This window comes from Canis lupus, chromosome 1, assembly GCF_011100685.1.
Source record: "Canis lupus familiaris isolate Mischka breed German Shepherd chromosome 1, alternate assembly UU_Cfam_GSD_1.0, whole genome shotgun sequence".
Taxonomy (NCBI): domain Eukaryota; kingdom Metazoa; phylum Chordata; class Mammalia; order Carnivora; family Canidae; genus Canis; species Canis lupus.
Window position 1 is genome coordinate 24,321,737 of NC_049222.1, and position 72,089 is coordinate 24,393,825.

Genomic DNA, 72,089 nt, shown 5'->3' on the forward strand with positions numbered 1-72,089 from the left:
TCATGAAATGGGCAAAAGACATGAATGGAAATTTCACAGGGAGGCAGCCTGGGTGGCTCAGCAGTTTAGCGCCGCCTTTAGCCCAGGGCATTATCCTGGAGACCCAGGATCGAGTCCCACCTCGGGCTCCCTGCATGGAGCCTGCTTCTCCCTCTGCCCGTGTGTCTGCCTCTCTCTCTCTCTCTCTCTCTCTCTCTCTCTCTGTGTCTCTCTCATAAATAAATAAATAAATAAATAAATAAATAAATAAATAAATAAATAAAATCTTTATAAAAAAAGAAATCTCACAGAGGAAGACATAGACATGGCCAACAAGCACATGAGAAAATGCTCCGCATCACTGGCCATCAGGGAAACACACATCAAAACCACCATGAGATCCCACCTCACACCAGTGAGAATGGAGAAAATTAACAAGACAGGAAACCACAAATGTTGGAGAGGATGTGGAGCAAGGGGAACCCTCTTGCCCTGTTGGTGGGAATGTGACCTGGTGCAGCCACTCTGGAAAACTGTGTGGAGGTTCCTCAAAAAGTTAAAAATAGAGCTGCCCTATGACCCAGCAATTGCCCTGCTGGGGATTTACCCCAAAGGTACAGATGTAGTGAAACGCGGGGACACCTGCACCCCGAGGTTAATGTCCACAATAGCCACACTGTGGAAGGAGCCTCGGTGTCCATCGACAGAAGATGGATAAAGAAGCTGTGGTCTATGTGAACAGTGGGATAGTCCTCAGCCATCAGAAAGGACGGATACCCACCATTTGCTTCGACATGGATGGACCTGGAGGGTATTATGCTGAGTGAAGTAAGTCAATCGGTGTAGGACAGTTATTATAGGGCACTTGATGGTATGAGCACTAGGTGTTATACGGTATGTTGGCAAATCGAACCTCAGTAAAAACAAATGAATAAAAAAGGACAGTCATCATATAGTTTCACTCATACAGGGAATATAAGAAAATGTGAAACGGATTATAAGGGAAAGGAGGGAAACTGAGTGGGGAAAATTAGAGAGGGAGACAAACTGAGAGACTCCAAACTCTGGGAAACAAAGTGTAGTGGAAGGGGATGTGCGCGGGGGGACGGGGTGACTAGGTGACAGGTACTGAGGGGGGCACTTGATGGGATGAACACTGGGTATTATACTATATGTTGTGGCAAATTGAATTTAAATAAAATATTTTTAATTAAAATGAAAGAGCTGTAGGAACTATTCAAAAAGATTGTAATCCCATTAAGAATCTGATAAATTACAAAGTAGTGTTGCAGACCATAATGTGTGTGTGTGTATGTGTGACTGTCAACCTCAGGCACATCATAACCTTGGAGTAAATTAAATTAACCTGATGCATTTCAGAGCACATTGTACGCTTCCCCCCCGGGTTCCCAGGACAAGGAGTATTGGTAGTGGGGGGAAGCCTCCAAAAGTGCGGCAGGGCTGATCTGTGGTCTATAGATGTCTTTCCGGGGCTTAAACACAGACTAGATGGTTAAGAGAACTAAGTGCTGAGGATTATTTAATTTTTGAGCAGCGTGCATGAGAATAAAAGTTCTAAAATTACAGAGAGCAGCGCGGGGCTTATTAAAACTCAGGTGGCTTGGCCTTTCCCCAAACTCTCTGCCTCAGTAGGTCTGTGAGGGACCCCGGATTTTGAATTTGTTGCAAGTTCTGTTGAGGAGTGGATGCTGTGATGCTGTGGGTCTGGAAACCATATTCTGTAAAGTCTCTGCACTTGAGAAACCCTCCTAATTAACTCTCTCATGTCTCTCAGTTCTCCTCGGGGACAAGAGTCATTTCCCAGAGGGAAGAAACTTGACAAACTCGGATCAGCCCCCAGAAGTCACCCCCAGGCTCCTGTGGGCCACAGTGCAGTTTAAAGTTTAGGGTCAATTTAAGGAAGTAAAGAAATTTGGTTGCATAGCTAAGTACAGATACTCTGCTCTTGGCTTCCTTGGTCAGCCCTCCACCGGTTGTCAACTAAGTAGGAAACAAAGCACTCCCCATTCCTACATGATTTACCAAAGAAAATTCTGAATTGAGTTGGGGAGAAAGCATGATATTCTACTAAAGGTCTTCCAATTTTATGTACATAGTCTCTTGTCTTACATATCAGGCTGCAAGCTGATAAAGATAAGGAATAATACTTACATTTTCTGAATTACTTTAAGTAGGTTCATTAAATTCCAGAAAACCAATTTTTGAAACACAAAGTAATTAAACATTTCTGCAATTACTAACAATATATATTTTTTTTAAAGAAAACTTCAGAACGTTTAGGAGATTATTATTCAGTTTATAGCTATTCATCTTACATAGACTTTTTGAAAATATTGTATAGTCTATTAGAGGCCGTAGAAGTGCCCCTGTTGTGTGAAATACATAATTACCTAATAATTTGGGCTTTTTTTCTTGATGTTTCAACCCCAATGTTGGGCATTTAAAGTGTATAATTTATGGGAAAACAGACCCTTTTCACTGCTCCTCAGTCACGTAAAAGAAATGAAATTATCGTGGATCCATAAACAGTCCCCAGCAGGTTCCCCACCTCTCTCTGGCTCGCATGTTCCGTCCCAGCCTCGCTAACCTTGCCACTCCCGGTGGCAAGAACACTTCTGTGTTCTATAGTTTTTAGGGTATAGATCCTTTACCCCTTTGGTGAGGTTTATTCCTAGGTATCTTATGCTTCTGAGTGCAATTGTAAGTGGGATTGACTCCTTAATTCCTCTTTCTTCAGTCTCACTGTTCGTGTATAGAAATGCCCCTGACTTCTGGGCATTGATTTTGTCTCCTGCCACACTGCCAAATTGCTGTATGAGTTCTAGGAATCTTGGGGTGGAGGCTTTTCGGTTTTCTATGTAGAGTATCATGTCATCAGCGAAGAGGGAGAGTTTGACTTCTTCTTTGCCAATTTGAATGCCTTTTGTTGCCATTGAGTGTGTGCACATGTGTTTGACTCCAGATCCACTGATTTAAATGAATTCTACTTCTTGGTTGACTATACCTTCTTATACTTTGTCCATGAATGTCCTACTTTTAAAAAAATATTTATTTATTTATTTATTTATTTATTTATTTATTTATTTGAGAGACAGAGAGAGCATGAGTGGGGGAGGGGCAAGTAAAAGGAAGGGAGAAGCAAACTCCCTGCTGAGCAGGGAACCTACCATGGGGCTTGATCCCAGGACCCTGAGATCATGACCTAAGCCAAAGGCAGGTGCTTAACCAGCTGAGCCACTCAGATGCCCCTTAGGGTTTTTTTTAGGTGGAGAGTTTTTTAAAAATTTAAAAATAAACTGTACTGTATTAATGATGAGTTCTTCAGTTGTTGCCAACAATTTGCTGTTATAAACAACAATTAAGCTTGAACAGATAACATTTTGTGCATATAGGAAAATATCTGCCTGGAAATAAGCCCAGAAAGGGAATTGCTGGTTCGCAGGGCAGATGCATGCATCTACTAATTTTTGTAGATTTTGTCAAATTACTTTCCATTAACGTTCTATCATTCTGCATTCTTGTTGGCTATATATCTGAGTGCCTCTTTGTCAAATGAGTCAATATCATGGATGAGAAATGACACTTCCATATAGTTTTAATTTTCAGTTCCTAATCATGTACTCATGATACGATATGAGTTTAACATCTTTTCAAAAGCTTTAAGGAGCATTTGCATTTCTTTTCTGTGAAATCTCTGTTTAAGTTCTGTATTCATTGTTCTATTGAGTTGATGGTCTCCTCCCATCCTAGATTTCTAGACACTTTTTTTCATATTTGGAAATTAGTCCTTGATCTGTAATTTCATCTGTAGGTAATTTTCCTAGTTTGCCATGTTTTTCTTCTTAAAGCAACTCTATTCAGATACAATTTACACACAATAAACTGCACTAGTACAATTGTTTCATATATTTTATTCAGTGTCCTAGCTTATAACAGAAGTCCAAGTCTAGAATAATTACTCTGATATGTAATCAAGTCTTTATTTCTGAAAAATATTTTAGAATTGTAATGGGATCTCTTTTCTATACTTTTCCTTCTAATCTTATTACTCTTTTCTTTATTCTTTTTTTTTTTGCTGTTTTCACTTTTCTTTCTGTTTAACTAGATTCTTTATTGCCCTTTCTATCGTGTCTTTCTTCCTTGTGTTCCCATTTAGTCTTTATTTTTCCTTTATTTCTGTGTTCTACTTCTTTCCATTTCTTATCTCATCTCCTCCTGTCTGACTCTCAACTCTCCTTGTCTGATTATATCTTCCTAGACTTCTATTTCTATATGGTGGTGTTGCTTTATGACTGCAATTGCTTCATCTATCTATATCTATATCTATCTATATCTATCTCTATCTCTATCTCTATATCTATATCTATATCATCTATATCTATATCTATATCATCTATCTATATATCTATATCTATTTAATCTATCTATCTGTCTATCTCTCTATCTATCATTGTAATGTTGTCTTATAATTTTGCTTTACTCTTTGGCAACGTTTTCCTGGAAAATGTTCTTAATCTGCAGGGAAGTTTTGATGTTTTTTTCTTATAGTGTCTCTTTATGGATCCTGAAATTATATTTAATATTTGAAAACTCTTGAGCAGTTTTTGTGACCAACACCGTGCAGCCAGCCCCTCTTCAAGGCCTTTCTAGACTGTCCTTGGTCTATTTTTTATTTGTACATTCTTAGATTAGGCTTATAAATTGATAAATTTATATCTGTGCTTAACTCTCAGAAACAAGCATTCCTTAGAATTTGTTTTGTTAGAGATGAAAGCCAATTACTGCTATTTCCCACTAGTACTGATAGTGGAGAGCTGAGATGGAGGTTTGGAGATGACTGGGGTTGGAAGGGATTCTCCAGTCTGCCCATCTCTCTCACAAATGGTGCTCCTTGGTAATCTGTACATGGGAAGTGAAGAGGTGTTTCTGAGTCTTACTTTCTCAGATTCATTCACAAGCTGCTGGCAATTAAGAACCAATTTCATTTATTTTTTTAAAGGTGTTATTTATTTATTCATGAGAGAGAGGGGGGGGGGGCAGAGAGACAGGCAGAGGGAGAAGCAGGCTCCGTGCAGGGAGCCTGATGTGGGACTTGATCCCTGGACCCCAGGGTCATGCCCTGGGCTGAAGGTAGGCACTAAACCGCTGAGCCCCCCAGGGATGCCCCAAACCAATTTCATTTCTTGAGGAATAAATAGGGACTGGAAACAATGGAGTATTTCATAATTGAATATGCTAAGGGAACTACAAAGAGATGCTAGTTAATTATTAGCTGAAGCCTAGATCGGTTTCATTTGCAGTGTATTTATAAATGTCGTGAGACTCTGTTTTTTGGGGTCCTTACTTTTGCTTTGCTTTTGTTCATTCACCTTTATAAACTATTCTTATGAATCAGAAAATTTCTATTATTTTATGGTTAGTTTGTCATCTGGATTTGCATTGTAAGCCACAACAGAGTGATAGTGTTATAAGCAAAATGTTTGTGTCCCCTCCCAAATTCATATGTGGAAGAGCTAATCTCCAACGTGACAGTATTTGGAAGTGACTGTGGAGGCAATGAAGTTTAGATAAGGTCACAGGAACTCCCATAAGGGGACTGGTGCCTTTATCAGAGGATGAAGAGAATAGAGTGCTTTCTCTCCACTATTGAGTATATGTCAAGAAAGTGACCATTTGTAAACCAGAAAGATGGTCTTCACCAAGAATCTGAACATGCTGGCACCCTACCACAGACTTCGAGCCTCCAGCACTGTGAGAAATAAATGGTGTTTAAGCCACTGGAACCTGAGGCTCATTAATGTGGGCAGCTTACAGTGTAGCTCTATGGACTGCTAGCTACTTAGATCAGAAATTCTAAGTTTTCAAGGGAAAACAGAATCAGTTTTGTTCTTTGAGGTCTCAACCAGAAATGCTCCTGAGCAAACAACCCTTCCAAACAATGATGACATCTTGTAATATGGCATTGCATTTGGGACACTTATCAGCAATCAGATCTATATGTGACCTATACTTAACACTGCTAGCTAGGTCTATGGATCATGGTTTGATTAGATTTGCATTTGTTTTGCAGGTTCTTTCTTTTACTTTGAGGTATCTTTCTTGTTTTCATCTCTATACTCCATTTGAATGTAGAAAACCTGAGTAAGTTTTATCCAGTGAAAAAATAAGAACATTTTTAAGAGAAAAAAGATAAGAAATATACGATTATGATAAAATCATATTATATAGTCTTTTTCTAAAAAAGATTTTTATTTATTCATGAGAGACACACAGAGAGGCAGAGACATAGGTAGAGGGAGAGGCTCCTCATTGAGCAGGAAGCCTGAGGCAGGACTCAATCCCGGGACCCCAGGATCATGACCTGAGCCAAAGGTAGATGCTCAACCACTGAGCCACCCAGGCATCCCTAAGACATAGTCTTTTATAGGAAAGAAGAAAATCAAGAACTGAAAAGTTTCATAATATAAGTAACTTTTTTTGAAATTTGGATTATCAGGAAACAATGGATATATGCTAAATATGGATATATGAAATTTGTGATTTTAGAGTCATGATCTGGATTCCACAAGCCTTTTATCAAAACAGTGTAAATATTCCTGTGGTTCTTTGGCATCTTTTATATATTTTTCTGGAAAACTTGCTAAAGACCTTAAGAGAAGAAGACCTTTAACAGATTGATTATTGATATAATTGGCTTGGTATACAATGATTAAAAAACAACAAAACCTTTCTAAAATAACTGAAAAGTAAATCTATCAAAACAATGTTGCAATGAAGTAGATGTCTGTAAGCCACACCTATAGCAGGTTAGGTGTAGAAGGTCTTGCACTGCTTTCTGTCACATTGAATTTCACTAGAGCTGGCTTGGGGACTAGGAGATATTGGGGAATTTAGGACCGAGGAATCCAAATAGCTAGACCACCATGCCACCTTCACAGAAATAGCAAAAGTATAATGTTGATGTCCCTTAGTCTTCAGGTTGTGAAACTCTTTCACTTGCTGTCTCAGGAATTGCAGGGTTTTGTTGAGGAAATTGTGCTATTAACCACTGTGAGAATTCCTGAAGGGTTTGTAATTCAAAACTGGGCAATATTATTTTAGTCCCGAAAATACTTTTTTAATTAACAGAGAGTATCAGCAGGGGATTTGAAAACAGTGTTCAATATAAAGATTAGTGATTAATTTTTGCTTTCTCTAACTCACCTGGGGTTCAAATCGATATGTAACCAAGCCAGAGGGTGTGAAGAAGGGAGCTGGAGAATCAAACATTGTGAAGTCTTATGAGAAAAGTGAGCAGCGGGATGCCTGGGTGGCTCCCTGGTTGAGTGTCTGCCTTTGGCTCAGGGTGTGACCCTGGGGTCCCGGGATCGAGTCCCCTGTCGGGCTCCCTGCATGGAGCCTGCTTCTCCCTCTGCCTGGGTCTCTGCCTCTCTCTCTCTCTGTCTCTCATGAATAAATAAATAAAATCTTTTTTAAAAAAAGAAAAGCGAGGGATCCCTGGGTGGCGCAGCGGTTTGGCGCCTGCCTTTGGCCCGGGGCGCGATCCTGGAGACCCGGGATCGAATCCCACATCGGGCTCCCGGTGCATGGAGCCTGCTTCTCCCTCTGCCTGTGTCTCTGCCTCTCTGTCTCTCTCTGTGTGACTATCATGAATAAATAAATAAAATCTTTAAAAAAAAAAAAAAAGAAAGAAAAGCGAGCAGCACAGTGATGCTGCTAAATAATAGAAAAGACAGAATTTCAAACAATTATAGAGCTCGGAGGGTGAATAGTAGTTAACACCCTAGAGAAATATTCAAAATTCCCTTGGTATTCTTTCCTGTTCTCAAGTTTCCTCATGTTAGGAAATTTTTTCTTAAAATTTATCTGAAGATTTTCATGCTGCACATTCAAATCCTATTTTTCCTATTTTTTCTTCTGAGGATTGTGTCTACTAAAAAATATTTTAACGAAAAGGAATAAACATAGGAAGAATAAAACTGAATTAAGTATTTTTTATCCACAAAATGCAAATTGAGTTCGTCTTGTTAGGTTAGTTATCTTTTGCTGCATAACAAATTACTCTGAAATCTGGCAGTTTGAAACAACAGTTTCTGAGGGTCAGTGATGCAAGAGTGCCAGCTGGGTGGTTCTGGCTGGAGTCTCTCATGACGTCACAGTCCAGTTCTCACCTGGGAAGGGACTGCAGTCATCCCAAGGCTCAGCTGGGGCTAACGCGTCTGTTCCCAAGCTCACTAACATGGTTTCTGGCAGGCTTCACAGTTCCTCATCACATGAACCTCTCCATGCGGTGTTCATAGCACGGCAGCTTGCTTCATCCCTAGCAAGAGATCCAAGAGACAGAAGCCATAGTATTTTATAGCATAATCTCCAAAGTGACGGTCTCAAATTTTCCTTGTGCTATCGGTCACTCAGACCAATGCTGACACGGTGTGGGAGGATAGAGGATATGCAAGGATATGGGTCCCAGAATGTGGGGACGATAGAGGATATTTGGGAGGCTACCTACCACAATTGGTAAATATTTTGAAATTTAAAATCATCTCAGTCCAATGTTTATAGCATTATCTACAATAGCCAAATTGTGGAAACAGCCCAAGGGTCCGTTGACTTATAAATGGAAAATAAAGATATGGTACACACACACACACACACACACACACACACACACACATAGGAATATTACTAAGTCATAAAAAAGAATGAAATCTTGCCATTTGCAACAGACATGGATGAAGCTAGAGGGTGTTATGCTTAGCTGAATAAGTCAGACAGAGAAAGACAAATACCATATGATTTCATTCATATGTAGAATTTAAAAAACAAAAAAATGAGTGAAGAGGAAAAAAAAGAGAGGGAGGCAAACCAATATACAGACTCTTATCTATAGAGAACAAACTGATGGGGAGGAGGGGGACATGGGTTAAATAGGCGATGGGGATTAAGAGTGCACTTATTGTGATGAGCACCAGGTGTGATACAGAAGTGTTGTACACTAAATTGTACACTAGAAACTAATACTACACTGCATGTTGACTAACTGGAATTTAAATACTTTTAAAAAATAAAATAATAAAATAATCTCTTCCACTTTTAGATGATACACCAGCTCTGAATAAACAAGTCTGAATAAACATTTTGTCTAATTTGAGATATCCATATTTATTCTGTACATTGAAAAAATCCCCAGATTATTATTTTCTTGCTATCATATCTGGTCTTTATATTTTACCCCTTCTATATCTTCCCTTCTCCTTCATTACCATTATTTCTTATAACATTCAAAACATGGTGGAGGAAACATGTTATGGGTTAAATTGCATACCAAAGTGACTATATTTGATGATAGCGTCTTTTAAAAGGTAATTAAAGAAAAAATGATTCATATGGGTGATCCTAATTCAATATGACTAAGTATTCTTTATTTTGGATTTGGCCTAAAAAATAATAATTAAATAATTATCAGTAATAATAATTAACAATAATAAATAAAATTTGCTTTTATTTTATTTTATAAATTTATTTTTTATTGGTGTTCAACTTGCCAACATATAGAACAACACCCCGTCAAGTGCCCACCTCAGTGCCCGTCACCCAGTCACCCCCACCTCCCGCCCACCTCCTCTTCCACCACCCCTAGTTCGTTTCCCAGAGTTAGGAGTCTTTCATGTTCTGTCTCCCTTTCTGATATTTCCCACTTATTTTTTCTCCTTTCCCCTTTATTCCCTTTCACTATAAGCAGATAGGATTAGGACACAACACAGACTGAAAATGATCATGTGAGGACACAGCAAGAAGATAGTCATCTGCAGGCCAAGAAGAGAGGCCTCAGGAAGAACCAAGGCTGCCAACACCCTGATCCTGGACCTTCAGCCTCCAGAACTGGGAGACAATAGAATTCTATTGTTTAAGCCACCCAGGCTGTGGGACTCTGTTATGACAGCCCTAGCAAATGAAAACAAAGCCTTACCATAGTTTATATTAGTGAGTATAATTAACATAAAGCAATAATGATTCAGTGATTGCTGGTCAAATTGGCTAGTCCTGCACTCATTTTCCCATGTTACAAAATGCGTGACCCTTTGTAAAATATCAGACAGTTCAGGTGAAGGCAGTCATAAGCATCCTCTTATTTGAGATCACTTTTCTCTGCAACACTTCCTGATTCTTTCTCTGAAATTCTGTAACTATCCCATTGCTTCTTTGATAGTTTCTTGCATTTATAGCCTTTGAATACATTTTCCAAAATCAGAAGTGGCTTTATTGGACAAGAACTAGCATTTTGAAAGTAAGCAATGGGATTGAGGTTTCAGAACAACAAAACATTCAGCGACCAGCCAATGCATTGTTTTATGCCCCCTCTCTATATCCCAAACAAAAAGTAACATCATTCACATATAATTGCAATTGTCATAACTCTCTGTCTGTTGACATTTCTTCTCCTTCTAGGAGGATCCTTCTAATTATCTAATCTTGGATAAGAAATAAATATCCTCTTTCCTTTTGGAGGAGTAGATATAGAAATTTTACCTGAAACAGACATCTGTAAAAAAAGTTGTTTTGACCATTTTTATAATCTCCTTTGGGGGGGAAATTTTGGCTGTAATGAGATCTAATTGCACACAATCTTACATCATTATGTTTCTTAATAGCATCATCAAATAGCAAACAAGCACAGTTCTAGAACATAGCCAGGTGTCTTATGGGAATTTGGTAAGAATTACATGTTCATTGGATACAACAAATTGGAACTTATTCTTTGAGAAAGGCTCATTCAGATCTTGGTGACACTTTCTTTTTTAACAGCTATCAGACATGATTTTCTAATTCCATTTTTTTTCTCTAAAGGAGAAAAATATCACTTGTGGTAAATAACAGAGTACTTTAAGCTTACAAAGGGAAATTTGGCCAATAGATTCCTAGGAAACCTATTTTTAAGAGCAGCATGCATATTATCCTTAGAGGTCTTCTCCTTCCATTTGCACTGCACATGAAGTCCAGCAGGATTTATTTTGACTGTTTACTATAATGCTAGGATGGGCTTTATGGACTTTCTGCCTTGAATATTTGTTAGTTGTTACCAGACAAAATACTTTTGTTGCTATTTCAAATGTTCTACCGAAAGCTGGCAACTGCAAGAAATCAAGTCATAATACAGTACATAAACTTAGGATATAGTCTTCAATTTCACGTATCCCTGGGAAATAGGAAGTGAAGCTCCTGGCAATGAAGAGACTGTTTGCCACACTATGTGGTGTGCCTTGCAGAGAACTTAGGCATATCAGGTTGCATTCTGATTTTGTTGTCCTGTTGAAGGCAAAGGGCTGGTCTCTGGCTTTCTGGATAGAGAGGCTATGGGGTACTTTTCTAACATGCCCAGAAGAACACCTCAGGCAGATCCTTAGGTTTAAATATGAAGAACTCTCTTGTCTCATCTGTTCATTCTGAATTTGCCAGAGGCTAGAAATCCTTGAAGACCATCTGGTGGTAGAGATTACTAGCAACTTTGGCCAAAGTGAAGCAGATCTGGAGAAAGCATCACTGTAAGAACCTCCAGGATGAAGACAAGTGAATAGAACCTGAGTATTTAATGCTAATAACTTCAGGTGTTTAATTTCCTTTTTTTTTCCCTGGGCCTTAATAATCTTTTTCAAAGTCTTAAGTTGGTCTCAGCTGTATTATGAAATTCAAGCAAAGAATTGTGTGTGCACTGTTGGGCTGAAGTGTTAAAGGGGGGGGAGTAACTCCTCCCCTTTTAATCATGAGATCTCCAAGTGGCTGATGTGTAACAGAGATCTCCAAGTGGCTGGTGTGTACCTTGGAGTAGTTGTTAGGACCTCCTTAAAGACTTTTTCTCTGTTGCTGAATGGTGTGCGGCTGGCAGATGTCCTCATGCTTCATGAGTAATAATCATCTTATCAATCAGTTGGTTTATTTATAAATATTTGTGAGTACCTACTACTTTTTAGCCATTTGAGGGAAAGTAAAGAAGCAAAAAAAGTTAGTTGGTGCTCATTTAAAACAAAATCTAATTGGAGAAATAAAATCTAATTGTATTGACTAATATTGTAGCCATGCTAATACAGAAGAAAAATCAAACAGATGTCACTGCTCCAGACAGGTCTTTTGGTGACTAGCTGTAAATATCACTGAAATGGTACACATTTCACTTTATAGCTCCAATGAGACTTTAAATAGAAATTTTGGATTCTTTTCTGATCTGATTCATCAAGAATATCAACATCCTTGGCACTCAGAGCTGAGCAACACCTTCTCTAGGTCAGATGTCACCATTGTCCCCTTGTGGCCACACTGTTTCATGTATGAGACCCAGTATACATTGAACTCCACAGGAACTGCTTCCTTATCACTTAACACAAAGTGAGAGTAAGAGCAGAGATTTCGGTGGTGATGAGAACAGTGTTATCCTGAAATTGCATTTTGTTTCATTGAGGGAATAAATTTATAATTTCATGGCATTTTTAAAATAAATTTATTTTTTATTGGTGTTCAATTTGACAACATACAGAATAACACCCAGTGCTCATCCCGTCAAGTGCCCCCCTCAGTGCCCGTCACCCAGTCACCCCCACCCCCCGCCCACCTCCTCTTCCACCACCCCTAGTTCATTTCCCAGAGTTAGGAGTCTCTCATGTTCTGTCTCTCTTTCTGATATTTCCCACTTATTTTTTCTCCTTTCCCCTTTATTCCCTTTCACTATTTTTATATTCCCCAAATGAATGAGACCATATAATGTTTGTCCTTCTCCGATTGACTTATTTCACTCAGCATAATACCCTCCAGTTCCATCCACGTCGAAGCAAATGGGGGGTATTTGTCGTTTCTAATGGCTGAGGAATATTCCATTGTATACATAAATTCATGGCATTTTTTTCTGAAAGTTTGTTTCCCATTGTAAATAATGTTTTCATGAAAGCAGTTTCATGTCAATCCATTGATGATTTGTTTTGACATTGTACACAATCTTGTATTTTAAAAAATTGATTCCAATGACACTACCAAGATGGCAAGAGAAGGGCAGGCAGGGCCAATAATTTGCAGATCAAAGCCAGTGGATCTATTTGATCAGGGACCTTGAGGTGTGGATTGGCTTGAGTTAAGACAACAAACGGCAAAATGGGTGGCCTCACTTGACTAGGGAATTTAGTGCACACTGTTCCCTGATTCAGATTCCCAGAGTCATACAGTCTCTGGGTCCCATCCTGCTGCCCTACTAGGGCAGAGAAGATGACTCATAGCTCCATATACTACTGAATATAGTATCCAGTCTTTTTTATTTATTTATTTATTTATTTATTATTTATTTATTTATTTATTTATTTATTTATTTATTTATTTATTTTAGTACCCAGTTTTTTTTATTTATTTATTTATTTATTTATTTATTTTAGTACCCAGTCTTGATCACAAGATAATTCAGAGGCAACTGTGGAGCCCATCATGCAGTCTCACGTGAGTAGAGAACAAAGGCAGCAGTCTTATCCACAGTCCTTAGCCAGTGGCATACCTCCCCTATCCCAGATGTCAGAGCTTGTACAGATGCCTTGCTCCAAAATAGACCATAACAGTAGATCCCACCTGCCCAAAGACATTATCAGCAGAAATGCCCAAACACCCAAAATGAGCTGACTGGTGAAGATCTGTCTCTTCAAAGCAAATCTTGTAAAGTCTGAAAGAGAAACCTGACACTTGAATGCACAGATACCCACTTAAGTAATCAGGGATCATGAAAAACCAGATAAATATGATACCACCAAATATGAGAAAAAGCTCTATTAACTGATCTCAAATAAATGGAGATCTATGAACTCTTAGACAAATAATTAAAAATAAGCTTCTTAAGGTAGTTTAGTGAACTATGAGAACCACAGATGCATACCTGGCACAGCTCTCCCTTCAGAAATGAAGGAGACATAAAGACTTTCTCAAACCAACCAACCAAACAAAAGCATTCATTATCACTAGACCTTCTTGACAAGAAATGCTAAAGGAAGCTTTTTGAATAAAAGTAATGGGGCACTAACATCATAAAAAATAACATGAAAAGGTAGCATAAATCTCACTGGTAATGGCAAATATTGTAGTCAAAGTTAGATTCTGTAACTTGGTAATTGTGGTGCATAATTCATTTACAACTTGATTTACAAGTTGAAAATTAAAAAATAAACATAGTAGAAATAACTGTATCTGCAAAATCTTATTACACAATATAAAAGTGAATTGCAATAGCAAAAACCTAAAATATAAGGGAGAGAAGTTAAAGTGTAATTCTAGGAATTTTATTGAAGTTAACTTGTTATCAACTTAGAGTGTTATGATTTTAAGATATTTTATGTAAGCCTCATGAAAATGAGGGGGAAAAGTATAACAATCACAAAAAAAGAGCATGATAAAGAAGTTAAAGCATAGTGGTATAAAAAGATGTCAAAACACACACACACAAAAACAGCAGAATAAGAAACAAAAAACAATGTTTATAAAACAACCAGAAAACAATTAATAAAATGGAAATTGTAAGTTCTTATATATCAATAATTACTTTAAAAAGATTAAATTCACCAATCAAAAGACACAAAAAAGCTGAATGGAAAAAAAATCCAATGATAAGCTGCCTCCAAGAGACTCACTTTAACATAAAGATATATATAGATTGAGAATGAAGAATAGAAAAAGTAATTTTGAGCAAATGGTGGCTAAAAATAGCAGAGGTAGCTATACCTATATCCAACAAAATAGACTTTAAACTGAAAATGGTAAAAAAACCAAATGTATTACATAATAATAAAGGAGTCACCCATCAAGAAGATATAACAACTGTAATTATGATTTATGTGTCCAACACCAGAGCACCTAAATACCTAAAGCAAAAACAAACAGAGCTAAAAGTAGAAATAAACAGTAAGACAATAAAGTTGGAAACTCTAAAGCCCCACTCTCAACAATGAATTGATCAGTCAGAGAGTCAATTAGAAAACACCAGATTTGAACAACACTATAGACCAGATGGACCTAATAGATGTATATAGAACATTCTATTAAACAAAAGAAGAATATACATTCCTCTCAAATGCACATGGAATATTTTCTAAGATAGGCCACATGTTAGGCCACAAAACCAGTCTTAGAAATTAAAAGAGATCAAAGTCTTTCTAAGTATTTTCTTTGGCTACAAGAGCATAAAGTTAGAAATCAATAACAAGAGGAAAACTGGAAAATCCATGATCACATGGAAACTAAAGAACACTCTCCTTAACAACCAATGGATCAAAATGAAATTACAAAGGAAAAGATCCTTGAGGAAAATTAAAGGGAAACACAGCATACTAGAGCTTAGGGGATGTAGCAAATGCAGTTCTAAAAGGGAAGATCGGAGCAATAAATGCCTACATTAAGAAGAAAGAAAGATCCCAAATAATAACCTAACTACATTTTATGGAACTAAAAGGAAGAACAAACGGAGTCCAAAGTTAGCAGAAGAAAGGAGATAATAAAGATTAGAGAATAAATGAAATAGAGAACAGAAAAAAAGTAGAAAAGATTAAGCTAAAATTTGGTTTCTTTGAAAAGATAAACAAAATTGACAAAGTCTTAGCTAGACTAATGAGGAAAAAAAAGAAAGTATTCATCAAGGAAATTATAAATTAAAAAGAAGACATTACGCCAGATACTACAGAAATATAAAAGATAATAGAGGCTACTATAAACAACTATATGCCAATAAACTGAGCAAGAGCAACCTAGAAGAAATGGAAAATTTCTTAGTAACATACAGCTTACCAAGACTGAATTGTGAAGAAAATAAAAAATCAGAGTAGAACAGTTTCTGGTAACCATATTGAATGGGTAATGAAAAATCTCCTAATGAAGAACAGCTGGCTTCACTGGTGAATTATAACCAAATATTTCTTTCTTTATTTTTATTATTTCTTAATTTAAATTCAATTAACCAACATATGATGAATAGCTAGTTTCAGATATAGTCTTCAATAATTTATCAGTTGTATATCATGCCCAGTGCACATCACATCACATGCCCTCCCTAATGCCCATCACCCAATACCCCTTCCTCACCCCCCCACCTCCCCTCCAGCAACCTGCAGTTGGTCTCCCATAGTTAAGAGTCTCTCGTGGTTTGTCTCCCTCTCTGATGACTTCCCACTCAGTTTTCCCTCCCTTCCCCTATAATGCTGTGCTGTCCCATTCAACTGATGTAAGGGGTACGTATTCATCCTTTCTGATGGCTGAGTAATATTCCATTGTGTGTATGTATGTACCACTTCTTTATCCATTCTTCTGTTGAAGGACATCTCGACTCTACCCATAGTTTGACTACTGTGGACATTGCTGCCATGAATATTGGGGTGCAGATGACCCTTCAAATCACTACCATTTGTATCTTTGGGGTAAATACCTAGTAATAAAGTTGCTGTGTCATAGAATAGCCCTACTGTAACTTCTTGAGGAACCTCCATATTATTTTCCAGAGTGGCTGCACCAGTTTGCAGTCCCACCCATGATATAAGAGGGTTCCCCTTTCTCCACATTCTCGCCAATATTTTATGCTTCTTAACTTGTAATTTAACCATTCTGACTGGTATGAGGTGGTATCTCATTGGAATTCTGATTTGTATTTCCCTGGTGCTGAGTGATGTGGAGCATTTTTTCATGTGCCTGTTGGCCATGTGCAAGTCGTCTTTGGAGAAATGTCAGTTCATGTCTTCTGCCCATTTCTTGACTGGATTATTTGGGTTTTTTGGATGTAGAGTTTGATAAGTTCTTTATAGATCTTGGATATAGCCTGTTCTCTGGTATGTCATCTGCAAATATCTTCTCCCATTCTGTAGACTGATGTTTAGTATTGTTGACTCTTTCCTGTCCTGTGCAGAAACTTTTGATCTAAATGAAGTTCAAATAGTTCATTTTTGCTTTTGTTTCCCTTGACATTGGAGACATGTCTAGCAAGAAGTTGTTGTGGCTGAGGACAAAGATGTTGCTTTCTGTGTTTTCCTCTAGGATTTTGATACACTCTGGTCTCGCATTTAGAACTTTCATCCATTTTGAGTTTATCTGTGTATGTGGTGTAAGAAAATGGACCAGTTTCATTCTTCTTCAGGTGGCAGTCCAATATTCCCAATACCATTTGTTGAAGAGACTATCATTTTTCAAGTGGATATTCTTTCCTGCTTTGTCAAAGACTAGTCAGCCATAAAACTGAGGGTTCCTAAAACTGTGTTTCATTGATCTATATTGTCTCTTTTTGTGCCAGTACCATATTGTCTTTTTTTGTTGTATTTTACTGTTTTTGGCTTTTATTCAAGTTTGATTTACCAACATATACTATAACACCCAGTGCTCATCCCATCGAGGGCCCCCCTAGTGCCTGTCACCCAGTCACCCCAACTCCCTGCCCACCTCCCCTTCTGCAACCCTTTCTCCATTTCCCAGAGTTAGGAGTCTGTCACGGTTGGTCTCCCTCTCTAATTTTTCCGGCTCAGTTTCCTTCCTTTCACTTATAATCGCTTTCACTATTGCTTATATTCCCTGTATGAGTGAAACCATATGATGTTTGTCCTGCTCCAATTGACTTACTTCACTCAGCATAATACCCTCCAGTTCCATCCATGTCGAAGCAAATGGTGGGTATTCATTGTTTCTAATGACTGAGAAATATCCCATTGTGTACATAGACCACATCTTCTTTATCCATTCATTTTTCGATGGACACCGAGGCTCCTTCCACAGTTTGGCTATTGTGGACATTGCTGCTATAGACACCGGGGTGCAGGTGTCCCGGTGTTTCACTGCATCTGTATCTTTGGGGTAAATCCCCAGCAGTACAATTACTGGGTTGTAGGGTAGCTCTATTTCTATCTCTTTGAAGAACCTCCACACAGTTTTCCAGAGTGGCTGCACCAGTTCACATTCCCACCAACACTGCAAGAGGGCTCCCCTTTCTTCACATCCTCCAACATTTGTTGTTTCCTGTCTTGTTAATTTTCCCCATTCTCTCATGGTGGTTTTGATTTGTGTTTCCCTGATGGCAAGTGATGCAGAGCATTTTATCATGTGGTTGTTGGCCATGTCTGTGTCTTCCTTGGTGAAATTTCTGTTCATGCCTTTTGCCCATTTCATGATTAGATTGTTTATTTCTTTGCTGTTGATTTTGATAAGTTCTTTATAGATCTTGGACACTAGCCCTTTATCTGGTATGTCATTTGCCAATATCTTCTCCCATTCTGTAGGTTGTCTTGTAGTTTTGTGGACTGGTTCTTTTGCTGGGCAGAAGCTTTTTATCCTGATTAAGTCTCAATAGTTCATTTTTGCTTTTGTTTCCCTTGCCTTCATGGGTGTATCTTGCAAGAACTTGCCGTGGCCAAGTTCAAAAAGGGTGTTGCCTGTGTTCTCCTCTAGGATTTTGATGGATTCTTGTCTCACATTTATATCTTTCATCCATTTTGAGTTTTTCTTTGTGTCTGATGTAGAGAATGGTCTAGTTTCATTCTTCTGCACGTGGCTGTCCAATTTTCCCAGCACCATTTATTGAAGAGACTTTCCTTTTTCCAGTGCATAGTCTTTCTTTCTTTTTCGAATATTAGTTGACCATAGAGTTGAGGGCCCATTTCTGGGTTCTCTATTCTGTTCCATTGATCTATGTGTCTGTTTTTACACCAGTACCACACCGTCTTGATGACCACAGCTTTGTAGTACAATCTGAAATCTGGCATTGTGATGCCCTTGGCTCTGGTTTTCTTTTTTAATATTCCCCTGGCTATTCAGGGTCTTTTCTGATTGCACACAAATCTTAAGATGATTTGTTCCAACTCTCTGAAGAAAGTCTGTGGTATTTTGATAAGGATTGCATTAAATGTGTAGATTGCCCTTGGTAACATTGACATTTTCACAATATTAATTCTTCCAAACCATGAGTATGGAATAGTTTTCCATCTCTCTGTGCCTTCCTCTATTTCTTCCAGAAGTGTTCTGTGGTTTTTAGGGTATAGATCCTTTACCTCCTTGGTTAGGTTTATCCCTAGGTATCTTATGCTTTTGGGTGCAATTGTAAATGGGATTGACTCCTTAATTTCTCTTTCTTCAGTCTCATTGCTAGTGTATAGAAACACCACTGACTTCTGGGCATTGATTTTGTATCCTGCCACACTGCCTAATTGCTGTGTGAGTTCTAGCAATCTTGGGGTGGAGGCTTTGGGGTTTTCTATGTAGAGTATCATGTCATCTTCAGAGAGGGAGAGTTTGATTTCTTCTTTGCCAATTTGAATGCCTTTTATTTCTTTTTGTTGCCTGATTGCTGAGGTTGGTACTTCTAGTACTATGTTGAATAGCAGTGGTGAGAGTGGACATCCCTGTCATGTTCCTGATCTTAGGGGAAAGGCTCCCAGTGTTTCCCCATTGAGAATGATATTTACTGCGGGCTTTTCGTGGATGACTTTTAAGATGTTGAGGAATGTTCCCTCTATCCCTACACTCTGAAGGGTTGTGATCAGGAATGGAGGCTGTATTTTGTCAAATGCTTTCTTTGCATCACTTGAGAGGATCCTATGGTTCTTGTTTCTTTCTCTTATTGATGAGATTCTATCACATCGATTGTTTTATGAATTCTGAACCAGCCTTGTATCCCAGGGATAAATCCCACTTGGTCATAGTGAATAATCCTCTTAATGTATTGTCGGATCCTATTGGCTAGTATCTTGTTGAGAATTTTTGCATCTCTGTTCATCAGGGATATTGGTCTATAATTATCCTTTTTGGTGGGGTCTTTGATTTTGGAATCAAGGTGATGCTGGCTTCATAGAACGAGTTTCAAAATATTACATTCCTTTCTTTCCTTTGGAACAGCTTTAGTAGAATAGGTATTGTTTCTTCTTTCAACTTTTGATGGAGTTCCCCTGGGAAGCCATCTGGCCCTGGACTTTTGTGTCTTGAGAGGTTTTTGATGACTGCTTCAATTTCCTCCCTGAATAATGGCCTGTTCAGGTTTTCTGTTTCTTCCTGTTCCAGTTTTGGTAATTTGTGGTTTTCCAGAAATGCATACATTTCTTCTCGATTGCCTAATTTATTGGCGTATTGGTGATCATAATAGGTTTTAAAATTGTTTGTATTTCTTTTGGTATTGGTTATGATCCTCTTTCATTTGAGATTTTATTAATTTGAGTCCTTTCTCTGTTCTTTTTAATAAAACTGGCTATGGGTTTATCTATCTTATTAATTCTTTCAAAGAACCAGCTCCTGGTTTCTTGATGTGTTCTAGTTGTTTTGGTCTCTATTTCATGAAGTTATGCTCTAATCTTTGTTATCTCTCTTCTAGTGTTTGGTTTAGGCTTTATTTGCTGCTCTACCTTCAATTACTTTAGGTGCAGGTTTAGCTTGTATATTTGAGTGTTTTCCAATTTTTTGAGGGATGTTGTATTGTGATGTACTTCCCTCTTAGGACCGCTTTTGTTATATCCCAATTTTGAACAGTTGTATTTTCATTTTCATTAGTTTCCATGAATCTTTTTAATTCTTCTCTAATTTCCTGGTTGATCCATTCATCTTTAGTAGGATGCTCTTTAACCTCTAAGTGTTTGAGTTTTTTCCATATTTCTCCTTGTCTTTGAGATCTAGTTTCAAAGTATTGTGGTTTGAAAACAGGCAGAGGATTATCCCAACTTGTCATATTGGTTGAGACCTGATATGTGACCCAGTATGTGGTCTATTCTGGAGAACGTTCCCTGTGCACTTGAGAAGAATGTGTATTCAGTTGCATTCAGATGGAAAGTTCTGTATATATCTGTGAAACCTATTTGGTCCAGTGTATCACTTAATCCCTGATTCTTTGGTGATGTGCTTAGAATACCTGTCATCTGCTGAGAATACCATGTTGAGGCCTCCTGCTATTAGTGTATTATTATCTAAGTATTTCTTTACTTTGGTTATTAATTGATTGATATACTTGGCAGCTCCCATATTAGGGGCACAAATATTCATAATTCTCAGATCTTCTTGTTCAATAGACACTCTAAGTATGATATAGTATCCCTCTTCATTTCTTACTACAGACTTTGGTATAAACTCTAATTTATCTGATATGAGGATTGCTACCCCAGCTTTCTTTTGAGGACCATTTAAATGGTAAGTGGTTCTCCACCCCCTCCTTTTCAGTTTAGAGGTCTTAAATGAGTCTCTTGTAGACAGCATGTAGATGGGTCTTGCTTTTTTATCCAGTCTCATACCCTGAGTCTTTTGATGGGATCATTTAGCCCATTCACATTCAGACTAATTATTGAAAGATATGAATTTAGTGTCATTGTATTGTACTTGTCATTGTCATTGTACTTGTTCGGTCTCTTACTGTGGATTCTCTCTTTGGGCTCCCTCCTTCTCTTACACGGTCCCCCTTTTTTTTTTTTTTTTTTTATTGGTGTTCAATTTACTAACATACAGAATAACACCCAGTGCCCGTCACCCATTCACTCCCACCCCCCGCCCTCCTCCCCTTCTACCACCCCTAGTTCGTTTCCCAGAGTTAGCAGTCTTTACGTTCTGTCTCCCTTTCTGATATTTCCCACACATTTCTTCTCCCTTCCCTTATTTTCCCTTTCACTATTATTTATATTCCCCAAATGAATGAGAACATATAATGTTTGTCCTTCTCCGACTGACTTACTTCACTCAGCATAATACCCTCCAGTTCCATCCACGTTGAAGCAAATGGTGGGTATTTGTCATTTCTAATAGCTGAGTAATATTCCATTGTATACATAAACCACATCTTCTTTATCCATTCATCTTTCGTTGGACACTGAGGCTCCTTCCACAGTTTGGCTATAGTGGCCATTGCTGCTAGAAACATCGGGGTGCAGGTGTCCCGGCGTTTCATTGCATTTGTATCTTTGGGGTAAATCCCCAACAGTGCAATTGCTGGGTCGTAGGGCAGGTATATTTTTAACTGTTTGAGGAACCTCCACACAGTTTTCCAGAGTGGCTGCACCAGTTCACATTCCCACCAACAGTGTAAGAGGGTTCCCTTTTCTCCGCATCCTCTCCAACATTTGTTGTTTCCTGCCTTGTTAATTTTCCCCATTCTCACTGGTGTGAGGTGGTATCTCATTGTAGTTTTGATTTGTATTTCCCTGATGGCAAGTGATGCAGAGCATTTTCTCATATGCATGTTGGCCATGTCTATGTCTTCCTCTGTGAGATTTCTGTTCATGTCTTTTGCCCATTTCATGATTGGATTGTTTGTTTCTTTGGTGTTGAGTTTAATAAGTTCTTTATAGATCTTGGAAACTAGCCCTTTATCTGATATGTCATTTGCAAATATCTTCTCCCATTCTGTAGGTTGTCTTTGAGTTTTGTTGACTGTATCCTTTGCTGTGCAAAAGCTTCTTATCTTGATGAAGTCCCAATAGTTCATTTTTGCTTTTGTTTCTTTTGCCTTTGTGGATGTATCTTGCAAGAAGTTACTATGGCCGAGTTCAAAAAGGGTGTTGCCTGTGTTCTTCTCTAGGATTTTGATGGAATCTTGTCTCACATTTAGATCTTTCATCCATTTTGAGTTTATCTTTGTGTATGGTGAAAGAGAGTGGTCTAGTTTCATTCTTCTGCATGTGGATGTCCAATTTTCCCAGCACCATTTATTGAAGAGACCGTCTTTCTTCCAATGGATAGTCTTTCCTCCTTTATCGAATATTAGTTGCCCATAAAGTTCAGGGTCCACTTCTGGATTCTCTATTCTGTTCCACTGATCTATGTGTCTGTTTTTGTGCCAGTACCACACTGTCTTGATGACCACAGCTTTGTAGTACAACCTGAAATCTGGCATTGTGATGCCCCCAGATATGGTTTTCTTTTTTAAAATTCCCCTGGCTATTCGGGGTCTTTTCTGATTCCACACAAATCTTAAAATAATTTGTTCTAACTCTCTGAAGAGAGTCCATGGTATTTTGATAGGGATTGCATTAAACGTGTATATTGCCCTGGGTAACATTGACATTTTCACAATATTAATTCTGCCAATCCATGAGCATGGAATATTTTTCCATCTCTTTGTGTCTTCCTCAATTTCTTTCAGAAGTGTTCTATAGTTTTGAGGGTATAGATCCTTTACATCTTTGGTGAGGTTTATTCCTAGGTATCTTATGCTTTTGGGTGCAATTGTAAATGGGATTGACTCCTTAATTTCTCTTTCTTCAGTCTCATTGTTAGTGTATAGAAATGCCACTGACTTCTGGGCATTGATTTTGTATCCTGCCACGCTACCGAATTGCTGTATGAGTTCTAGCAATCTTGGGGTGGAGACTTTTGGGTTTTCTATGTAGAGTATCATGTCATCGGCGAAGAGAGAGAGTTTGACTTCTTCTTTGCCAATTTGAATGCCTTTAATGTCTTTTTGTTGTCTGATTGCTGAGGCTAGGACTTCCAGTACTATGTTGAATAGCAGTGGTGAGAGTGGACATCCCTGTCTTGTTCCTGATCTTAGGGGAAAGGCTCCCAGTGCTTCCCCATTGAGAATGATATTTGCTGTGGGCTTTTCATAGATGGCTCTTAAGATGTCGAGGAATGTTCCCTCTATCCCTACACTCTGAAGAGTTTTAATCAGGAATGGATGCTGTATTTTGTCAAATGCTTTCTCTGCATCCAATGAGAGGATCATATGGTTCTTGATTTTTCTCTTGCTGATATGATGAATCACATTGATTGTTTTACGGGTGTTGAACCAGCCTTGTGTCCCAGGGATAAATCCTACTTGGTCATGGTGAATAATTTTCTTAATGTACTGTTGGATCCTATTGGCCAGTATCTTGTTGAGAATTTTTGCATCCATGTTCATCAGGGATATTGGTCTGTAATTCTCCTTTTTGGCGGGGTCTTTGTCTGGCTTTGGAATTAAGGTGATGCTGGCTTCATAGAACGAATTTGGAAGTACTCCATCTCTTTCTATCTTTCCAAACAGCTTTAGGAGAATAGGTATGATTTCTTCTTTAAACGTTTGATAAAATTCTCCTGGGAAGCCATCTGGCCCTGGACTCTTGTGTCTTGGGAGGTTTTTGATGACTGCTTCAATTTCCTCCCTGGTTATTGGCCTGTTCAGGTTTTCTATTTCTTCCTGTTCCAGTTTTGGTAGTTTGTGGCTTTCCAGGAATGCGTCCATTTCTTCTAGATTGCCTAATTTATTGGCGTATAGCTGTTCATAATATGTTTTTAAAATCGTTTGTATTTCCTTGGTGTTGGTAGTGATCTCTCCTTTCTCATTCATGATTTTATTAATTTGAGTCTTCTCTCTCTTCTTTTTAATAAGGCTGGCTAATGGTTTATCTATCTTATTAATTCTTTCAAAGAACCAACTCCTGGTTCTGTTGATCTGTTCCACAGTTCTTCTGGTCTCGATTTCGTTGAGTTCTGCTCGAATCTTTATTAACTCCCTTCTTCTCTTGGGTGTAGGATCTATTTGCTGTTTTTTCTCTAGCTCCTTTATGTGTAAGGTTAGCTTTTGTATTTGAGTTCTTTCCAGTTTTTGAATGGATGCTTGTATTGCGATGTATTTCCCCCTTAGGACTGCTTTTGCTGCATCCCAAAGATTTTGAACGGTTGTATCTTCATTCTCATTAGTTTCCATGAATCTTTTTAATTCTTCCTTAATTTCCTGGTTGACCCTTTTATCTTTTAGCAGGATGGTCCTTAACCTCCATGTGTTTGAGGTCCTTCCAAACTTCTTGTTGTGATTTAGTTCTAATTTCAAGGCATTATGGTCCGAGAATATGCAGGGGACAATCCCAATCTTTTGGTATCGGTTCAGACCCGATTTGTGACCCAATATGTGGTCTATTCTGGAGAAAGTTCCATGTGCGCTTGAGAAGAATGTGTATTCAGTTGAGTTTGGATGTAAAGTTCTGTAGATATCTGTGAAATCCATCTGGTCCAGTGTATCATTTAAAGCTCTCGTTTCTTTGGAGATGTTTTGCTTAGAAGACCTATCGAGTATAGAAAGAGCTAGATTGAAGTCACCAAGTATAAGTGTATTATTATCTAAGTATTTCTTCACTTTGGTTAATAATTGATTTATATATTTGGCAGCTCCCACATTCGGAGCATATATATTGAGGATTGTTAAGTCCTCTTGTTGAATAGATCCTTTAAGTATGATATAGTGTCCCTCTTCATCTCTGACTACAGTCTTTGGGGTAAATTTTAGTTTATCTGATATAAGGATGGCTACCCCTGCTTTCTTTTGAGGACCATTCGAATGGTAAATGGTTCTCCAACCTTTTATTTTCAGGCTGTAGGTGTCCTTCTGTCTAAAATGAGTCTCTTGTAGACAGCAAATAGATGGGTCCTGCTTTTTTATCCAGTCTGAAACCCTGCGCCTTTTGATGGGGTCATTAAGCCCGTTCACATTCAGAGTTACTATTGAGAGATATGAGTTTAGTGTCATCATGATATCTATTCAGTCTTTGTTTTTGTGGACTGTTCCACTGAACTTCTTCTTAAAGGGGAATTTTAAGAGGCCCCCTTAAAATTTCTTGCAGAGCTGGTTTGGAGGTCACATATTCTTTTAGTTGCTGCCTGTCTTGGAAGCTCTTTATCTCTCCTTCCATTTTGAATGAGAGCCTTGCTGGATAAAGTATTCTTGGTTGCATGTTCTTCTCATTTAGGACCCTGAATATATCCTGCCAGCCCTTTCTGGCCTGCCAGGTCTCTGTGGAGAGGTCTGCTGTTACCCTAATACTCCTCCCCATAAAAGTCAGGGATTTCTTGTCTCTTGCTGCTTTAAGGATCTTCTCCTTATCTTTGGAATTTGCAAGCTTCACAATTAAATGTCGAGGTGTTGAACGGTTTTTATTGATTTTAGGGGGGGATCTCTCTATTTCCTGGATCTGAATGCCTGTTTCCCTTCCCAGATTAGGAAAGTTTTCAGCTAGAATTTGTTCAAATACATATTCTGGCCCTCTGTCCCTTTCGGCGCCCTCGGGAACCCCAATTAAACGTAGGTTTTTCTTCCTCAGGCTGTCGTTTATTTCCCTTAATCTATCTTCATGGTCTTTTAATTGTTTGTCTCTTTTTTCCTCAGTTTCCCTCTTTGCTATCAACTTGTCTTCTAGGTCACTCACTCGTTCTTCCACCTCGTTAACCCTCGTCGTTAGGACTTCTAGTTTGGATTGCATCTCATTCAATTGATTTTTAATTTCTGCCTGATTAGCTCTAAATTCTGCAGTCATGAAGTCTCTTGAGTCCTTTATACTTTTTTCTAGAGCCACCAGTAGCTGTATAATAGTGCTTCTGAATTGGCTTTCTGACATTGAATTGTAATCCAGATTTTGTAACTCTGTGGGAGAGAGGACTGTTTCTGATTCTTTCTTTTGAGGTGAGGTTTTCCTTCTAGTCATTTTGCTCAGTGCAGAGTGGCCAAAAGCAAGTTGTATTGGGAAAAAGAGAAAAAGAGAGGAGAGAAAGAAGGAAAGAAAAGAGAAAGAGAAAAAAAAAGGGAAGAAAAAGAAAAAAAAAACGAAAAAGAAAAAAAAAAAGGAAGAAAAAGAGAAAGAAAAAGAAAGGAGAAAAAAAGGGGGTGGGGGAAGGAAACAAATCAAAAAGCAAAACAAAACAAAGACAAAAGCAAAACAAAAAAAAAGAACCACAGGGGAGTATCTTCTGATTCTGTGTTCGTTAAGTCCCTTGGCTTCTCCTGGAAGTTGTCCGTCTAGCTGATCTTCTGGGGGAGGGGCCTGTTGTGCTGATTTTCAGGTGTTAGCAGTTGGGGGGAGCTGCTGTGCCCCTGCCTGGTGCAGGGCTCAGTGGGGGTTGTTTACCCCGTGAGGCCGCAGGAGGAACAGCCCCAGTGGCGGGGCAGCTCTGGAAACCTGGATTCAGCTCAGGCAGGAACTCCGTCTGCAGGGCCTGGAGGCTCCGGGGCGGGGCCGCTGATGTGCTCAGCTGGGGCAGGAGCGTCCTCGCTGTCCTGGGCCCTCCCGGCCTCTGCCTGTCCCGGGGGAGGCGGGATCCTGGGCTGTGTCCCGGCGCCCTGTGCTCCGGGGCCTGCGCTGTTGGATTCGCGCTCCCGGGCCGCGCAGCCCCCTCCGCGGAGCCGCCGCCCGAGCCCCTCCGAGCTGCTCCTGGAACCGCGCAGCCCCCTCCGCACGGAGCCTCTTCCTCTGCCCGAGCCCCTCCGAGCTGCTCCCGGGGCCGCGCAGCCCCCTCCGCGGAGCCGCCGCCCGAGCCCCCCGAGCTGCTCCGGGTCCCGCCGGGTCCCGCCGTGCGCGCTGCAGCCCTTAGGGAGCTCGGCGCACTCTCCTGGGTGCGCAGTTGCTGTTACTGTCCCCGGGAGCCCGAGGGCATCCCCTCCCTCCTGGGTCCTGCTCCACCTCCCCGCGAGCCCCTTTCCGCCCGGGAAGGTCGGTGCAGCTCCTGCGTCTCCGGGACGGGGCTCTCCTGTCCTGGGGACACTCGCCCCGGCCTCAGCCCGGCTCCTCGCGGGGCCCCTCCCCCTTGGAGGCCTTTGTTCCTTTACTTCTTTTTCCCCGTCTTCCTACCTTGATAGAAGCGCGAACTCTTCTCACTGTCGCATTCCAGCTGGTCTCTCTTTAAATCTCAGGCCGAATTCATAGATTTTCAGGATAATTTGAAGGTTTTCTAGGTAGTTTGGTGGAGACAGGTGATTTGGAGACCCTACTCTTCCGCCATCTTGCTCCTCCCTTACACGGTCCCCCTTAGTATTTCTTGCAGAGCCAGTTTGGTGGTCACATATTCTTTCATTTTCTGCCTGCCCTGGAAGCTCTTTATCTCTCCTATTCTGAATGACAGCCTTGCTAGATAAAGTATTCTTGGCTGCATGCTCTTCTCATTTAGGACCCTGAATATATCTTGCCAGGTCTCTGTGGAGAGGTCTTCTGCTAATCTTATATTTCTCCACATATAAGTTAAGAATTTCTTGTCTTGAGCTGCTTTTAGAATTATCTCTTTATCTTTGAAATTTGCAAACTTCATTCTTATATGTTGGGGTATTGATTGGTTTTTGTTGTTTTTGGGGGTGTCCTCTTTACCTCTCGGATATGAATTCCTGTTTACTTCCTCAGGTTAGGGAAGTTGTCAGGTATGACTTTTTAAAATAAACTTTGTGGTCTCTCTCCCTATCTATCTTTTCTGGGATCCTAATAAAATGAATATTACTCCTTCTCAAGCTATCATTTATTTTCTGAAGGCTTTTCTTATGGGGTCAATTGTTTTTCTTTTCTCCTCAGGTATCTTCTTTTCCATCAACTTGTCTTCTACATCAGTCACTTTCTCTTCCATTTCATTAAGCCTAGCATTAAAAACATCCAGCTTAGACTGCATCTCAGTTAAAGTAATTTTGATTTTGGCCTAGTTAGATCTCAATTCTGCAGCAAGAGAATCTCTAGAGTCCTTTATGTTTTTGTCAAGAGCCACCAGTAATTTTATAACTCTACTTCTGAATTGTATGTCTGGCATACTACTTAAACCCATATCAAGTAGGATTTGGGCAGAGAGTATTACTTCTGGTTACTTCTTTTTTGGCAAATTCTTCCTTCTAGTCATTTTGTACAGTGCAGAATGGCTGTATGAGTGAGCAGAGTCAAAAATATCAACCACCACTTAAGTAAAACACTCCTTAGACAATTCTGACAGAGTCAGAGACCAGAAAATAAAAGAAAAAGCAGATGAATAAAATGGAAGGACCATGAAATTGAATGATAAAATTTTTAAAAAGTATGGATAAAGAATATGTGGTTTATGTATACAATGGAATATTCCTCAGCCATTAGAAACAACAAATACCCACCATTTGCTTCAATGTGGATGGAACTGGAGGGTATTATGCTGAGTGAAATAAGTCAATCGGAGAAGGACAAACATTATATGGTCTCTTTCATTTGAGGAATATAAAAAGCAATGAAAGGGAATAAAAGGGAATGGAGAAAAAATAAGTGGGAAATATCAGAAAGGAAGACATAACATGAAAGAATCCTAACTCTGGGAAACGAACTAGGAGTGGTGGAAAGGGAGGTGGGCGGGAGGTGGGGGTTACTGGGTGGTGGGCACTGAGGTGGGCACTTGACGGGATGGGCACTGGGTGTTATTCTGTATGTTGACAAAATGAACACCAATAAAAAATAAATTTATTTAAAAAAAATAAGAATAAGAAAAAAAGGGGGTGGAGAGGATATGGTGGTAGAGAGAGAATATAGTCTCATTGATTGGACCTAGAGGGTAATCTTCTTGGTTCTGTGTGTCTTTTGGTCCATGTGTTAGGAGGTACTAATTTCCACAATGCTAAAACAAAAGAAGACAGAAAAAAAAAAAACAGGAAACAAAAACCAAAAACCCATAACTCATGTATCTACCAGAATTAAATTGAATACATTTTCAGGAATCCAAAAATGAAGAATATATCTAAGACATGTAATTACAGAAATATGAAATTCAAAAAGGAAAAAACTTATAATGAAGAGCTGGTAAAATATCATAGTTAAGGCAGGAAGAGATAAAATATTGGAAATTTTTAACTTGAAAAATAAACTAATGGTAGGGAAAAAAATCTTTGAGTTCTATATACTATTTTCCCTCAGTCCTGAATCTTTCCAGTGGATCTTTCCAGGGCTATTTGGTGAATAAACCTGCTCCTCCCTTGTTCTTCCAGCTGTTCTTCTGGGGGAGGGGCCTGCTGTGCTGATTCTAGGTGTCTTGGCCTGGGCAGACATACTGGGCCCCTTGCCAGGTGACAGGCTCGGTGGGAGCTATTTGTCTGGTGAGGCTCTTGTTCCCTAGAAGCTGCACCTCTCCCAGATGAAAGGCAAAAACAAACAAACACACAAAATTAAAGTGGTGGTGGCCAGATCTCCAGCACAGTAGCCAAGAGCTGCCTGCATGTACCGAACTGCAGTCTCAGTGCACCCTGATCTAGATCTTCCTGGGGGTAGGCACGAGGGTTCAGATATGCACAAACTGAAGGGTTCCCAGGGCAAGAGTGTTTCTGCCATCAGGTGCCCTCCCAGGGTCCACCTGTTCCAGGGGGAATGGAGGGTACCCAGCTTTTTCCCCTGGGTGTCCTCAGTTTAGAGGGCCTCTAATCTCAGTTAGAGGTTCCCAGGGTCTGCCTCTCCTGGAAGGAAGGGAGGACAGCCTGCCTCTGTCCTTTGCTGGCCTATAGGGTACAGAGAGCTCAGTTGCCAGCCCGAGCCCCCAGTCGGCATTTCCCTGGATGCCCCAGGAGGTTTGTGGCATTCCAGCCCTTTCCTGTGATCTGACTGCAGTTTGCAGTGAGTTTCTCCTGGGGGCCCCTAATCTTACTGTGTCTGCAGGAATATTGAGGCTTCACCCCCCCTCCCACAATTCTGCCCTGTTCCCCACCGAGCACTCCTCAGGGAAGACTCTCAGGCCCAGATGTCTCCAGTTCCTGACTGTGGTGGCACCGCTTTCCTGCCCCAGCTTTCTGGGGGCTCCGCTCCCTCACCTTCCTCCTCTCTGCCATCCTACCTGATCTGAAATGATCACTTTTTTCCCCTGTAGTCCAGCTGCTCTCTCTTTATACCTCAGTTTGGATTCCTAGGTGTTCAGGATGTTTTGAAAGTTTTCTAGGTAAGTTTTGGAGACCAGATTAGTCAAGGACTCCTACTCTTGGGTAGCCGGGGGGCTCAGCGGTTTAGAGCCACCTTCAGCCCAGGGCGTGACCCTGGAGACCCGGGATTAAGTCCCCTGTCGGGCTCCCTGCATGGAGCCTGCTTTTCCCTCTGCCTGTGTCTCTGCCTCTCTCTCTCTCTCTGAAGAATGAATAAATAAAATCTTAAAAAAAGGACTCCTATTCTTCTACCATCTTGCCTCCTCAATGGGATTAAAATCTATGACAATATTTAGATACTCCTACCACAACATGAATAACTATACTATAATGAAAAATCCTATCAATAAAGTGTCCCAGTTTGTTATAAACTCTTTCTACTAGTAAAAAACCTTCCAGGGAGAAACAAATCCCCCAAAGTAAATTCCCTTAAAAGCTGAAGTTCATAGAAGTTGAGGTCTGAAATCATTTTTTTTTTATTTTTTTTAATTTTTATTTATTTATGATAGTCACAGAGAGAGAAAGAGAGGCAGAGACACAGGCAGAGAGAGAAGCAGGCTCCATGCACCGGGAGCCTGATGTGGGAATCGATCCTGGGTCTCCAGGATCACGCCCTGGGCCAAAGGCAGGCGCCAAACCGCTGCGCCACCCAGGGATCCCGAGGTCTGAAATCAAATGTGTTTGCTTTAATGTCCAAGTGTTCCAAGCCCGTTTTTATTTTACTTGCTTTATTCAAGTTTAATTAACATACAGTATTATATTAGTTTCAGGTGTATAGTATAGTGGTTCAATAACTCTATACGTTACTCAATACTCATCACAATAAAAATACTCTTAATCCCCTTCACCTATTTCATCTATTCCTCCCCCCCCCCCCCACATCTCCTCTCTGGTAACCACCAGTTTGTTCTTTGTATTCAAGAGTATGTTGTTGTGGTGCTGCTGCTGCTGGTGGTTGTTTTGCTTGTCCCTTTTTCCCTTTGTTTTGTGAAATCATCTGGCATTTGTTTTTCTCTATTTCCCTTAGCATTATACTCACGAGGTCCATCCATGTTGTTGCAAATGACAAGATTTCCTTCTTTATTTATGGCTGAGTAACAGGCCAGTGTGTGTGTGTGTGTGTGTGTGTGCGTGTGTGTGTTTATAACATTGGCATTAATTTCTTTGACATGGGCAGTGGAAAAATTTTGTTTTCATTTTTGGAAACATTTTCTGGCAAGGGATACAAAAGCAAAATTAAACTATTGGGACTACATCAAGCCCATTATTTTTTTAGTTAAAGTCCAGATAATTCTAAGTCCTCCCAACTTTTTATGGTGCTTAGTTTCAGTCAAAATCTGAGGATTTAAGGCTTAGACACAGTCTGGATCCTCAAGTGGCTACACCTTAAGCTTAGTTTCTTCAAAGCCTCAATAATGTCTCACGAACTTAGTTTTTAAGAACGTCCAAAGAGCTAATGGGACATGCAAGATAGTTACATCCCTAGTTCCACAAGCTCCTCACATACCCACTGTGATAAAGTGACCAGAACCTGAGGTTTAATCAAACTCCCACAGTCCTCCATAGCTGGTCAGTAGTGGGACTCTGAGGGAGACAGTTTATTTAAGCTTCCCTAGAGGCAAGGTAGCTAATGCCCACGATGGCTTTTAACAGAACTGAAAGAAATAGCCATTTAGAATAAAGTTTAGGTTCATTCAATCACTTCAACATGGCAAAGTAGCAGGGGTGGTGGGATCCCACTGGGCATGCTCTACTCTCAAAAAAGGGGCATTTGCAGCACTGAAAGCTTCTTGAAAATGTTTAAAGTATATACAATGGAATATTACTCAGCCGTCAAAAAATATAATCTTGCCATTTGCAACAGCATGGTTAGAACTAGAGGCTATTATGCTGAACAAAATAAGTCCATCAGAGAAAGACAATTATAAGATCTCACTCATATGTGGGATTTAACAAGCAAAACAGGATCATAGGGAAAGAGAGGAAAAATAAAGCAAGAGGGATAGCAGAGAGGGAGACAAACCATAAAAGACTTAATCACAGGAAAGAAATTGAGGTTCACTGGAGGGGAGGTGGGTGAGGGGATGGAATAACTGAGTGACAGGAATTAAGGCGGGTGTGTGATGTAATGAGCACTGGGTGTTCTATAAAACTGTTGAATCATTGACGTCTACCTCTGGAACCAAAAATACATTATATTTTAATTAATTGAATTTAAATATAAATAAATAGAGAAATACATAAATATTTGAACTAAAAAAAATAAAGTAAGGACAGCCTCATCACTAGCTCTTACCTGAGGGGCCATCCTTTTCCTCCCAACATCTTCAGGACAACATTTGCTATTCCCCTTGGGCACTCAAGTGCATGGCTTTTTCTGAATGTTTTCCCCCCACCTGTCTTGTTGGCTGTTTTTGTGACAGTAGGGACTTTTGCACTGCTTCTTGCTGTGGATTTTTTTCCAGAGTTACAAATCTATCTTTTAGTTGCATTCTTAGTTCCGGGGAAGAATTCTGGATGGAAGCATCTGTGGATGTTTCTGATGCCTCCACCCCAGGAAAAGGGTGCCTCTGCCACAGTCCCTCAGTCCCTCACACTTCCTCAGTTGTGGAAGACTCAGGCCGTGAGGGCCATTGTCTGTAACATGCTTTTAACTATAGTCCCCAGTCTCCTTTGTTTGATTTTGTCTCCTGCTTTGCCTCAACTCCTTTCAAAATGTTTTATTCTGAGTTCCTAATGTTTATCCCTGCCTCTAAGTGAGTCCACTTTGCTTTGTGCCATATGTAGAATACCTACTGCTTTCCTCTCTGCTTCCTAATGCAAGCTTGCTTTTCTAATGCATTCTTCTAGCCTTTTTCTCTGGGTAAGGTGACACATTTCCCTTTGTAAGAGACAAAAAGTCAAGAAATTCTAGGTCTGCCAACCATGTCTGCTGTTTGGATGAATATTGTCCCAATTTGACTTTATTAAAAGGATCTCTTTCCGGTTAGAGAGGAGGCAAGATGGTGGAAGAGTAGGGGTCCTGGTTTCATCTGTCCCTCTAAATCTAGCAAGATAACTATCAAACCATCCTGAACACCTATGAATTTAAACTGAGATGTAAAGAGAGAATGGCTGGAACTCTACAAATAGAAAAATGACCACTTCTTTCAAGGTAGGAGTGTGGAGGAGAGAAACAGAGGGGATAAATCAGAAAATAAATGGTGGGGGGAGGGAGCATTTGTAAGCTGGTGGAGTGAAAGGGATACAGTCCTGGAACTCAAAATTGGGACCATTAGAAATCTGCTCCTGTGAGTGACTTCCATGCCAGAAAAGTGCTCAGTGGTGAAGTGGGGCAGAATGGCAGGAAGGAGATTGGGGTTTTCAATATTCCTGGAGGAGCAAAACATAAATGGGTGCCTAGGTTGGCAGAGTTTCTAAGCATTAGAGTAGGGAATCGGGTTTAGGTCAGTGAGCCAGGGAGAAAGCTCAGCTCGTCGTGTCCTAAACTGACAAGTGAGGCCTGATGGGTGACCACTCTCTGTGTTGGGTCCCTGCAAAGGACTGGAATACAGTGTCCTCCAGGTGAGACAGAAACTGGAAGAATATGAGACCACCATGCCAGTCTTGCAAGAAATTCTAAGGGGGAATCCTTTAAACAAAGAGGGAGCCCAAAGAACTGGAGCCATTCTGCAGAAATGGACTGTACAGGTAACATAATGGCACGAAATTCATATTTTTCAGTAGGTATTCTGAATGTAACTAGATGCTCCAGTCAAAAGACACAGGGTATCAAATGGGATAAAAAAGTAAGACCCATCCATATTCTGTCTACAAGAGACACATTGTAGACCTAAAGACACCTTGACACTGAACATGAGGGGGTGGAGGACCATTTACCATTCACATGGGCCTCAAAGAAAGCTGGGGTAGCAATATTCATATCACATAAGTTATATTTTAAAACAAAGATTAGTAAGAGATGAAGAGGAACATTATATGATACCTAAAGGGAGGGTCTATCTAACTAGAAGATCTAACAATTATGAATATTTATAACCCTAATGTGGGAGCAGTCAACTATAGCAAAACATTAATAACAAAATTAAAGAAATACATACATAATACTACATTAATAGTAGGAGGCTTCAACACAACATTCTCAGCAAGGGACAGATCGTCTAGGCAGATCACCAAATAAACAATGACTTTGAATGACACACTGGACCAGATGGACTTCAAGGATATATAGACAGCACATTCCATCCTAATGTAACTGAATATCCATTCTTCTCAACTGTACATGGAACTTTCTCCAGAATAGACAAAATTCTGGGTCACGAATCAGGTCTTAACTGATACCAAAAGATTGGAAATATTCCCCGCACATTTTAAAACTGCGATGCTTTGAAACTAGGATTCAGTCACAAGAAGAAATTTGGAAGGAATTCAAAGACTTGGAGGTTAAAGAGCATCCTACTAAATAATGAATGAGTCAGGGAAATTAGAGAAGAATTAAAAAGATTCATGCAAACTAAAAAAAAAAAAAAAGGAAAGAAAACACACTGTTCAAAACCTTTGGGGTACAGAAAATGCAGTCCTTAGAGGGAAGTACATTTCAATACAAGCCTCTCTCAAACTATTAGAATACTATCAAATACATAAGCTAACCTTACACTTAAAGAAGATGGAGAAAGAACAGAAAATAAACCAGAAAACTGGGTTTCTACTAAAACCAGTAAGAGAAAAGAAATACTAAAGATTTGAGCAGAATTCACTGAAATAGTGACCAGAAGAACAGTAGGAAGCATCAACAAAACTAGGACCTGTTTCTTTGAAAAAATTAATAAGACAGATAAACTCCTAGTCAGACTTATTAAAAAAGAAAAGAAAGAGACTCAAATTAATAAATTCATGAATGATAGAGGAAAGATCCCGACCAACATCAAGGAAATACAAATGATTTTAGGAACATATTATGAACAAATATATACCAACAAATTAGGCAATCTAGAAGAAATGGATGCATTCCTAGAAACTTATAAACAACAAAAACTGAAACAGGCAGAAATAGAAAACCCAAATAGACAATAACAAGTAAGGAAATTGAAGCAGTAATAAAAAAAAACTACCCACAAAGTAAAGTCCAGGGCCAGGTGGCTTCCCAAACACAGAAAAAAAAAATAATGCCTATTGTATGGGAAGCTGTTTCAAAAATAGAAATGAGAGGAAAACTTCTAATCTTGTGCTATGAGACCAGCATAGAACATGATCCCAAACCAAAGACCCCAACAAAAGTGAGAATTACAGACCAATATCTCTGATGAATATGGAAGTCAACATACTCACCAAAATACCAGCCAAGAGAATCCAACAGTATATTAAAAAGATTATTCACCACCATACTAAGTGGGACTTATTCCTGGGCTACAAGTGTGGGTCAACATTAGGAAACCAATCAACGTGATAGATCACATTACTAAAAGAGAGGCAAGAACTATATGATCCTCTCAGTACAGAAAGTGCATTTGACAAAATATGTTATCCTTCTTGATTAAAACTCTCCACAGTGTACGGATAGGGAACATACCGCAGTAACATAAAAGCCATTTGTGAAAAGCCCATAGTGAATATCATTCTTAATGGGGAAAAACTGAGAGCTTTTCCTCTAAAGTAGGAACACGACAGGGATGTCCACTCTCACCACTGTTGTTCAACATAGTCCTAGAAGTCCTGGCCTCAGCAATCAGACAACAAAAAGAAATAAAGGGCATTCAAATTGGCAAAGAAGTCAAACTCGGACTTTTTGCAGATGATGTGATGTATATACGGAGAACTTAAAAGATTCCACCCCAAGATTACTAGAAAATACAGTAATTCAACAATGTAGCAGGATACAAAATCAATGTGGCATTTCTAGACACTGACAATGAAGCAGAAGAAGGAGAAATGAAGGAGTTGAGCCCATTTATTACTGCATCAAAACAATAAGATACCTAGGAATAAACCTAACCAAAGAGGTAGAGGGCTTATACTCTACAAACTGCAAAACACTTTTTTTTAAGTTTTATTTATTTATGATAGTCACAGAGAGAGAAAGAGAGGCAGAGACATAGGCAGAGGGAGAAGCAGGCTCCATGCACCAGGAGCCCAATGTGGGATTCGATCCCGGGTCTCCAGGATCGCGCCCTGGCCAAAGGCAGGCGCCAAACCGCTGTGCCACCCAGGGATCCCTGCAAAACACTTAAGGAAGAAATTGAGGAAGACACAAAGAAATGGAAAGATATTCATGTTCATGTATTGGAAGAATAAATATTGTGCAAATGTCTATGCTACCCATAGCAATTTACACATTCAATGCAATCTCTATCAAAACACTAATAGTCTTTTTTTCATAGAGTTAGAACAATGATGCTAAGATGTGTATGGAGCCAGAAAAGACCCCAAATAGCCAGAGGAATGCTGAAAAAGAAAACCAAAGCTGAGGATATCACAATGCCAGACTTTAGGCTATATCACAAAGCTGCAATCATCAAGACAGCATGGTGCTGGCACAAAAACAGACACATAGATCAAAGGAAAAAGTAGAGAATTCAGAAATGGACCCTCAAATCTATAGTCAACTATTCTCCGAGAGGGCAGAAAACAATACGCAATGTAAAAACAAACAAAACAGTCTCTACAACAAAGGATGTTGTGAACATTGGACAGCTACCTGCAGAAGAAGGCAACGAGAGCATTTTCCTAAACCATACAGAAGGATAAACTCAAAATGGAAGAAAGATCTAAATGTGAGACAGATTCCATCAAAATCCTATAGGGGAACACAGCAGCAACCTTTTTGAACTCAGCTGCAGCAACTTTTTGCAAGAAACATCCCTAAAGGCAAGGGAAACAAAAGCAAAAATGAACTATTGGGACTTCCTCAAGATCAAAAGTTTCTGCACAGCGAAGGAAACAGTCAACAGAACTGAAAGGCAGCCTAGAGAATGGGAGAAGATTTTTGCAAATGACATATCAGAGAAAGGGCTAGTATCTAAGACCTGTAAAGAACTTATCAAACTCAACACCCAGAAAACAAACAATCCAGTCAAGAAATGGGCAGAAGACAAGAACAGACATTTCTCCAAAGAAGGCTTACACATAGTCAACAGGCACATGAAAAAATGCTCCACATCACTTGTAATCAGGGAAATATAAACCAAAACTACAATGAGATACCACGGTATACTGGTGAGAATGGATAAAATTAACATCTCAAAAGCAACACATGTTGGTGAGGATGTGGAGAAAAGGGAACCCACTTCTACCATGTGTGGGAAAGCAAGCTGGTACAGGCACTCTGGAAAACACTGTGGAGGTTCCTCAAGAAGTTAAAAATAGAGCTACCTTATTATCCAAAAATTGCACTACTGAGTAGGTACCCCAAAGATATAAATGCAGTGAAATGCCGGGACACCTGCATCCCTATGTTCACAGCAGCAATGTTCACAATAGCCTAATTGTGGATGGAGACACAATGTCCTTTGACAGACGAATGGATAAATAAGATGTGGTCTATATATGCAATAGAATATTACTCAGCCATCAGAAATAATGACTACCTACCTTGACATCAACATGGATGGAGGAAACGGAGTGTATTATGCTGAGTAAAATAAGTCAGTCAGAGAAAGACAGTTATCACATGGTTTCACCCAAACGTGGAATATAAGAAATAGTGAAAAGGATCAAAATGCAAGGAGAGGAAGCTGAATGGGGAAATATTAGAGAGGAAGACAAACCATGAATGACTCCAGACTCTGGGAAACAAACAGAGGGTTGCTGAACGGGAGATGCGTGGGACGATGGGGTAACTGGGTGATGGGCATCAAGGAAGGCACATGATATAATGAGCACTAGGTATTATACTGCATGTTGGGAAGTTGGATTTAAATAAAATAAATATTAGGTGATTGTTTTCTGGTAAAAAAAAGAATAAATGGGTACATTTTTTCACTCATTTTATTAATAGAACCTACCACTCTTGAGACACCTGAGGGCTCAGTCGGTTAGGCATCTTCCTTCAGCTGCAATCCTGTGATTGGGCCCCATGTTGAGTCTCCTGCTCAGTGGGGCATCTGCTGCTCTCTCCCTCTGATCTTCCACCAGCTTGTGTTATCTCTCTGTCTCAAATAAATAAATAAGTTAAATATTTAAAAAATAAAACACATAAAACCTATCAGTTTCCTATTGTGAATCCACAATTTAGCTCTCCCAAAAGGCAGCCATTATCAGAGATTTTATAATGAATACATCTATATCCAAATAGACAATGATGTGAATGGCGTGGGGAGGTGGAGAGACATCACTCTTAATACCCTGTTGACAAGTTACAGACTCATAAGACCTTAGCATCTTCACCTTATACATTAGTCTTCATGCAAGTGACACCATAGGAAACTGCTGGTTTCATTGCCTACAAGAATCTGGCCCTAAGAGTGACAAGGTAGAGCTAAACCCACAAAATGGGAGAGTTCCTAGGTGATGTTGGACACAGATTAGTAAACATGAAGAGTAAAATATAAAAGAGAGGAGGATGATATGGGAGTAAAAGGACCCTAGGCTCACCTTGTCCCACAAACACAAAGAGACAAGTATCAAATCATCCTAATTAGACCAGAAATCACCTGGAAGACGAACAGAACAAGCACTGCAACTCAAGTAGAAGAGAAGCCATGGAGAAGAGAGTAGGAAGTATAGAGACAGGGTTTAGGGTAGAACCAGATTGAGGGGACAGTGAAGGAGAGGGAACCATGGTGAGAGAGAGAGAGAGAGAGAGAGAGAGAACCCCACAGGGGAACACAAAGGGAAAGTGTTTTCTGAAAGCCATGGGCGAGGAAACAAGAGGGACAGAATTACATGAGTTCTGGCAGTGAGTGAAACTTCAAGAATGGGGTTTAAAGGGTTCGTAGGTTGGGCTGAGATAGAGCCCAGAGGGCACTAATGCTCTTGGAGATAAGGCAGACAAACAAGCAAGGATAGAGAGCAAGGAATTGTAATCTGACAAATACCTGGGGCACACAGGACGAAGATTATTTGCTCTTTTTGCAAAGCGTCCTCAGGGGCAGCCTTCACGAGGACACCTCTGCAGGAACAAAGGAGCTGGCCAGCACCGCTTCTCTCCCCCGCCCCTCAGCATACACGCAGAGCTACCTGTGGAAAGCAGCACGGCACCAAGACTGCCCGCCTGACTTGCATACATCAAGCCCTAACTCTCTGTGCCCCGGAGGGACTGCCCTTCCCAATCACTCTTGCCTCAGTTCCAGCACAGCAGCCACTCCCCCAGAAGATGAGCACAAACCCTTGCCCATGCCTATCACCCAACCAGAGAGTTCTGCAGGCCGTCAGGTCTGGTGGAGATGGTGTCACGTCTCATTTCACAAGCACACTGGAACACACCCAGCTAAAATTCCCCACTTTCAGACCAGGGACCAAACACTATCCACAGCAGGCAAAGAGAGCTCATACAGATGACTGACCTGAAGGAGAGAGCACCCCAAACACAACAGTACAGTGCATGCGCACACATCAGAATCACTTCCTGAAGTGCCAGGCCCTGGGTACTATGCGACCTATTCTTCATAAGGCCATTACTTTAACACACAGGAGACATAACTACCATTTCTAACACAAGGAAGACAAAGACGTAGATGAAGTGCAGAGAAGGAGGAATTTATCCCAAAGAAAAAAACAGGATGAGGCCATGATCAGAGATGTAAGTGAAACAGATAGAAGTAACAAGCCTCATGGAGAATTTAGAGCAACAATCATGAGGATGGACAGTCACTGGGCTGAGAAAGAATAAAAGACCTCAGTGAGACCCTAACCACACAGATGAAAAAGAAATAGTTTAAAAATAATCAATCAGAGATGAAGAGTGCCATAAACAAGATTGGAAACAGGCTTGCTAGAATGGACAGCAGGCTGAAAGAGGCAAGGAACGAATTAGTGACCTAGAGCCAAGCCAGTGGGAAATAATGGCGCTGAACAAAAGAGAAGGAAGAATTATGGAACATGAGAACAAACTTAGGGAACTCAGTGACTCCGTCAAATGTAATAACACTCATATTATAGGAGACACAAAAGAATAAAAAGAGAGAAAGGGGGCAGCCTGGATGGCTCAGGGGTTTAGCACTGCCTTCAGTCCAGGGACATGATCCTAGAGACCTGGGATTGAGTCCCACATTGGGCTCCCTACATGGAGCCTGCTTCTCTCTCTGCCTGTGTCTCTGCCTCTCTGTGTGTGTGTCTGTCTCTCATGAAAAAAAATATAAAAAAATTTTAAAAAGCTTTAAAATAAAAAGAGAGAGAAAAGGGGGCAGGAAATTTATTTGAGGAAATAATAACTGAAAACTTCCCCAAGCTCAGGATGGAAACACACCTCTGGATCCAGTAGGCACAGTGAACTCCCATCAAATCAATGAAAGCAGGCCAATACCAAAACATGTTGTAATTAAATGGACAAAATACAGTGATAAAGAAAAAATCTGGGAAGCAGCAAGACAAAAGAGGTCCCCAAATTACAAGAGGGAACCCATAGGCTAGCTGCACATCTCTCCACAGAAACTTCGGAGGTCAGAAGGGCGTGATATATTCACCATGCTGAATGGGGAAAATCCACAGCCAAGAATACTCTATCCAGCAAGGCTGTCATTCAAAATAGAAGGGATTGAGCTCCCAGGGCATGATGCTAGAGACCCGGGATTGAGTCCCACATCGGGCTCCCTGCATGGAGCCTGCTTCTCCCTCTGCCTGTGTCTCTGCCTCTCTCTCTCTCTCTCTGTGTCTCTCATGAATAAATAAATAAAATCTTTAAAAAAGGAAGGAGAGACAAAGAGTTTCCCAGACAAAAACTAAAGGAGTTTGTGACCACTAAACCTGCCCAGCACGAAATATTAAATGGGACTCTTTGAGTGGAAAGGAAAGCTCAAAAGTGACAAAGACAAGAAAGGAACAGAGAAAATCTCCAGAAACAACCACAAAACAAGTAAGAAAATGGCACCAAATACATATCTATCCATAATTACTCTGAACGTACATGGACTAACACTCTAATCAAAAGATATGGGCTGAGAGAATGGGATAAAGGAACAAGAACCATCTATATGCTGCCTACAAGAGACTCACTTTAGACCTAGAGACACCTGAAGGTTGAAAGTGAGGGGATGGCGAAATACTTAGCATGCCAATGGACGTCAAAAGGAAGCCAGAGTAGCAATTTTTTATCAGACAAACTAGACATTAACACAAAGACTGTAATGAGAGAGGGGAAGGGCACTATATCATAATAAAGGGGACAATCCGACAGGAAACTAACAATTGTAAATATTTATGCACCCAATATGGGAGCACACAAATATATAAAATAATTAATAACAAGCATAAAGGAACTCATAGATAATAGTGCAATGATAGTAGGGGACTTAACACTCCACTAACATCAATGGGCAGATCATCTAAGCAGACAATCAACAAGGAAATGATGGCTTTGATGACGCCGTGGACCAGATGGACTCAACAACATATTCAGATCATTCCAAGCTAAAGTAGCAGGATGCACCTTCTTTTCAAATGCACATGGGACATTCTCCAGAATAAATCACATATTAGGTCACAAATCAGGCTTTAGCAACTACAAAGATAGTGAAGTCCTACCATACATATTTCCTTTTTTTTAATTGTTTTTTTTTTTACCATACATATTTTCTGACAAAAAATGCTATGCAACTAGAACTTAACTACAAGAAAATAATCAAGAAAGACCACAGATACATGGGGTTAAGCAACATGCTATTAAACAATGAATGGGGGTTGCCTGGGTGGCTCAGGGGTTAAGCTCATCTGACTGGCTCAGATAGTGATCCTGGGTTTCGGGATCAAGTCTCACATTGGGCTTCTTGCATGGAGCCTGATTCTCCCTCTGCCTGTGTCTCTGCCTCTCTCTTTCTGTGTCTCTCATGAATAAATAAAATCTTTAAAAAACAAAACAAAACAAGAGCAATGAATGGGTAAACCAGGAAATTAAAGAAGAAATTTTAAAAATACATGGAAACAGAGGCACCTGGGTGACTCAGTCCATTGTGTGTCTGACTCTTGATTTTGGCTCAGGTGATGATCTTGGGTTTGTGAGATTGAGTCTCGCATTGGGCTCTGTGCTCAGCTTGCGCCCTGCTTGTCCCTCTCCTTTTTTCTTCTCTGCCTCTCTGCCCCTCTACCTTTTCTGTTTGCCTCTCTCTCTAGTAAATAAATACAATCTTAAAAAAAAAATACATGGAAACAAATGAAAATGAAAACACAGCAGTCCAAAAGCTTTCAGGTGCTGCAAAAGTGGTCCTAGAGAGGAGTATACAGCAATACAGGAGGCCTATTTCAAGAAGCAAGACAAGTCTCAAATAAACAACCCATCTTACACCTAAAGGAGCTAGGAAGAAAAAAACAAATGAAGCTTAAAGCCAGCAGAAGGAAGGAAATAATAAAGATAGAGCAAAAATAAGTGACACAGAAACTAAAAATAAAGTAGGACAGATCAGTGAAACTAGGAACTTGGTCTTTGAAAAAATTAATAAACCTTAAGCCAGACTCATCAAAAAAAAAAAAAAAAAAGAGAAAGGACTCAAACAAATAACATGACAAATGAGAGGGGAAATATAACAACCAATGCCACAGAGATATAAACAATTATAAGAGAATATTGTGAATAACTATATGCCAACAAATTGGACAACCTAGAAGAAATGGAGAAATTCCTAGAAGCATAAAACTACCAAAACTGAAATAGGAAGAAATGGAAAACTTGAGTGAACCAATAGCCAGCCTAGAAATTGAATTAGTAAAAAGAACAAAACAAAACAACAACAACAACACAAACCTCCCAACAAACAGAAGTCCAGGACCCAATGACTTTACAAGAGATTTCTGCCAAATTTAAAGAAGAGTTATTATCTATTTAAAGAAGAGTTAATACCTATTTTCCTTATACTATTCCAAAAGATGGGAATGGAAAGAAAACCTCCAAATTCATTCCATGAGGTCAGCATTACTCTGATACCAAAACCAGATAAAATACAACTAAAAACACAGAACTACAGACCTATATCCCTTATGAACACAGATGCAAAAAATTCTCAATAAAACTGCAGTAAACTGAATCCAACAATATATCAACAAAATCATTCACCATAATGAACTGGGTGGGATTAATTCCAGTGTTGTAGGGGGGTGGTCAGTATTCAAAAATGAATCAATGTGATACATCATATGAGTAAGAGAAACGATAAGAACCATATGATCCTTTCAATAGGTGCAGAAAAAGCATTTGACTAAGTACAACATCCATTCAAGATAAAAAAAAAAAAAACCCTCAACAAAGTAGGTTTAGAGGAAACAAATCTCAATGCAATAAAGGGTGTCTATGAAAAACCCACAACTAATATCACCCTCCTTGGGTAAAAACTGAGAGTTTTTCCCCTAAGGTCAGGAACATGACAGGGATGTCTACTCTCACCACCTACATTCAACAGAGTACTGGAAGTCCCAGCCTCAGTAATCAGACAACGAAAGGAAACAAAAGGCATCCACGTTGGCAAGGAAGAAGTCAAATTTTCACTATTTGCAGATGACATGATACTCTATATAGAAATCCCTAAAGGCCCCACCAAAAAACTGCTAGAACTGATACACAAGTTCAGTAAAGATACAGGGTACAAAGTCAACATACAGAAATCTGTTGCGTTTACGTACATCAGTAATGAAGCAACAGAAAGAGAAATTAAAGACTCAACCCCATTTACAATTGCACCAAAAACAATAAGATCCTAAGAATACACCTAACCAAAGAGGTGAAAGATCTGTACTCTGAACACTGTAAAACACTGGTGAAACAAAACGAAGAGCACACAATGAAGTGGAAAGGCATTCCATGCTCTTGAGTTGCAAGGGCAAATATTGTTAAAAATTCTATACTATCCAAAGCAATCCCTGTCAAAATGCCACCAGCATTTTTCACAGAGCTGGAACTAATGATCATAAAATGACCATATGGAAGTACAAAGACCTCGAATAGTGATAGGGATCACAAGGGAAAGGGGGGAACTGAGTGGGGAAAAATTATAGAGGGAGACAAACCATGAGACTCCTAACTCTGGGAAACAAACAAAAGGTTGTAGAAGGGGTGGCGGGCAGGGGGATGGGGTGACTGGGTGATGGGCATTGAGGAGGGCACTTGATGGGGTGAGCACTCAGTGTTATACTGTATGTTGACAAATTGTATTTAAGTAAAAATAATAATAAAATAAAAAATAATAATAAAAGAAAAAAGCTGGAGACATCACAATTCCAGACTTCAAGTTATATAATACAAAGCTGTAGTGATCAAAGCAGTATGGTACTGGTACAAAAATAGATACATAGATCAATAGAAAGAAAATCCAGAAAGGAACCCACAACTGTATGATCAATTAATCTTTGACAAAACATTCCAGTTTGCAATGGAAAAAAGACTGTCTTTTGTAACAAATGGTGTTGGGAAAACTGGACAGAGACATGCAAAAGAATGAAGCTGGACCACTTTCTTACACCATGCACAAAAGTAAGTTCAGAATGGATTCAAGACCTAAAACCATAAAAATCCTAGAATAAAACACAGGCAGCAAATTCCTTGACATTGTCCATAGCAACTTCTACTTTTTTTTAAGGATTTTATTTATTTATTTATTTATTTATTTATTTTTTATTTTTATTTTTTTAATTTATTTTTTATTGGTGTTCAATTTACTAACATACAGAATAACACCCAGTGCCCGTCACCCATTCACTCCCACCCCCCGCCCTCCTCCCCTTCTACCACCCCTAGTTCGTTTCCCAGAGTTAGCAGTCTTTACGTTCTGTCTCCCTTTCTGATATTTCCCACACATTTCTTCTCCCTTCCCTTATATTCCCTTTCACTATTATTTATATTCCCCAAATGAATGAGAACATATAATGTTTGTCCTTCTCCGACTGACTTACTTCACTCAGCATAATACCCTCCAGTTCCATCCACGTTGAAGCAAATGGTGGGTATTTGTCATTTCTAATAGCTGAGTAATATTCCATTGTATACATAAACCACATCTTCTTTATCCATTCATCTTTTGTTGGACACCGAGGCTCCTTCCACAGTTTGGCTATCGTGGCCATTGCTGCTATAAACATCGGGGTGCAGGTGTCCCGGCATTTCATTGCATTTGTATCTTTGGGGTAAATCCCCAACAGTGCAATTGCTGGGTCGTAGGGCAGGTATATTTTTAACTGTTTGAGGAATTTATTTATTTATTTATTTATTTATTTATTTATTTATTTATTTATTTATTTATGAGAGAGAGTGCAGAAGCAGGGACAGAGAGGGAGAAGGAGAGGCCGACTCCCCACTGAGCAGGGTCCCAGATGCAGGGCTCAATCCCAGGAACCTGAGATCATGACCTGAGACGAAGGGAGACGCTTAACCAACTGAGCCACCCCGGTGGCCCGTAACATCTGACACATCTCCCTAGGCAAGGGAAACCAAAGCAAAAATTAACCACTGGGATTTCATCAACATAAAAGCCTTCTGCACAGTGAAGGAAGAAATCAACAAAACTAGAAGGCAATCTATGGAATGGGAGAAGATATTTGTGAATGATATATCTGATAAATAATATCCAAGATATATAAAGAACTTATAAAACTCAACATCCCAAAACCAAACAATGCAATTAAAAAATGGGCAGAAACATGAACATTTTCCCAAGGAAGACGTACAGACAGTCGACAGACACATGAAAAGAGCAACATCACTGATCACAGGAATGCAAATCAAATGTACAATGAGCTGTTGCTTTACACCTGTCAGAATCACTAAAATTGACACTACAAGAAACAGTAGGTGTTGAGGATGTGGAGAAAGGGGCTCTCTTGCACTGTTGGTGGGAATGCAAACTGGTGCAGCCACTCTGGAAAACAGTATGGAGTTTCCTCAAAGAGCTAAAAATAGAACTACCCTATGATCTACCAACTGCACTACTAGGAACTTACCCAAAGAATATAAAAATACTAATTCAAAGGGGCATATGCACCCCAATGTTTATAGCTGCAATAGTCAAAGTAGGGGAACAGCTCAAGTGTCCATTGACTGATGAATGGATAAGGAAGATGTGGTATGTACACACAATGGAATATTACTCAGCCATAAAAAGAATGAAATCCTGCTATTTGTGACAGACATGGCTGGAGCTAGAAAGTATTATGGCTAAGTGAAATAAGTCCATCAGAGTAAGACAAATACCATATGATTTCACTCATATGTGAAATTTAAGAAACAAACCAAGTGAGCAAAGGGAAAAGAGAGAGAGGGGGGCGAACCAAGAAACAAACACTTCACAATAGAGAACAAACTGATGGTTACCAGAAGGGAGGCTGGTGGGGGGATGGGTTAAATAGGTGAGGGGGATCAAGGAGTGCACATACTGTGACGAGCACCAGGTGTTGTATGGAAGTGTTGAACCACTACATTGTACTCCTGAAACTAATACTACACTATATGTTGACTAACTGGAATTCAAATAAAAACTTTTGTAAAAAAAGAGTATAAAAAATGGGACACTAGGGTGGCTCAGTGGTTGAGCATCTGCCTTTGGTTCTGGTCATGATCCCGAGGTCTTGGGGTTGAGTCCCCATCGGGGTCCCTGTAGGGAGCCTGCTTCTCCCTCTGCCTGTGTCTCTGCCTCTCTCTCATGAATAAATACACATAATGTTTTTTTAAAAAGGAGCATAAAAAGAATAGAAATATAAAAATATCTGGATTTTTTGATTGATTTTACACTAATGATCATTTTACAAATAGCTTTATTGGGATATAATTTATATACCATACAATTCATCCATTTAAAGTGTACAATCTAAATTGTACAATTTAATGTACAATTTAGTGTATTCACAGAGATCTGAAACCATCACCACAATATTAGAACATTTTCGTCATCTCAAATCCCCTGCCCTTCAGCAATTACCCTCCCATGCTCTGCAGCCTGTAGCAACCACTAACCCAGTTGGTCTCTGTAGATTTCCCTGCTCTGGACTTTCATGTGAATGAAACCACATAACACATAGTCTGTTGTGATTGGCTTCTTTCTCTCTGTGTATTTTCAAGTTTCATCCATCCTTTTGCATTCATTAGCACTTCATTCCTTTGCATTGCGTGGAGGTACCACATTTCGTTTTCCATTCAACTACTGATGAGCATTTGGGTTGATTCTATCCTTTGAGCTATTCTGGATAACAGTACTATAAAAATTCATTATGAGTTTTTATATGGACATATGTTTTCATAATTCTCAGGTATGTACTCAGGAGTGGAACTGATGGGTATATGGTAACATTATGTTTAATCATTTGAGGAACTGGTGGACTGTGTTCCAAAGCAGCTGTACCATTTTACATTCCCACTGGCAGTATATGAGAAATCTTTTTTTTGAGACTTATTTATTTATTTTTGACTGAAATTCGATTTGCCACCATATACTATAACACCCAGTGCTGATCCCGCCAAGTGCCCCCCTCAGTGCCCGTCACCCAGTCACCCCATCCTCCTGCCTACCTCCCCTTCCACTACCCCTTGTATGTTTCCCAGAGGTAGGAGTCTCTCATGCTCTGTCTCCCTCTCTGATTTTTCCTACTCATTTTCTCTATTTCCCCTATGATCCCTATCACTATTTCTTATATTCCCCAAATGAGTGAGACCATAGGATGATCGTCTTTCTCCAATCAACTTACTTCACTCAGCATAATACCCTCCAGTTCCATTCATGACGAAGCACATGGTGGGTATTCGCCATTTCTGATGGCTGAGGAATATCCCACTGTACACATAGACCACATCTTCTTTATCTATCATCTGTCGATGGACACTGAGGCTCCTTCCACACTTTGGCTATTGTGGACATTGCTGCTGTGAACATTGGGGTACAGGTGTCCCGGCATTTCACCGCATCTGTGTCTTTGGGGTAAATCCCCAGCAGTGCAATTGCTGGGTCGTAGGGCAGGTCTATTTTTAACTCTTTGAGGAACCTCCACACAATTTTCCAGAGTGGCTGCACCAGTTCACATTCCCACCAACAGTGCAAAAGGGTTCTCACTTCTCACATCCTTTCCAACATTTGATGTTTCCTGTTTTGTTAATTTTCGTCACTCTCACTGGTGAGATGGTATCACATTGTCGTTTTGATTTGTATTTCCCTGATGGCAAGTGATGCGGAGCATTTTCTCATGTGCTTGTTGGCCATGTGTATGCCTTCCTCTGTGAATTTTCTGTTTGTGTCTTCTGCCCATTTTATGATTGGATTGTTTGTTTCTTGGGTGTTGAGTTTAATTGATTGTTTCTTGGGTGTTGACTTTCTTCACAGAGTTGGAACAAATAATCTTAAGATTTGTGTGGAATCAGAAAAGACCCTGAATAGCCAGGAGAATATTGAAAAAGAAAACCAGAGCCGGGGACAACACAATGCCGGATTTCATGTTGTACTACAAAGCTGTGATCATCAAGACAGTGTGGTTCTGGCACAAAAAGAGACACATAGATCAATGGAACAGAATAGAGAACCCAGAAATGGGCCCTCAACTCTATGGTCAACTAATATTTGACAAAGCAGGAAAGACTATCCACTGGAAAAAGGACAGTCCTTTCAATAAAAGGTGCTGGGGAAATTGGACAGCCACGTGCAGAAGAATGAAACTAGACCACTCTCTTACACCAGACACAAAGATAAACTCAAAATGGATGAAAGATCTAAATGTGAGACAAGATTCCATCAAAATCCTAGAGGAGAACACAGGCAACACCCTTTTTGAACTTGGCCACAGCAAATTCTTGCAAGAATCTATGAAGGCAAGGGAAACAAAAGCAAAAATGAACTACTGGGACTTAATCAGGATAAAAGGCTTCTGCACAGCAAAAGAAACAGTCGAAAAAACTACAAGACACCCTACAGAATGAGAGAAGATATTTGCAAATGACATCAAATAAAGGGCTCGTATCCAAGATCTATGAGTATTCTGATTTTTCCACATCCTGGTTAACAATTGTTTTCTGACCCTTTGTAGTTACCCTAGTGTGTATGCCATAGTATCTCACACGGTTTTGTCTTGCATTTCCCTGGTGATTAGTGATATCAAGCACCCTTTTGTGCACTCATTGGCCATGGAGAAATGTCTATTCAAATTCTTTGCCCAATTTTTAATTGAATTGTCTTCTTGTTATTGAATTGTAAGAGTTCTCTATGTATTTTGGACAGTACATGCTTATCAGGTATATGATTTGCAATTATTTTCTCTGATTCTGTGGGTTGTCTTTTCACCCTATTGTTGGTGCCCCTTAAAGCACAAGAGTTTTTAATTTCAATCAAATTTAATTTGTCTATTGTTACTGTAGTTGCTTGTGCTTTTGGTGCCATATCTATGAAGCCCTTGCCAAATCCAAGGTCATGAAGATTTTCCTCCATGTTTATTTCCAAGCATTTTATAGTTTCAGCTCTCAATATTGGTCTTTGATCCATTTTGAGTTAATTTTTGCATATGGTGAGAGTTAAGAGTCCAACTTCATTTTTTGCATGTGGATATGCACTTGTCCTGGCACCATTTGTGGAAGAGACTATCCATTCACCATTGGATGACCTTGGTGCCCATTTCAAAAGTTAACCAAGAGATGGATGAGTTTATCTCTGGACTCTCAACTCAATTAAATGATTTATATGTCTATCCTTGTGCCAGAACCACACTGTTCCTCCTATACAGTTCTAGTCCCTTTTCCCCCTTTGTGTCATCTTATTGCAATAGTGTACTTACTAACTATATTCTTTAATTATTCATTATAACCTATCTATTAATGTTACAAGCTCAATAATATACTGTTATAATTATGACTTTGCCATCTCCAATCATCCTCTTAACCCATTAATAGCTTTGCTCCGACCCACCTCCTTTGTGTCACTATATTTTCATAGATCTTCTGGGATGAATGTTTCTTCAGTTGTTTTTGGTCTTAGGACCATCCCCAGAGGCCTTTGAATTTTTAAAATTGTTTACCAGTTTCACTGAAGAGCAGGCAAGAAGGTCTCATGCTGTTACATGGGAAGTTGATCTTCCAATTATGATTTTCCAGAGTTTTACACATTTTAACTTCAAAGTATAAATTGTAGTCATTTTATATGTAGTCATTTGGTGAGTCACCCTCATCAAATCTTTTAATTTGGCACAGTCTTGTTTGGTTAGAGAGAAAAATTAAGATGGCTAATGTTCATGTTCACCTTCAAGTCAAATGCATTGGTAAATAATTTGTTTTAAACTGTAGATCTGCTGGTTCTGATTAAAGAGTAACAGGCTTACTCTCACCAAGGACGCAGAGCCAATCATTTCTGAGCTCTGACACAACTCACCACCTCGAAATACATAGGAGATAGTGCCTGTAAGCCAGCACCTCCTCCTCATGAAGTGTGTGCTGAAGATCTTTTTTTCCAAGTGGCAGCTGAAGCATATGAAAATTCCTGGTATGAGAAATTCCATTAATGCAACCTACAAACCATGCACCCCTGCAAAACTAATCCCAGTGCTGTTTCAGTCCACAGTTCTTGAAATGATAACTCAAATTTTGGTAGGCAAATGATAAAGCTTCATGTTCAATGATATTTTCTATTCACAAATAACAGATTGATGCAGGTTCGCCAGGTGCAATGGCCAAGAAAGAATTTGTGAGATGTTTCACAAGGCAATTTTTTTTTTTTTTTTTATAGCATGGGGACAGGACCTGTGGCAGAGAGAGTTGCATTGTGATTGTGAGGAGTAATTGATTATATAGTGTTTTCTATCCTATAGAGGCGAAGGTGATGCTAGGGCTCCAAGAAATTGAGTCTATAAGCTGCTGAAGGTCTCACTATTATTAAGATTGTCTTTTGCTTGTAAATCATTAAGACAGTTATAAACTGTAGAAGAGTTTTATGTTCTGCATGACTGTGATCTTTATCACTTGACCATTTGTTTCTCCCCCCTGTTTTTGTTCTTAGGCAATCAACGTGTTATACATAATCCATCCTGGGGGGTGGGGTGAGAATGTTACACATAACCCACCTGTGGAGAATGTGGTAATTTGGGGAGGCAGCAGCTCACATTTGGCCCTCAGCTTGCCTTTTGCCCTCTCATCAGAATGGGGGTAGGGGAGCATTATTTAGTATCACTACCAACCATATCTTTGACATTTAAGGGTTTGGTTCTAGAGTAGATGACCTTTGATTAGGCAAAAGTATCTTAAGAAGCTATATAATGGGGATCCCTGGGTGGCGCAGCGGTTTAGCGCCTGCCTTTGGCCCAGGGCGTGATCCTGGAGACCCGGGATCGAATCCCACATCGGGCTCCCGGTGCATGGATCCTGCTTCTCCCTCTGCCTGTGTCTCTGCCTCTCTCTCTCTCTCTCTGTGTGTGACTATCATAAATAAATAAAAATTAAAAAAAAAAAGAAGCTATATAATGTGTGAGAAATAAGGCCTCCGTCGCATAGAGTTTAGTGTCAGAAAATAGAAAGATAAGCTGTTCCTCAAGAGAAGTGGAAGGCAATTGAGGTTGAAAGAGAATATAAATGTGGGCAGAGAGGGCGAAGAGAGAAATGAAGCATGGACACATGTGGAGAAATAACATCTGTCAAATTCCCGGTGCAAAAAGATAGCTGAACACTTGACAAAAAAACAATTTCTATCAGTATACATGTTTGTTCTCTGGTGGCATGAAGTAACAACCCACCACCATCATTCATTTGACCACTCCACAAAGTTTGCAACTCACGAATGCCCTGGGGGTGTGCCATTTGGAATACTTCAAACAAAAGTCCTACAGCCTGCATGTGGTTTGGATGCAGCTGCTTAGACCTGAGTGAGATTGTGTGGGTCCAACAGAAACAGGGAATTTGTGACTGCAAGAATATGAGACTCCTACATGTCCCAGAAATCCCAAAGAGATAGTCATTTCTCACTCCGCATCTCACATATCACGTGGGGAGATTTAGCCAAATAAGAATCGCAGGAGAGTTTACGGCCATACCACCCTGAACGCGCCAGATCTCGTCTGATCTCGGAAGCTAAGCAGGGTCGGGCCTGGTTAGTACTTGGATGGGAGAATCGCAGGAGAGGGTCATTAATAGTTGAGAACTTGGTTTAAATATTTTCAGATAGTTAATTGTTCTTCTGAGATTGAACTTTGAAACTTTTGAATGTGGTCCCGATATTAAAAGTAGTTGAAGATCAAACATTTTTCTTTATGTCAGAATTCATTTCCATGTTAAAAAATAACATATCTGGGCGCCTGGGTGGCTCAGTGGTTGAGCTGCTGCCTTTGGTTCAGGTTGTGTCCTGGGATCAAGTCCCACATCAGGCTTCCCACACGGAGCCTGCTTCTCCCCCTGCCTGTGTGTCTGTCTCTCTGTGTCTCTCATGAATAAATAAGTAAAATCTTTAAAAAATAACATATAAATCATCAATTCCTAGGTAAACACAAAAGCCTGTTTTAATCTATAATATAACTGAATGATTCATGAATTGCCCCCTCAACAACCCACCAAAAAAGAGAGGGATAGAGGGAGGGAGAGAGAGACAGACAGACAGACAGAAAGAGAGAGAGAAAAGAAAAGGAATGGAAAGTAAAGAGTAAGATAACCTTCAGGATTTCTACAACAAAAGCGTCTTCAAGATATTTCATCTGTTTGCTTCATTGAGTTTGATTATTGGTCAAAGGAGTTCAAAACAAGAGCAAATACTGAAATATATATTACTTCTGAGAATCTGGTTTTTTGGTGATTCTTTCCTTAAGGACTAGACTTGTGTATCATTTTTGAGAATTCAATGCAACCACAGAAACCAAAATTTTAATGACACCATGATCTAGGAATGATTATTAGTACTTTGACATTATTAGTATCTTCCTTTCAGGTTGCTTTTTGTGAAGTTAATACCTGTTTTAAAATATATTTATTAATGGCAAAAGACAAAGTAAATCTATCTCAAACTTTTTATTTAAAAAGGTGTTGGCCTGGTATTTAGATCCCTTGACCCTACTCATGCATTCTCGATAATCACCGTGTTGTTACACAGCCCCTTGAATCCAAACTTGGTCGAAGAGTCTACTGTTTTCCTTTCCTAGCCCTGTTCTGTGAAATTAGGAAAGAATCCACTCCAAAACCAATCCAATACTTCTATCTCTCTTTCTTTTTTAAGTTTTATTGGAGATTGATTTGAGAGAGAGAGAGAGAGCATGAGCTGGGGTGGGGGGAGTGGTGGAGTGAGAAGAAGCAGCAGGCTCCCACTGAGCTGGGAGCCCAATGTGGGGATCGATCCCTACCAAAGGCAGATGCTTAACCAACTGAGCCACCAAGGTGCTCTCTTCTATCTCTCTTTTAAATTCTTTGCCAATTGGCTATCTAACTTGAAAACCTGTAAATTTTCTAGATAATTTGAATTTCAATCATGATTTTGTTCATTTAGCTAACCTGAATATGATTAACACAATTTTGCCTACATTTTATCAAGTCCATAGTATGTAAGGATTTTCTCTTAGTTCATTGCAGGATGAATTGGGAAATGAGAAATTTCCCTCATCCTGGAAATAGCCACAAGGAGAAGGCATAGCCCTTAGGTGTTAGCAGCCAAGGTTAATTTCTGGAGGTACAGCCACACCAGCTTGTCCACCCATATCACATAATACAATTTATAAGCCTTTCACAGCCCATTTGGTCAGTGGTTGTATCATTTTCTCTCACCCTACAACAAATAGCTCCTCATTATTCTTTTATCCACAACCTAAATATTAATGAAGGTAGGATGATAATTACAAAAGTTTATGTTTACTGAGTATTTACTATCTTCCAAATATTCCACTTACATGGATTATATCCAACCTCATCACAAGACTAAAAGTCAAGTACACAATTCTCCACATTCTACAGATACAGACCTCTGGGGTCAGAGTCCTGACAAGGCCTGAGTACATGAATCGTCCCCATTCTGCACATTGCCTGGGGATGGCTGGAGCACAGAACCGTGGGAAAGCAAAATAATTGCTGAGTATTGTTGCTGTTCCATGTGGCCCAAGGGCAAATCCAAAATGTTTTTACCACCCAAAATTGTAGTCCAATTACTTCTCTTTTGCACACATTTTAGTCTTTCTCATCAAAAAACAAAGAAGGAATACTAACAAAGCAAGTCATGGAGAAGACAAAAGACCTATTTTTCCCCCACTTCTAATAGAGGAAGTGCCCAGATAAATTTGCCAGCAGACTTCCCCGCCCAAATTTCCTCAATGCCAAGAATTTTTACAGCTCCAGAATTTTTTGCCTACTAATAGAATATTAATTCTGAATAATTTGGGGTATTTAAGTCAATACCATGTGATGATATAATAAGTCTTATTCTAATTAGTGCCAATAAGTGTAAAAAAAATACTAAAACATCAGTGCTGAATTTTAGTCTGAAGCTTGCAGCATGTTGTTACAAACATGCTAACCTAAGTGCTCTAGGACTTCAGTGAGCATTTGGTTTCTGTCTTCCTACAGTTTTCAGATCTTGAGGAATGTTGCTCTAGAAGTCCCTAAGAGGAGGAGATGGTTCTGCTACTGCTGCTCTCTTCTGTGCCTGGTAATCCCTGTTCCATAAGGAAAACTGTGTGGTAGAGGAAGGGGGGGCTCACAAGCCTCCCGAGAAGAGTTCTAACTGGGTCTTGATCTACTGTTTGAGGACACGACTTCTATTCCTTTAAAGTAATGGAAACTAGATACTAAAAAAAAAAAAACGAAAATGAAAAACATAAACAAAAACCCCACCTCTAAATATCAGCTAAGCTACCAACCTCAAAGAATCTTCATAGCAAGCTGTAGGTCTCAGAGCATGAGGAAGTCTTGGTTGGCAAAATTGCCACCAAATGTTGACATAGAAGAAACAGAGGAGGCATCTGCAGGGCTAATGTGTTTTCCCAGGATCCTTCCATGAGAATCGCTTGAACCATCTGTTAAAAATCCATATGCCCTGGGCTCCACTTTAAATCAAACCGGCATCTCTTGGCAAACCTTCTCTTTCTGGCAAATCCCCCAGGTTAATACTTTTGCACACTTACTTGTGAAAACCACAAGCAGTGATTCATTCTGTCTTACTGACAGCACGGTGGGCATTTCCCCCAAGTGGGGGAATGAGAAGCCCATACACTTCCTGTTTTGTGCAGATCTCAGGCTGTCAGAGTAATGCTATCAGCTTCAAACGCCTGGGGGCACTCACCTGAATGCTGATGAACTTCCCACAGACATCTCCCCTTTCCAAACCAATGTTACAATTGGACTGACCTGTATGAATCTTATTATGATTGCAAGATGCCTGTCAGCAAATTGTAAAACAGAAGTTTGTTATTATAAGGCCTGGAAAATACACAGCATACCTGGGCTGCACGGGGAGGTCTCAGGTAGAGAAAGAGAGAGGGTCAGATCAATTGTTGGATGAATTCTCCTTGCTCTCAAAAATCCTTACACATTAAATTTTCCAGTAAAGGATTTTCACCAGAAAGTTCATCAAGTATTTCTACTTTCTTTGTTTGAAATTCCCAGTTTGTCTTCTTCTGAGGAGCAGAAGCATGTGGCTGAGTGAAAGTGGATGCTGACAATTCATCTGTTGCTTTAGAATAAGTGTCAGTCGTGGGTGAGAATGATCAGAACATGCAGACACCTCCTTTGTGATTTTTTTCTAGATGTGCTTCTAGCATCATTTGTCATTTCTCTTGACATTCTTCAAAATATGGTTCCTTTCTTCTTTACATAAATGTTCACTTCCTTGCATTTTCTTGCAGCAAATTACCTTCTCAAAAATTTCTGTGCATCAGTCTTCAAGGAGAATGAGTAAAGCTTGATGCTTCACCCCCCACACATCAATCGAGGCTGGTGAGGGCTCTTTGCAAATATTTTTTCAATCTGATCAGTATCGTTCAAAATCTTACAGGGGGAAGAAAATACAGAAAAGAAAAATCACATAGAGCTCTTACTATGTTGACTCTAACATTTAAACATTAGGTATACATTAAACAAAACATACACGAAGCATAAATGTAATAGCACAACAATGGAAGACATGACCCTTGGAGGATATAATCTCATATCCAACACCAAGTGGAGCACACGTGTCAGTGAATGACTGCACACCCACATTTCCCAAGTACACATCCCTGCAAAGCACAATGCCTATTAAAGGAAAAGTAAGTAAAATGGGCTAGCTTGGAATTTATATATTATTTATTTAGCTAGTTAGTTTCAAGTTTTAATTTAAATTCTAGTTAGTTAATATACAGTATCATGTTGGATTCAGGAATAGAATTTCATGATTCATCACTTATATATAACACCTAGCGCTCAACATAAGTGCCCTCCTTACTGCCAATCATCTACCCACTCCCTACTCACTTCTCATCCAGCCACCCTCAGTATGTTCCTTATAGTTAAAAGTCTCTTATGGTTTATTTTCTTCTCACTTCTCCCCGCCTCCACCAATATATTCAACTATTTTGTTTCTTAAATTACACATATGAGTGAAATCATATGGTATTTGTCTTTCTCTGACTTATTTCACTTAGTATAATACATTTTACCTCTTTCCATGTTGTCGTTGTTGCAAATGGCAAGATTTCATTATTTTTGATAGCTGAGAAGTATTCCATTATGTAATATATATTCTATTCTGTTATATATATATTATGTAATCATTTTATATATTACATTATCACAATTTCTTTATCCATTCATCAGTCGATAGGCATTTGGACTATTTCCATAATTTGGCTACTGTTGATAATGCTGCTATAAACATCATGGTGCATGTGCCCTTTGAATCATTATTTTTGTTTGTAAATAAATACCTAGTACTGTAAGTGCTGGATTACAGGGTAGTTCTAGTTTAACTTTTTCAGGAACCTCCATACTGTTTCCCAGAGTGGCTGCACTAGTTTGCATTCCCATCAACAATACTTACATTGGACAAAATACACTTTAAAAAAAGACTGTAACAAGAGATGAAGAAAGGTATCACATAATAATAAAGGGAATAATCCAACAAGAAGATATAACATTCATAAATATTTCTGCACCCAACATGGTAGCACCCAAATTCATTCAACACTTAATAGCAGACATCAAGGAATTATTCAATAATAATACAATAATAGTAGCAGACTTTACATCCACACTTGTATCAATGGACAGATAATCTAAACAGGACATTAAGGAAACAATGGCTTTCAATGGATCGGATGGACTTAATATATACATTGAGACCATTCCATCCTAAAACAGCAGAAAACACATCCTTGTCAAGTGCACACAGGACGTTCTCCAGAAAGATCACGTTTTAGGCCACAAAAGAGGCCTCAACAAATTCAACAAGATCAAAGTCATACCGTGTACATTTTCTGGTCACAACAGCTACGAAACTGAAGTCAACCAGAAGAAAAACTCTGGAAATACATGGAGGTTAAATAACATGCTCCTAACATGTCCACCAGAAAATCAAAGAAAAAATGTTAATGGTACATAGAAACAAATGAACATGAAAACATAATGGTCCAAAATCTTTGGGATGCAGCAAACCTAATAAGGGCCTTAAGGGAAATATGCACAGCTAACATTATCCTAAGTGGGGAAGAACTGGAAGTTTTTCCTCCACAGGGAGGAATAAGACAAGGGTGTCCATTTTCACCAGTTTTATTCAGCATAGTACCGGAAGTTCTAGCCTCAAAAATCAGAAAATGCAAAGAAATAAAAGTCATCCAAATCAGTAAGGACTATTCGCAGATGACATGATACTCTACCTAAAAAACTCAAAATTCTCCACCAAAGTATTGCTAGAACTGATAAAGGAATTCTGTAAAGTTGCAGGACATAAAATAAATATACAGACTCTGTTGCATTTCTATGCACCCATATTAAAGCAGCAGAAAGAGGAGTTAAGGAACCCATCCTATTTACACCTGCAGCCAAAATAATAAGATACCTCGGAATAAGCCTAAGCAAAGAGGTGAAAGACTGTACTCTGAAAACTATAAAACACTGGTGAAAGAAATTGAAGAGGACACAAAGAAATGGAAAGACATTTCATGCTGATGAGTTGGAAGAGCAAATATTGTTAAAATGTCTACATTATCCAAAGCAACTTATACATTTAATGCAATCCCTATCAAGATACCACCAGCATTTTTCACAGAGATAGAACAAACAATCCTAAAATTTGAATGAAACCACAAAAGGCTCTAAACAGCCAAAGCAATCTTGAAAAAGAAAAGCAAAGCTGGATGCATCAAAATTCTAGACTTCAAGTTAGAGTACAAAGCTGTAGTGATCAAAACAGTGCATTATTGACATAAGAAAACAGAAACAGAGATCAATGGAACAGAATAGAAAATCCAGTAGTGAACCCACAACAATAGGGCCAGTTAATCTTTGACAAACTGGGAAATAGTGTCCAGTGGTCAAAAGACTGTCTCTTCAACAAACGGTGTTGGGAAAACTGGACAGCAACTTACAAAATAATGAAACTGCACCGTTTTCTTATAACATACATACACAAAAATATTCAAAATATATTAAAGACCTAAATGTGAGTCCTGAAACCATAAAAATCCTTGAAGAAAGCACAGGCAGCAGTTTCTCTGACATCAGCCATAGCAACTTTTCTCGAGATAGGTCTACTGAAGTGAGAGAAACAAAAGCAAAAGTAAACTATTGGGACTCCATTAAAATAAAAAGACTTCTGCACAGTGAAGGAAACAATCAACAAAACTAAAAGGCAACCTGCAGAACGGGAGAAAACATTTGTAAATGACATATCCGATAAAGAGCATTCAAAATGCATAAAGAATTAATACAACTTAACATCAAAAAATGAATAATTGAATTAAAATATGGACAGAAGACATGAACAGATGGTTTTCAAAGAAAGACATACAGATGGCCAGCAGATGCATGAGAAGATGCTCATCATCACTTACCATCAGGGAAATGCAAACCAAAACTACAATGAGATAGCAGCTCACACTGGTCAGAATGGCTAAAATCAACAACACAAGAAAAAGCAATTGTTGGCAAGGATGTGGAGAAAAGGGAACACTCTTGCCCTGTTGGTGGGAATGCAGAGCCACTCCAGAAAACAGTATGGAGCTTCCTCAAAAAAGTCAATCAGAGAAATTTCCTATGATCCAGCAATTGCGCTACTGGATATTTACCCAAAGGATACAAAATATTAATTCAAAGGGATATGTGCACACTGATGCTCATAGCTGCATTACCTACAATAACCAAATTATGGAAATAGCCCAAGTGTCCATCAGTTGATGAATGAATAAAGAAGTAGTGGTATATATACAATAGAATATTACTCAGCCATAAAAAAGAATGAAATCCTACCATTTGCATTTGCAACAATATGGACAGAGCTAGACTGTATTATGCTAAGTGAAATAAGTCAGTCAGAGAAAGAAAATTATCTATGATTTCAGTTACACGTGGAATTTAAAAAGCAAAACAAGTGAGCATTGGGGAAACAAAAGAGAGAGACAAACCAAGAAACAGACCCTTAACTATCAGGAACAAACTTTCTGACAGTTACCAGAAAGGAGGTTGGTGGCGGGGGGGGGGGTTAGTTAAACAGGTGATGGGTATCAAGGAGTGCACTTGCTGTGATGAGCACCAGATGATGTATGGGATTGTTGAATCACTATATCATATACCTGAAACTAATATTACACTGTATGTTTACTAACTGAATTTAAATAAAAATTTTAAAAAGAATGTTTACTCTCAGAACTTTTATTAAACACAGGACTAAAAGTCCAAGCCATAGCAGTTGGACAAGAAAAGGAAATGAGGCATCCATTTTGATAAAGAAGAAGTTAAACTGTCACTATCTGCAGAGGACATACCATATACATAGAAAACCCTAAAGACTCCACCAAAACACTGGTAGAAGTAATTAATGGAATTCAGTAATGTTTCAGGATACAAAATTCATACGCAGCAATCAGTAACAAATAATGAAGTACCAGAGGGAGAAATTAAGAATACCATTTACTATTGCCTAAAAAAGAGTAGAATATGTAGGAATAAATTAACATTGTAAATATTTATGCTGCTAAAGTGGGAGCAGCCAGTTATACAAAACCAGTTAATAAAATTAAAGAAACACATTGATAATATGACAATAGTAGGGGACTTCAATACCCCACTCACAGCAATAGACAGATAATCTAAGCAGAAGATTAACAAGGAAACAAGGACTTTGAAGGACACAGTGGACCAGATGGACCTCAGATATATAGTCAGAGCATTCCATCCTAAAGCAAGAGAATACCATTCTTCTCAAGTGCACATGGAACATTCTCTGGAAAAGACCACATTCTGGGTCACAAATCAGGTCTCACCCAATCCCAAGACTGTGATTACTGCCTGCATATTTTCAGACCACAATGCTTTATATCTTGAACTCAATCACAAGAGGAAATTCTGAAGGAACTCAAATACTCAGAGGTTAAAGAGCATCTCACTAAAGAAAGAATGGGTCAACCAGGAAATCAAAGAAATTTAACAGTTCATGGAAGCAAATGAAAATGAAAACACAGCAGTTCAGAACCTTTGGGATGCAACATAGGCTTTCCTAAGAGGGAAGTACATAGCAATACAGGCCTTCCTCAAGAGGAAGAAAAGTCTCAAAAAAAAAAAAAAAGAAAGAAAAGGAAGAAAAGTCTCACATACACAAGCTAAACTTACACCTAAAGGAGCTGGAAAAAGCACAGCAAATAAAGCCTAAACCCAGCAGAGAAAAGAATAGATAAAGATAAAAGCAGAAATCAATGAAATAGAAATGAAAAGAACAGTAGAACAGAATGAAACTAGAAGCTGGTTTCCTGAAAGAATTGTTAGATAATACCTTTGCCAGATTTATCAAAATAAAATAAAAAAAGGAGAGAAAGAGAGAGAGAGGAATCAAATGAAGGAAATCAGGAATGAAATAGGAGAAAACACAACCAACACCCAAGAACTACAAGAAATTATAAGAATATATTAGAGGAAATATATGCTAGCAAGTTAGGCAATCTGGAAGAAATGGATGCATTCCCTGAAACATATAAACTACCAAAACTGAAACAGCAAGAAATAGAAATCTGATAGCAAGATAATTGAAGCAGTAATCAAAAAACTGCCAACAAACCAGAGTCCAGCACCAGATGGCTTCTCCGAGGAATTCTACAAACCATTTAAAGAAGAATTAATACCTATTCATCTGAAGCTGTTTCAAAAGATAGAAATGGAAGGAAAACTTCCCAACGTGTTCCAGGAGACCAGCATTACCTTGATCTCCAAATCAGGAAAGACCCCATGAGAAAGGAAGATTACAGACGAGTATCCTTGATGAACAAGGATGACAACATTCTCACCAAGGTACTGGCCATTAGGATCTAAAGGCACATGAAAAACTCACCACGACCAAGTGGGAGTTATTCCTGGCCTGCGAGGGTGGTCAGCACATGCAAATCAATCAATGTGATAGATCACATCGATAAAAGAAAGGAGAAGAATCATATGATCCTCTCAGTTGATACAGAAAGGGCATTTGAAAAAAACACAGCATCATTTCCTGATTAAAACTCCCCACAGTGTAGCGATAGAGGGAACATATGTCAATATCATAAACACCATATTCGAAAAGCCCGCAGTGAATATCTTTCCCAATGGAGAAGAACTGAGAGCTTTCTCCAAATGTCAGGAATACAACAAAGATGTCCACTCTCAGCACTGTTGTTCAACACAGTACTAGAAATCCTAGGCTCAGCAGTCAGACAACAACAACAACAACAACAACAACAAGAACAACATCATCATCCAAATTGGCAAAGAAGTCAAATTCTCACTCTTTGCAGATGGCAGGACACTTTATGAGGAAAACCCAAAAGATTCCACCTCAAAATTGCTAGATCTCATACAACAATTCAGAAATGTGGGAGGATATACAATCAATGCACAGGAAAGAGTTGCATTTCTACACACTAACAATGGGACAGAAGAAAGAGAAATTAACAAATTGATCCCATTTACAATTGCACCAAAAACCATAAGATCCCCAGGAATAGGCCTAATGAAAGAGGTAAAGGATCTGTACTCTAAAAACTGCAGAGCACTTATGAAAGAAATGGAGGAAGACACAAAGAGATGGAAAAATATTCTATGGCCACAGTTTAGAAAAATAAATATTGTGAAAATGTCTATGCTACCCAGAGCAATCTACATATGCCATTCGATCCCTATCAAAATACCATCGACATTTTTCACAGAGCAGGAACAAATAGTCCTAAAACTTGTATGGAACCAGAAAAGACCTGACGAGCCAGAAAAATGTTGAAAAAGAAATCCAATGATGGTGACATCATGAGGTCCTGACTTCAAGCTATATTACAAAGCTGTGATCATCAAGACAGTTTGGGTGACAGTGCAAAGCCTGACACCCAATCAATGGAACAGAATAGAGAACCCAGAAATGGGCCCTGAATTCTATGGCTAGTTGACTCATTTTTGGCAAAGCAGGACAGAATATCCAATGGAAAAAGTCTCTTCAATAAATGGTGCTTCTACAGACACGTGTAGAAGAATGAAAGCAGACTATTTCCTTATACATATACGAAGATAAACTCAAAATGGGTGAAAGACCTAAATATGAGACAAGAATCCATCTAATCTCTAGAAGAGAACAAGGCAGCAACTTCTTCAACCTCAGCTGTGGCAACTCCTTTTAGACACGTCTCCAAAGGCAATGGAAACAAAGGCAACAATGAACTACTGGGACATTATCAAGGTAAAAGGCTTCTGCACAGCAAAGGAAACAGTCAACAGAACTAAAAGGCTATCTACAGAATGGGAGAAGATATTTGCAAGTGACATATCAGAGAAAAGGCTTTTATCCAAGATCATTAATGAAGGCACCAAACTCAACACCCAAAGAACTGGTCCAATGAGGAAATGAGAAGACATGAACAGACATTTCTCCAAAGAAGACATACAAATTGCCTACAGACACGAAAAAATGTTCTACATCTCTCAGCATCAGGGAAATACAAATCAAAACCACAATGAGATACCACATCACGCCAGTCAGAACGACTTAAATTAACTAGTTGGGAAACAACAAAATTGGGGGAGGATGTGGAGAAAAGGAACCCTCTTACCCTGTTGGTGGGAATGCAAGCTGGTACAGCCTCTCTGGAAAACTACATGGAGGTTAAAAATAGAGCTACCACATGACCCAGAAATTGCACCACTAGGTATTTACTCCAAAGGCACAAAAGTAGTGATCTGAAGTGGCACCTGCACCCCGATTTTTATGGCAGCAATGTCCATGATAATGAAACTATGGAGAGCCCAGATGTCCATCAAGAAATGAATGGATAAGAAGAGTGGTACATATATACAATGGGATATTACTTAGCCAGCAAAATGGATGAAATCTTACCATTTACATTGATGTGGATGGAACTGGAGGGTATTATGTTGAGCAAAATAAGTCAATCAGCAAATGGCAATTATCATATGGTTTCACTCATATGTTGAATATAGATATAGCACAGAGAATCATAGGGGCTGGAAGGGGAAAATAAAATAAGGTGAGGGGATCCCTGGGTGGCTCAGCAGTTTGGCACCTGCCTTCGACCCGGGGAGTGATCCTGGAGTCCTGGGATTGAGTCCCACATCGGGCTCCCTGCATGGAGCCTGCTTCTCCCTCTGCCTGTGTCTCTGACTCTCTCTCTCTCTTTCTGTGTCTCTCATGAATAAATAAATAAAATCTTAAAAAAAACAATAAAATGAAATAAAAATTAAAATAAAATAATGTGAAATCAGGGAAGGAGACAAACCATAAGAGACTCTCGACTATAGGAAACAAACTGAAGTTTGCTGGAGAGAAGGTGATGGCGGAATGGTTACCTGGGTGATGGGTGCTAAGGAGGGCACATGATGTAATGACCACTGAGTATTTTATGCAACAGATGAATTACTGAACTCTACATCTAAAACTAATGATACACTAAATGTTAACTGATTACTGTTAATGCTAATTGAATTAAGTAAGTTTAAAAGAAAACCCACAGTGAGATATCATCTTATACCAGTCAGAATGACTGAAATCAAAACAAATAACAATTGTTGGAGAGAATGTGGAGAAAAAGGTACTCATTCTTGTGCACTGTTTGTTGAAAATGTAAATTGGTACAACCCCTGTGGGAAACAATATGGAGGCTCCTCATTAAATTCCCCTACTGCGTATTTATCTAGAGAAAACAAAAACACTAATTTGAAAAGATTAAATCCTCCCCTATATTCATTGAAGTGCTCTTCACCACAGTGATGATACAGAAGCAAACGAAGTGTCCATGGATAGATAAATGAATAAAGAAAACGTGGTGTGTATAACTACAATGGACTGTTACTAAGCCATAAACATGGATGACTCTTGCCATTTGCAGCAACATGTACGGACTCAGAGGGTATTATGCTAAGTAAAATACTCAGACTAAGAAACACAAAGTAATGTAAAACTGCGTGTCAACAATACTCAAATAAAACATTGAAAGAAAGAAAGAAAGAAAGAAAGAAAGAAAGAAGAAAGAAAGAAAAGAAAAAAGAAAGATGGAAGGAAGAAGGAGGAAGGAAGGAAGGAAGCGAAGGAAGGAAGGAAAGGAAGGACAGGAAGAGGACGGCGGCCTTACTTCCGTCAGGCCTTGCAGCACGACCTCACTCACCCCACCCGCCCTCCGCCCGCCATCCACTCCTCCCTCCCTCAGCCCGTGCCCTCCGTCCTTCCCGTCACGCCCTTCTCCTACCGTATATGCCCTTAAGGAAAGGAAAGAAGAAAAGGAAAGGAAGGAAAGAAGGAGGAAGAAGGGAGGCACAAAGACTGCATATAGAATTCTCTAGGCTGTACATATTTTTTCCCCTTATGAACTAACTGTGTATTCTTCTTGCATTATTGTAACAAATCTTAGCCATGAGAACAACTCTATGCTTAGTCTCAGGAGTCCTTCCAGCAAATTTCAGAATGTGCAAGTGGTCTTGGGCACCCTCAAACCAACTTTATTATTATTATCATTATTATTATTATTCTCCCTATTTATTACAGTACCTTCCCCTACTAGCCTGTGCACTGAGTCACTTATTCATTTCTTCAAGAGAAATGTGTTAAGCACCTCCTACATGACATGCACTTTTCTAACTCTTTGAGCCAAAGATAATTTATTATCTTTGTTCTTATTCCACATAAAATTTTGTGAGTGAATATGTGCCCTTTTTTATGTTTTTAAAATTTTCTCAGTTTAATACCTTGTTTTAATTTACATTGTTCTGAATGTTTATGAAGTTTAACATTACTTTAAGCAATGTATTGGCATTTTAACTTATATTTTTGTGAAATGTTCATAAATATTCTTGGCTTTGTTTTGCCATTGTAGATTTGGAGTCTTGCTTATTGACTATTAAGAAGCCCTCTACATATGAAGGCTTGATTTCTTTCATATTTCTCTCAAGTGCTCTTTCCATTTGTGTTTTTTTTATTTTTCATTTTTAATTTAAATTCAATTTAATTAACATATACTATACTTTAATTTCAGAGGTAGAATTTAGTGATTCATCAGTTGCATACAACATCCAGTGCTCATTACTTCAGGTGCTCTCCTTAATGCCCATCACTCAATTATCCCACTCCCCCCTCCCACCTCCCCTCCAGCAACCCTGTTTATTTCCTATAGCTAAGACTCGCTTATGATGTGCCTCCCTCTCTGTTTTCATTTTATTTTTCCTTCCCTTCCACTATGTTCATCTGTTTCTTAAGTTTCACATATGAGTGCAATCATCTGGCATTTGTCTTTGTCTGACTGACTTATTTTCCTTAGCATAAAACCCTGTAGTTCCATCCATGTCATTGCAAATGGCAAAAGTTCATTCTTTTGGATGGCTGGGTAATTGAAAATATGCTTCTAATTATTTTAGTGTTCATCTATTCAAGAGGGCTACATTTATTTTATTTTATTTCTTTGAAGTATTTATCTAATTTAACAGCACACACACACACCCACACACACATAAACTGAATATCCTTAATAACTGACTTGTTTATGCCTTTAAAACTTGGAATTTAATTAACACTTATTGAAAATAAAGGAAACACATTAATCAAATTAGCCTTTATTCAATTCATTAGTAAATAATAAAAACTTTAAAAAATGTTCATATTCCACGTATTAAAATTAGCAAATACTATATTGATCCAAGATCCACAATATCTTACCTAAAAACTTTGAACCCAATTGTTTTCCAAAGTCCAGAATTTTTCAGACTTGAGAAATATGGGATCTGTGACAGTATTCCATCATTAAACACAGTTATATTTCTGTAACAAAACCTGTCACACTAGAAGGGATAACTATGGACCTTGTGGTTATATGTAATATATTCTGGAATATATTCTGCAACAGTTCAGCTGAGGTATTATTGTGAAATAAGTGACAAAATTCCAATTTTTAAGAACATTCTTGATTTCAAAACTGTGGATAGGAATTATAGAGACTTGAAATTTCAAATTGTTATGTGAATAGCTAACATTTACACAGAAACCATTACAGTACAATGATGTTGATGTCTATACAGTTTACCTTTATAATCATCCTTTGAGGTAGCTTTCACTATCCCTCATGCAGCCAAGTTCAGGACTGAAAGCAGAGGGCTGAGACTCATGGGCAGGCCAGTTCTGGTCTGCTCATGGCCCTCCACTTTGAACATTCATTGTGTTTCAAAGGTGAAATGCTATTATCCAATGTACTCAGTTGTCCTTTATCCACCCACATAAAAAAGCATATATAGAACGAAGAATACTAGGGATCAAGAAGCAATGGGAAATTTAATGACTAGAGACTATCCCTGGAACATATCTTTCTTATAATTGCACTGAAGAAGCCTATGTTTTCACCAACAAGTGTTAGGAATACTTAGAAATTTAATTTGAAATTTATACATTTATATATCGCAAACATACTTTTGAAAAAATTCTTTAATTTTGAAAAAACTATTGGCAATGTGGAAAATTAGCTTCCTATAACTTCCAGTATTTATATGATGTTTCCCTACATTTTTTTAAAGAAAAAGTAATTTGGGGGAAATATTTCTAATTTCCCAATCCTTAAGTCACATAAAGTATAATTGTTTTGTGTTTGAGGTCTTATCCCTATTACCTTCATCTGTAGTGTAAAATATTTAAAAATGAGGCTCTCAGACAAGTTCTGCTCATGCTTCTAATAAATCTCAGAATTAAGAATATAATCTTTGTTCTCAGGTTAACATTATCTTTGTCAAACAATTATTCATTTCATTGGTCTTTGCTAGATCAAAGTGACAATCAACAAAAAATAAGATGAACTAAATAACATATTATGAGGATAAGTGGATAGAAGAAATGTTACAACAATGTTCACATTACCAAGTTCATCCTTGATTTAATTAGTTCAATTGATACTTCAGAACAAGTGCACTCAACTTTAGCATTTCATAATTGTCTTTCAAATAAAAAAACATGCCATTAGCCAGGTCTTACCTTTCATGAGAAAAAATAGCACTCTTATGAAGAAAGTAGAAGGGTTTGAGTGTGCTAAATTATCGGACTGATTTTCTCTATTAACACAATTGTTGTTTTTCCATGATCCATTTCAGTCTGTCATGAGCACAAGTCTTCATGAGGAAACTATGAAAACATTTTAATCGCCATTAGCCAAATCCAAGTGCTTATTGTATAGCCCGATCCTTGTCCTCAGTCTTAATAATTTTGTGAATATAGAAACATAGACTAAGTTACATACTTTCAATATTTTAAAAAATAATGTAGAATGTAAATGATCAACCTACAGATTTCAAGCATAATTCCATAAAGTTCACAGGTAAGGTAGGAAAAGAGAAAAGGAGAATCTACTCACCTTTTTCCTGTGCAAATAAAAGTTCACAAGCAACTACCACATTAAATAATAGTAATTTTAAAAGAAGCTGGGGTGCCTGGGTGGCTCAATTGGAGGAAAGTAATAAATTTTAAAAGTATAACAAAAATAGAAAAAGCAGCATGACAAATGAAATGTATTTTAGAAAATATGCAACCAAATAACCAAAACAAATATTTACAATTATTTGCAAACATATAAACCATTCACAACATTAGCATAAGATTACAGAATTAAATTTCTAAAAAAGCGATCATAGAGCTCAGAAGATATATTGTAGGAAACAACTACAAAATTTTAAGACTCAAAACAGTAAGAAATAGCATCAGCACAGGAGAAAACAAGACAATGAGGAAGATGATGGGCTTGAGAATGTCACTGATGAGACAGAGAAAAATGAACGTGAGATTTCAAGTTAGAAAAAAATATTAAAATGGGGACAAATACAGAGATCTGGCTACAGATCACCAATGTTCTTAAGATTAGAAAGAGAAAACATACATAGTAGGGGAAAAAAATGAGTACCCAAATAGGCATACGATCAGTTTAAGCCACCCAGCAGAAATCCATGAAAGAAATTATGGACTTTTGGTTAATCTAGCTAGTACAACTCCAGTACATAGTAGTTTAGAGCAAAAGAGGATAGAACTATGTTTGTAAACTGGTTGTTCAAAGTGAATCCAGTTTTGTAATACAAAATTGGGATTTTAAGGAGCTATTATTTGTCCTCTCAAAGATGCAGCTGGGAAGACAAATACAGCATTATAATTAATTATGTACAAAATAAATAATGTAATATTATTACATAGAGTGACAAATTTCTATAAAATCTGAAGAATCACATTAAAAAAATCTTCTAAAATTCTTCATATTGCAAACTATGAAGACAATTCTCTATAAGGCAAACAAGAATATCAAAGCACATGCACATGCATATGCCTACACATCATACACCCTCCATGCAGATAAAACCACAGGAACAGAGATTTATAAACCACTTGGCATGTGGTGTTGATACTTATGAAAGCCAACTTTTAAAAATTCTTATTGTGGTATATGACCACAGTCATTTTGAAAGCAGAGATATTTTTGTTTATACAGATAATTTTTTTTTCATGACAATAGGGCCTATTACTATTTAATTTGGTCAAATTTAAATAGACATCTTACTGATTTTTATTATCTATCCATTCTGTTAAGTTTTAGCTATAGAAGTAAATGCCATCATGTTTATTGTGTAGTTTCTCAAAGGTTGTATTTGTTTATAGCTGTTATGTAATTTTAACATTTAAGAAACTATTCTGAACGCTTAAAGTAGAGTTGAATTAACTAATGATTATTGATATGAGATTCTTGGAATAAAAGAGCAAAAACCACTATGAAGTCATTAGAATTAGAAAAGCAAAACAAAGTATTTTAAAAATGTAAGCAAATGAGTGATACTTATGTTATTATGTAGGCTTTGTAAAAGTACTTTTTCTAATCACATTCATTTCAATTCATGACTTTGTTACATAACTATTCCATTTAAAGCTCCTTGCCCAAAAAAGTTCAGTGTCTTAAGAGATTTTGATTTAGAGAGAGGCAAGCTGGCAGAGGAGTAGAGGTCCTTGATACATCTGGTCCCCCAAACTTACCTAGATAACTTTAAAAACATCTGGAATGCCTATGAATTCAACCTGAGATGTAAAGAGAGAACAGCTGGAACACTACAGAGGGAAAAGTGATCACTACTGACAAGGTAGGAGGGCAGAGAAGAGGAATGGAGTGGATGTTTCAGAAGAGAAATGTCAGGGGACGGAGACATGGAAATCCACGGCAGCAAGTGGGAAATCAGAATATTGGGATCTTTAGAAATCTGCACCTGAAAGAGTCTTTCCTGACTGAAAAGTGCTCAGTGTCTTTGGGGTAAATCCCCAGCAGTAAAATAAGTCAGTCAGAGAAGGATAATCATCATATGGTCTCACTCATTTGGGGAATATAAAAAATAGTGAAAAGGAATAAAGGGGAAAGGAGAGAAAATGAGTGGGAAATATCAGTGAGGGTGACAGGACATGAGAGACTCCTAACTCTGGGAAACGAACAAGGGGTGGTGGAAGGGGAGGTGGACGGGGAGTGGGGGTGACAGGCACTGAATGGGACACTTGGCAGGATGAGCACTGAGTGATATGCTATATGTTGGCAAATTGAACTCCAATAAAAATAAAATAATTAAATTAAATTAAATTAAAAAATAAAATAAAAAATAAAATAAAATAAATAAAATAAAATAAAATAAAATAAAATAAAATAAATAATAATAAAATAAAATAAAAAAGTGCTCAGTGGAGAAAGCGGGGAGGACACAGGACAGAAGTGCAAGAGAGACAGTGAACTGTCAATATTCCCAGAGACACAGTAAGAGTAGGAGGGCCCAGTAGAAAGCTCTCTGCAAACTGCGGTCAGATCTCAGTAAAGGGCTGGAACACCACAACGCTCTCAGGGCATCTGGGAGAAGTGCACTGGGTCTGCAGGCCAACACTGCAGCTTTCTTTGCCCCAGAGCCCATCAATGGGTGAAAGTGAGTTATCATCAGTTCCTTCCAGGAGAGGCGCACCTCAGGAGCCCAAACCCTCCTGCTGCATAGTGCTTGTCTCTGTGCACCTCAGGAAACAGGGCCGGCTCTCCTCCATTCTCTCTGCAACAGGCAGAACCAGAGAGGACACAAGATGGTGAAAGCCCTCCTGCTGGTAGGTGCCCTTCCATTTGCACAGATCAGTGTCCCTGCACCTGCCCCTGGGAGGATCTGGGCCAGTGTGCACTGGGAGACTGGGTTCGGCACATGAGGGGAGCTCTTGGCTCTGGGGCTGGAGATCTGGCCACAGCCATTTTTCTTTTCTTTTTGCCTTTCACCTGGGAGAGACACGGCCTCCAGAGAACAAAGGCCTCCCAGAATAAATGGTTTCATGCTGAGGCAGGCCACCTGGCAAGGGGCAGGGCATCACCCCCCAGACACAGACACCTGAGAAACAGCACAGCAGGTCCCTCCTCCAGAAGACCAGCTGTAAGTAGAGGGGAAGAGCAAGTTTACTGACCAAGCAGTGCTGGAAAGCTCCAGGACTGAGGGAAAATAGTATATAGAACTTGAGGTGTTTCTTATCATTCATTTATCTTTCACATTAAAAATTTCTAATATTTTTTCTCTTTTCCTGCCTTAACTTTAATATTTTACCAACTCTTCATTTTTCAGAAGACTTTTTGACTTTTGTATTTCTACAATTACATGCCTTGGATACATTCTTCATTTTTGGATTCCTTTCAATGTATTCAATTTAATTTTGGTACATATGTAAGTTATGGGTTTTGTTTTTTGGGTTTTGGGGTTTTTTTCAGCTTGTTTTGTTATATGATTGTG

The 72,089-nt window shown here is 39.0% G+C and overlaps 1 long non-coding RNA gene across 1 annotated transcript; it reads right to left on the reverse strand.

The window, feature by feature from the left end:
• Positions 1-8,031: 8,031 nt before the first annotated feature.
• Positions 8,032-56,624, reverse strand: LOC106559532. Its single transcript, XR_005353046.1, has 3 exons — positions 56,081-56,624; positions 38,590-38,733; positions 8,032-8,320 (listed from the first exon to the last, which is right to left on the reverse strand). It is a non-coding gene; the product is annotated as an uncharacterized LOC106559532 (long non-coding RNA).
• Positions 56,625-72,089: the final 15,465 nt, after the last annotated feature.